General features: G+C 43.1%; 1 protein-coding gene across 1 annotated transcript; it reads right to left on the bottom strand.

Moving 5' to 3' along the window:
• Positions 1–33,713: 33,713 nt before the first annotated feature.
• Positions 33,714–42,379, bottom strand: WDR18 (WD repeat domain 18). Its single transcript, XM_069964465.1, has 10 exons — positions 42,099–42,379; positions 41,911–42,021; positions 39,999–40,132; positions 38,798–38,939; positions 36,777–36,920; positions 36,471–36,529; positions 35,538–35,662; positions 35,270–35,436; positions 34,972–35,040; positions 33,714–34,869 (listed from the first exon to the last, which is right to left on the bottom strand). Exons 1-10 carry the CDS (start codon positions 42,306–42,308, stop codon positions 34,744–34,746), a joined length of 1,287 nt encoding a protein of 428 aa, XP_069820566.1. The 5' UTR covers positions 42,309–42,379; the 3' UTR covers positions 33,714–34,743.
• Between the last annotated feature and the right edge of the window lie 29,710 nt (positions 42,380–72,089).

Raw genomic sequence — 72,089 nt, 5'->3', positions numbered from 1 at the left:
TAACAGAACTAGGGTCAGTGCATAGATATGTTAAAAAAAGCTTACTGTAAAAATATAGTAACACAGATGCATGCATTGGACAAACAGAGGCAAGCTCTCTATGTAGGTAAAACAAACAGAATCAAGCATACTGCATATATATGACATAAATGACAGACCCAAAGTTACTGCATAGATACTGTACCAGAACCTTACTGTGTAGCTTACTACACAGATATAACAAATCCAAATATACTGCATATTTGCCTGGTTCTGTTACCACATGCTCTCTTATATACAGATATGATAACAGGACCAAGCTTACTGCATATATGCATTAACACAACCAAGTGTACACCTCTCAGTAAAGCCGTCTGGGCCTGTATCATGATTTATGCCTGCGGCCAGGCCATGCCTTCCCACCCGTTAGGCAAGCGGAGGTTACGGATGGCATATGCCAGGGAGAAGGCAAAAATATGTGCCAGGGGGGCATCCTTAATAAATCTCCATTACCTATAACTTTTATATTTTAGTATGATATGTTAACATTGTTGTTCAATGAGGTCATGAACCTCTGCAGTTCCTCTCCTGTCCCCTGCTAGAAGATCAAACAAACTTGGTGACTCCAATTCAGGTTGTTATCCAATTTTGACATGGAAAGAAAATGCTGGACTGCTGCCAATCAATTATATGTACATAAAGATTCCACCAATCTATTATTTGCCATAATAATATTTTCCTTAATACAACTGATAAATCCATTATGTAGAAAAGTAAAAAACTCTCCACTAATCTTAAAAAGAAACTAATCATTTTAAACAGCATTACTATTGGTCGTCCATGATGATGAATGAGTTGTTTATGGATCTTCTGTAACATATAGGATGTTGCCACAGTTGGTTCTTCATATGATCAATACATAGACTGTTTTTGAGTGATCACAACCCTGGAAACTACATAATCCCAGGAGACATAGAAAAAGTTTACTGAAGCAGCGGAGAGGATTGAGCGTTTATTATGTTGAGTGTCTCCAGGTCATCTAAATGCTTTTCTCTCTATACAGCTAGGTGGACCAGATGACCATAATGTCACCTTTATGTTTTAATTTGCTTTGGCTGTCCAGACATGATGGGAATTGTAGTTTTCCCATAGCTAGAGAGAAGAAGGTTCCCCATCCCTGTTGTAAGCCATTTGTAATCCAGGGGATTAAGGGGGACACAATTATGTTCCTTTCCCTGTGGTTAGCCCTGAAATTATAGACTTGTCTTATTTATACAGTAAATAAATCCCTGTGGCAGGCAAAGAATAGAATGGGCAGTCGCAGGCAATGTCCTTCTTGACCACACTCCCAGCCTCTTCTGCCATTTTATCTTGCACCTGCGCAATGTCTTTCTGAATGTGATTTCTGGAGCACTGTTTTATTGTTTTTAAAAGCCAATATTATATATTTTAGAGATGCTCTTTGGAGTTCTGTGCTATTGTCTTCTATCAGTAGTACAGCTGGTGTGGCTACTGGGTCTCTCTCATATTGCCCATTCTTTCCTAGGGTAATTGGTTCCTTCGGGAAATGGTGTATAGTCAATTCAGGTTTTTTTCTTGAGCGTCTTTGGCAAGGTTTTCAACAAAAGCTGATTCCTAGCACAAACTAATCTCCCAGCGGTGGTGATGATGTAATGTCCCGCTCCGGGTGGTCCACTAAGTCTTGTGTCACCTAGGTAAAGGGTAACTCTGTCTAGGTATCTCACTATGTCCTAAACTGTTTGTATGGGCACAGCTGAAGGTGAAGGGGCCCCCTTGCTTTTGCCAAGTCTTGTTCCAAGGCCAAGGTCAACTCCTACCAGCTTCCATGTTGGATGTTCTGCTTGGCATGTCTCATTACATCAAGGTCAGATCTTTATCGTGAGTACTAGTTGTCTCCTCATCTTCTAAAAGAAATTGCAACATAACCAACATTGTTAACACCTTCTCCAGCATGCTACAGTACTGAATGAATAGCGCCCCCTCATGTAGTCCATTCTGCTACCATTTTTTAACTTTCTGAGAAACCCAAAGTCAGAGACTATCCTATGTCTAAAGTCATCCAAAAGTGTCATCCTTAACTCTCTTAGGAGGGAAATACTTGACAGACCTGCCCCCAAGTTAAGTTTGCCTTGTGAACAAGAAAGTTAATTTAACTGGACTGTGACTGTTTCTGTATCTCCACCTTAAAGAACTTTTCAAGTAAAGTTATCCCTGAACTCTGTGATTGTACTTTGCACCAACACCTGGTAGAAAAAGGGTAATAGGAATAATACCCGAAATGTGTGTTGAGTGATCTGGGAAGCTAGCTACCAGTCACTCCCCCATGACAAGTGCCATAGTGGTACCCCGACACCTGTTAGCCCTGCTGATAACATGGTAGACCCCTCAGTCACCACATATACAGGCTCAATGGACACCAGGGGATGAGCATGGTCACATGCTACTCCATGCTCAGCCATCTTATGTACAGAATCACCATTAAAGTGCCACTGTGGTTAAATTTTTTTTTTTTTTTTTTTGCAGAAATCAATAGTACAGGCGATTTTAATAAACTTTGTAATTGGGTTTATTAGCCGAAAAATGCTTTTCTATGGAGAGGGGAGGGGTGGAGGGAGATGAGGCACCAAAACAGGACAACAAAGAGTTAATTTACACCAGGCTATCTCCTCTGAAGTCAGCACTGACCTCTCTGACCTCTGAATACCGGCTTTCAGACAGCTCCCACTGTGTAATCTTTCGTTCACTGCTGGCGACTAATCTCCCTCCTCCTTCCTTCCCCCTCCCCTCTCCATAGGTTAGAGACGGCTCGACTGATGTAAAAGAGTTGACATTTCCTGATATTAAGCAGTGAATAAGAGAGGGGGGGCTGGGGAAACTCTTTTTGAATGCAGATAATGGCATATTTGCCTAATAAACCCAATTACAAAGTTTCTTAAAATAGCTTGTACTATTGTTTTCTGCAAAAAAAAAACAAAAAAAAAAACGACAGTTACACTTTAAGCATAAAGACCAGGAAGGCACAGAAGACTTATTCACAAAGGGGGACTATCTTCTGCTAGTGCCCTGATAACTGAGACAGGAGCAAAGAGTCTGCAGTTAGGTAAGAGCAGGTAAAGCCAAGAACTCTGCTGCAATGTGCTAGGTTTCCTTAGGGGTCTTCCCTGACAGCTAACTTTTCCCATTAGGTAGGGCCTGTGTTTCTGTGTCACCCGACGCCCGTGGACAGCAAAAGGCAGATCTTCATAGCCACAAATGCAGGTACTTCTTCTTCTAAGTCTCCACAGCTGAGAGACCAAGGGTCTTGGGTTGGTCCCACCCTGAAAGTAGCCCACAGTTACCTAAGTGAAGCCTATAACAAGTAAAAAGAAACTTTCTCAAGTATGTCTCAAGACATTTAACTATTGCACATCTTATTCAGCCTACCTGCGCTAAGCAGTGATTTATCTCAAGTCTTCTACACAGTATACCTGCATTAAGCAGTGATCATAAACCTTCTGTCTAAAAGTATTCCAAGCAACCAGCTTACTACAAGGGATCTCAGTCAGTAACCTCAAACTACTTTAAAGGGGTACTCCAGCGGGGGGGGGGGGGCACTTTTTTGAGGGACCCGCATTGCGGCACTGCGGTCCTCTCAGCCAGTCAGTGAAGGAGACGGGATCCGTTTAAAGTCCGCTCAGATCCCGCCTCTGTCACTGACTGGCTGAGCAGACCTGAGACGTCACGTCTCGGCCCGCGTCAGACACCAGGAAGCGGCCGGGGACCAAAGCACAGTGATGCGGGACCCGCCGCTGGAACCGGGGAGGTGAGTGGATGTCTTTTTCCTCAGCCACCTCCTCCCCAGTCCCAGCAAAAAAGTGCCCCCCCCCGCTGGAGTACCCCTTTAATTCTGCACCTCATTGGAAGGACTGTCATTTTTTTTTTCTCTTTGTTCAAAAGAATGTAGTCTGCAGCACTCGCTTCAAATCCAATTTTTCCTTTTATTTTGCCATACACATTACAATAATGCACAAAGAAGACAAGGCAGCGATCGTTTCACACTTATTTGTGCTCCGTCACAGCCCTTTTTTTTTGTATGCTGTGCCTTTAAGGAGTTTACAAGTAAAAGTTACAACTGGTTGAGTCTATTCTGGACTCTGTAGTTCCTTGTACACCTACTACTAACGAGCGTGTGTCTGGGACCCGGGGAGGGCACATGCCACATACCAGAGCTGAAGAGGTTTTCTACCCCCTGCCCAAGCTGCCTAGGGTTCCCACACTAGAGACTGCTCTCATCGGTGAAGTAATATGAAGTGATCAGTTGATTGGACTAGGTATTTTTTTCATTGGTGGAGAGACATGAGGTGACCAGAAGACCTTATTCCCATACATGAGTAGGTAAGGAGTGACACAGGAGAAAATATTTAACTGACAAAACCTTTCAGTGTATGCTATTAAAGGGGTACTTTAACTAGAGGTTAAAAAAAAAAACAGCTGCAGAAGCATGTAGCAGTGCTTACCTGTCTGACCCAGTTCTAAAACTACCAAAAATCCATTTGTTTTGGGCATATTAGTTCTGTATTTTGTGCCTTTACTTCCTGGTTGAGCAGTTTCTCAGTACTACAAGTTCTAGAATTCATTGCTTTCCCTCAGCTGCTCATTGCAGTCCTCCACCCTGCCCATTCCCTGCACAAAGCTGTTGCAGAACATCTAGGCTGTGTTCACACTTTGCATTTTCATTGTGTTACTGAATTATTTAATTGCAGTACTTTTATAATTTGCAGTCCTGCATCATTTCACTGTGTTATTTGAATAAAGTAAAGAATTTTTTAAATTTAATTTGTGTTATATTATTATATTGTGCTTATATTATCATTGAGCAGCATCTTTTGTCTTTGAAGTTGAGCCCCACAATAAGGACTTTATCCAATATTATCTTACACTGGATATACTGTTTTTGCCTCTTTTTGTGTGGGTGGGATGGGCAGTGGTGGCTCTGATTCTCTGTGCCGTTTAACATGATTTTAATTGCTTTTTTTTTTTAAACAATATTTTATTAGTAGCTTATGTAATATTTGAACATACATATTGAAAATTCATTACATATTCAAAAAGAAAGTCGCTCACAGGCAACAAAGGATTGTATGTTTACAATATCATACAGATACAATGAGCCTTTGTAATAACCTTAAAAGACATATTATCATATACAATACAACATAGTCTTACCAAAAACATAGGTAGAAAAACAGTAACCTATAATATCACCTTAAAACATGGTATAGATGTCAGATATTCAAATATGCTACCAATAGAATGGAGAGAATTGTCTTTAACAGAGAAAGGGAAAAGCTTAAGATATTTGGAGTGCTCCCAGAGTTCCCTTTTGGGCGGCCATGCAATACCAATCAGTGTCCTTAAATTGATTAATGACTCTCTCTTCTATAGTAAAATCATGAATTAGAAATTGTGTCCATTTGGACATAAATGTTTTTGTTGATTTTTCTTTGGTGCGCAATACATCCAAAAGTTCCCAATGAAAGATCTCCTTCAGAGCGGAGATTACCTCAGAAATGTCTGGTAGAGTATCCAGTATCCAGTGTCTTAATAAACATTTCAGGGAAACTAATAGAGTTAAATGAATTCCTTTAGAAGTAAGTAATTTAGGAGAGGGAGTAGTAGAGTCTATATCAATAAAATGAAAAAGATAACTAAGAGGGAGAAGTGGTATGGCATGGCCCCAAGTGGACAAAAGATAGAGCCGCACAGAGTCCCAAAATTCCTGCACTCGTGTGCAGGCCCAGGCACAATGAAACAAGTCTGCTTTAGGAAGTGAACATTTCGGGCAACTGTTTATGTGAGAAGTGTGGGAGTTGGAAAAAGGAATATTAAAGGCATATATAGCCTTGTGTATAAAGCGGAAATGGATTTCACGTAGAACCACATTAGGAGTGGCAGAATGCACTAGTTGAGATCCTCTCAATATTTGTTGGGTCAGATCCTCTGAAAGAATTACGGAGGACCATTTTTTGAAAAAAATTTGTCTAGATAAATTCTTTTGAGAGCGTGATCTAAGTTCTCCATATGAATGTGATAAAGAATTATGTACCGGTGGTGTTGGGAATAGATTATCAAATTCTATATCACTTTCTGCTTCTGCTATGTCCCGCACTCTGGAAGTAAGAAATTCAATTATAGAATCGTATTGAGGTAAATTAAATGAAGACAATTTAAATCGTGTTCTGACGATATCCCATGATAAGAAAGTGTTGGAATTAGTATCCAGCAGATCCCCAACAGAAGAAACATGTGCACTCTGCCACTCTGAGTAGTCCAATTTGTCTGAGTCAGGTGGGTAAAGTGGTGAATGCCACAGAGGAAATCTTTTCGATAGGCAAAAGGGTAAACCATATAATTTTCCTATCGCCTTCCATGTGGCAATGGTGTCTTTAAAGATAACACTTCTCTTAATTTCTGGGGGGGAGTTCTGGTAATTTAGCATGTAGCAGGGTGGGTAAAGGTCAAGGTGCTGCTAAAGCTTTCTCAATTAAAATATTGGAGAAATATGATGTGTCCATAATCCAATCTTTAGCATGGCGAAAGAGAGCGGCTAAATTATATAATCTAATATCTGGGCATTGAGCGCCACCTTTAGAAGTAGGGAGACCGAGAGTGGAATAGGCAATACAAGGTCTCTTTGATTGCCAAATAAATTTAGTGAAATATGATTGGAGTAGGGAAACGTCAAAATGTTTGAGTAAAAGGGGTATTGTTTGCATTGGATATAACAGTTTTCCAAAACACATCATTTTGATTAAGTGGGTACGTCCTAGAATTGACAATGGTAGAGATTCCCATCTCTGGAGATCTTGTTTTATTCTCTTAATTATAGGGCGATAGTTCAGGGAATATAGTGAGGAGGGAGTTCTGCCAATCTGAATTCCAAGATAAGTAATATAGGATTTAGCAATGGAGACCCCCGCAGGACCCGAAGTAGACCTCTTATGTGGAGTTAGGTAAAGAAGTTGACTTTTATGTATATTGATTCTATACCCAGAGAAGGAACCAAAAAATGTTAAGGCATCTAATACTGCCGGAACATGTAGATCTGGGTTATCTAAATATATTAAAGTATCATCAGCAAAGCATGTAACTTTGATGATTTGGGAACCAACCCGTATGCCTGAGAAAAAGTCAGAAGAAATAAGATATCTAGCAAGAGGCTCCATCGCCAAATTGAACAATAGAGGGGATAGGGGGCAACCCTGTCTGGTACCTTTTTGTAAGGGAAAGCTATCTGAAAGGAAACCCGGGGTATGAATTCTAGCTTTCGGAGATGTGTATATTGTGGAAATAAAATCTTTGAATTGACCTGTGATACCAAATTTTGTTAAGGTCATGTCCAGCCACTCCCAGCTGATATTATCAAAAGCCTTTTCGGCGTCAATTGCCAACAGACCTGGAGAGTGGCTGGAACGACCCCCAGATTGGACACCAGACTGGGCCGCTAGTACCGTTCTTATATTAGTGACACCAGAACGTCCTTTTATAAAGCCAACTTGATGGCTGCCTATTAGTGATGGTAGGATGTCTGCCAATCTATTGGTCATAATCTTTGCCAACAATTTTAGGTCTACATTTATTAAAGAGACTGGCCTGTACGAATTAGGAGATGTCGGATCCTTCCCCCTGTTTATGTAGTATTTTGATATATGCAGTATCTCCCGAGGGGAGCATGTGATGGTCAGTCAGAATAGTTTGGAAAGTAGAAAGAAGAGTGGGGGAGATGACAGAAGACATAGATTTATAAAATTCCGCACTATAGCCATCAGGGCCTGGAGCTTTGTTATTTTTAAGTGTAGAGATAGTGGCAGTAATTTCCTCCAATGTGACTGGGGCGTTGAGAGAATCAAGAGAAGGTGTATCAAGAGAAGGTAGAGTTAATGACTCTAGAAAGTTCTTACCAGCAGCTAGATCAAGCCTATCTTTGGAATATAGTGAGCGGTAAAATTGTTGTAAAAGTTGTGATATGACTTTAGGATCTTTTTGTACATTACCCGCTGTATCTTTGAGAGCAGGGATATGTGTAGTAGGTCTACGTCCTTTAGCAAGGTTAGCTAACATTTTCCCTGATTTATTACCATAGCAGAATAAACGGGATATGTATTGATCTCTATATATAGCATTGAGTTTTTCCTGTGCAATTTCGAAAGCTTGTCTAGCTGCTGTCCATTTAGATTTATTGTCATGTATAGGGGAAGACAGGAAAAGAGTGTATGTAGAGCGCAGATCTTGGGAAAAATGAAGATAGTTTTTACATGCTTCACGTTTCTGGGCAGCCACATAAGAAATTATTTGGCCACTTAGAACTGCTTTTGCAGTCTCCCAGAAAAGTATTGGGGATTGTGTATGTTCAGCATTGTTAGAATAAAAGTCTGACCACCATTTTTTTAATAGTTTGATAAATGATTCATCATTAGCTAAATGAGAAGGAAATCTCCAAATAATATCGGATCCCTTCTGAAAAATATCTCTTAATTGTAAACTAATGGGAGTGATCCAAAATTACTATATCATGAATTTCAGAGTCTTCTACTCTGCCAAGAGAGTCCGGTGACACTAAACAGTAGTCTATTCTTGACCAGGTAGTTTGGGAGTGAGAGTAAAAAGAGTATTCTCTACCATCTGGGTGTAGATGACACCAAGAATCAGATAGGGAGGTAGAATTAAGGAAGTTGGATAAAATATTATCTGATGAAGTATATACAGTAGGGGTTTTAGTTCTTTTTCTATCTTCAGTTGTATTAAGAACAGTATTTAGGTCTCCACCAACTATTTTAAGATTATTGTCATCTTGCAGAATGAGGTTTTCCAATTTTTAAAAAAAATCAGGTCCAGGGTGTTGGGACCATAAACGTTATATATGCTATATTTGCCCGCTGGAGTGCCAATAAGAAGATGACATATCCTGCCTTCATCATCTTGATATTGAGATAATACCGTACAGGCTAAATTTTTATGTGTAAGAATAACTACCCCGCCTTTACGGTTAATAGCTGGTGAACCATAAACAGCACCCACCCAAAAACGTTTGAGTCTAAAATAATCCGATTCAGTTAAATGTGTTTCTTGCAATAATACTATATCGGCCCTAAGTCTCTTAAGGTGTTTCAGTATAGAAGTCCTCTTAGATGGGGAACGTAGTCCCTTAACATTCCAAGTGATTAATTTCATACAATATTAATAGAAGAGGAGGTGTTAAGAATATATATTAAAATTAAAGACATACACATCCCTACCCTCCTGAGAAATGTGTGAGTTGTCACAGGGAAGCAAATACATAAAATAAAATAAAAGGAAAAGCCAGTACATAATGATTAGTACTTAAAGAGGACCAATCACCTAAAAATCACTGTCCCTATTATCAAAGGAAATCTCTCCCTAAGTCTATCTATGAAGATACAGACTGCCTGTGCAGTCTGTATCTTATCCCTTTACCCAATTCTCTTGATAGCTGAACGAAGGCCGGGCGCCGCCATCTTGATGACGTCACTTTGCGTTTCCCCGCTGGAACGCAAGTGACGTATTCAAGATGGCGTCGCCCGGCCTTCCAGCACCGAACAAGAGGATCAGGTAAAGTATAAGCTACAGACTGTAAAGGCAGTCTATTTATGAAGATACAGACTGCTGTTGCAGTCTGTATCTTATACTTTACCTGTTCCTCTTGTTTGCTGCAGCAAGGCCGGCACCGCCATCTTGATTACGTCGCTTGCGTTCCACCGCTGGAACGCAAGTGACGTATTAAAGATGGCGGCGCCTGGCATCAGACTGCAACGGACAAGAGGATCAGGTAAAGTATAAGATACAGACTGCAAAGGCAGTCTGTATCTTCATAAATAGACAAAATGAAGATACAGACTGCTGTTGCAGTCTGTATCTTATACTATACCTGTTCCTCTTGTTCGGCCCGGCCGCCGCCATCTTGATTACGTTACTTGCGTTCCACCACTGGAACGCAAATGACGTAATCAAGATGGCGGCGGCCGGCCTTGCTGCCGCTGTGGATGACGGGAGCTTCATGTCTCGAGCCGGCTCTTTTGAAAAGAGCCGGCGCGAGACAGTGAATTGAAAAGTTAATAAAACAAAAACGCGGCCGAAAAAATAAATAAAAGTATTTACAAATGTAATTAAATAAATAATTACATTGAATTAGAAAATTAAAAAAATTTAAATTTCTTCCGTGATTGGTTCTCTTTAAGGGTACAAACCCACTTGACGTATTTACTGCTTGAATCAGTCTTAAAAATAAGCAGGCAAAACGCAGGTTGGCTTTATACAATTGTTCTGAATTAAAATACGCAATTGCGTATTTTTGAAGCGTGAAGCTACATGCGTTTTTCACACAGGTTGTTAACAACTGATGCTTTGCTAACAACAAGCTTCACGCTTCAAAAATACGCAATTGCGTATTTTAATGCAGAACAATCGTATAAAGCCAACCTGCGTTTTGCCTGCTTATTTTTAAGACTGATTCACGCAGCAAATACGTCAAGTGGGTTTGTACCCAAAAGAAGTTTTACTTAAACCTAAAACCATACAAGGTGGAATTATACATATACATACATATACATGCACACACACACATATACATATATACATACATACATAAATACATACTTACACATAGACACACACACACCACCAAATGCATTACTACCTAGACTAAAGAAAATAATAATGTAGTAAAAAGGTGTCCCTAATATAGTATTTAGTCACCATATATAGGGCTAAATAGAGAAAAAAATACTCAGTTTTAATGAGCAGCATAGCGTCCAACAGAATAGAGATGGCGTTCATAATCATTCCATTTTTTCTACCGTGTCAGTAGGACCATCCAAACGTCTCTTGTGCTTGTCTTGAATAGGTGGAGTGAGACCCTTTACATCTTTAAGGGAAGAAATGGCTTCCTCAGGAGAACTGTAAAGAGAGGCTGAACCATCCGATTTGAAAACTTTCAGTATGGCAGGATAAAGAAGAGCAAATCGTATTTGTTTTTTTACCAATGTCGAGCAAATGTGTGCAAAAGCTTTACGTTTTTGAACCACTGCTGCGGAGTAGTCATTAAACATGAGGATTTTGTGGCCACGAATTGCAACATCAACTGTAGATTTTTTAAAGCTTTGTAAAATGTTGTTTTTATCATTATAATTCAGATACTTAACAATCACTTGTCTGGGTTTCTGTTCTTTTTTATTTGCATCTTGCTTTTGTTTCGCTGGTGGGGGTCCCACACGATGCGCTCTTTCCACAGTAATGTGACCGGGGATACCCAAGGCTTGGGGAATTTCTAGAGAACATATAGCATGTAATTGCATGGCTGGAATGGATTCAGGTAAACCTATAATACGTAAATTGTTGCGCCTAGAGCGGTTCTCTAGATCATCAGTCTTTGTTTGCAATGAAGCTGTGACATTCATATTCTGTTGTAGTTTTATTTTTGTAGAATGTATTTCATCTTCTAACAGGCTGACTCTCTCCTGAAGTTCAGTAATCTGTGAGGTATGCGTTGCTATATCTCCTTGTATGGTTGCTAGGGAGGAAACTATAGTGGCCTCAAGAGAGGATTTTATGTCATTTATTATCATCTTGGACACTTGAATTGCCAGTGCCTTGCAAGACATATTTAGTCCTGGTATTATGGTGTCACAGAGGTCCGGCACTGGGGTTTGTGAGGTATGTGTTTCCTCTGTGTGTGCCTCGGCAGCAGCACCTCGTGTCGGCGCCATCTTAGGTGTCCCTGTGACAGAGCTGTGAGGTAAATGAAGGAGGGCTTATGGGGAGGTGTATAACTGGTTCCCCGCTTAATGAAGTGGTGCCTCCGACTCCTCGGCACTTAGAGAAGTCAGAGGTGTGGTCCGGCAGGGCCGGTAATGTCAGGAGTCAGAGCGGGGAGCGATATTATGAGCCATCCCATCCCATCCCGATAGTATGCCATCCCATACGCGCCGGAACCGGAAGTCCTCGATTTTAATTGCTTTACTGCATCAATTCATTGCAGTCCTGCATCACCACACGGGGCGCTCGCCGACAGCTTAGCGGCGAGCGCCCCCGCCCACCCCATCATCTGACCCTTCACCCCATTACCTGCCCAGATCACCAACGCCCGCCTGGGACCGTTCTCAGCCCCTGCCAGGTGCCGGCGACGCCCTCTCGCAGGCTGGAGGAGAGAGGGATCTGCTGTACGTTAGAATAAGGTGAGTATAAAGTTGTTGGTTTTTTTGTGTGTCTGTGTTTGGCAATGGGGGGGGGGGGTATTACCATGGGGCATGGCACGGGGGGATTATAACCATGGGGCAAAGCATTAGGGGATTATTACCATGGGGAAAAGCACGGGGGATTATTACCATGGGGCAAAGCACAGGGGGAGTATTACTATGGGGACAGCACAGGGAGGATTATTACTATGGGGCAAAGCACAGAGAGATTATTACTATGGAGACAGCACAGGGGGGATTGTTACTATGGGGCATAGCACGGGGGGATTATTACTATATGTGGACAAAGCATGGGGGATTATTACTATGGGGACAGTACAGGGGGATTATTACTATGGGGACTACACAGGGGGAACTATTACTATGGGGACTGCACAGGTGGGAATATTACTATGGGGGGGACTGCACCTGGGGCATTATTACTATGCGGACAGCACAGGGGGATTATTACTATGGGGACAGCACAGGAGGGATTATTAGTGTGGGGACTGTACAGGGGGGATTATTACTATGGGGACAGAGCACAGGGGGATTATTACTATATGGAGGCACAGCAGAGCAGGAGGCATTATTACTATATGGGAGCACAGCAGGACATCCTACATACCTACTGACTTTACTGCACATGACACAAAAAAGTTGAAGATGTTGTAAAAGTGCGGAGCCTAAGATGTTTGTCTGGCAGGTTCAGAAGAGACGAATTGTAGCTGGAAGAAATCATCATGGTTGTCTGGGTCAGAAGGAGAGGAAAAGGAAAATGACGCCTCAGATCAAAGAAGACATCACCTCTGAGTTACTGAATGACTTTTTTTTTTAAGGGGGGAGGGGGCGCTTTTAGCAAGATTCGCCCTGTAGTCAAAATTACCTAGAAACGGCCCTGCCTATAAAGGTGCATTCACACGTACAGGATGCACAGCAGATTTGATGGTGCAGATTTTAATGTAACTAAATAACTGAAAACAGCATGAAATCTGCTGCAGATCCTGTATGTATGAACACACCCTAAGAATTTTCTTTTTTTTAGCACATTTAGTGCACAATACCCCTCTTTGGTGTAACAATGATATAGAGGAATGTCATTCTATTGTGCACAGTAACTAAGACAGGCACATAAATTGTTATTCTGGCTCCCAGCCCCCTAATAATATAATAATTCTGAGTGAACAGAACTCAAACTTATTAAACTAAAAGCTTTTCTCAAGGCTCTGCCAGCAGAATCTCTCCCAGAAATTCAATCATCCTCCTGAGAAAGCTGGGGGTGGGGAAGCTACCTATTCTGTGAATGATGTATTTTGGGTAAATTAAGTAGATTAACACATTAACCCCTTTGTGAATGCAGCAAATGCAGCAAACATACCCAAATGTTTTTAGATTTGCAAAGTAAGGCTAAAGGCCCTATTCCACGGAACGAATGTCGTTCGTATTCGGCCGATATCGGCCGCTACGAATGATAATCGTCCTGTGGACGCTGATATAGATCCTATGGTCTGGTGATATTCTCTTTATGGGCCTCGGCCCTTTTCTATTTACCTTGCATTTCTTTCTTGTACTTGTGTCTATTGCACTCTACATTACCAACATCAGTGGGGATCTTGTTCACTTGTAATTATCAGCTTGTCCTTGTGCCTGCTTATCATATACGGCACTATGTTTGATTGGTTGTACATTTTTAAGTGTTTTTAATCTGTATGTCCCATTTGTTGCTTTGTACCAATAAAATGTATTTGTTTCATATTATTACGTATTCATTTAGTTGACACTTCATTTATTTTCTTTCGGATGAGCCACCGATATCATTGGGCATGCTTTTGTTTGTGAAGTTTGAATCTGTGGAATAGAGTGCAATGATCAGCCGACATCGTTCATGTCAGCTGATCGTTGCAGTCGCTTGTTTTTCAACGTGTTGAAAAACAAGCGACTGATACAGCAACGATCTGCTGCCGGAGCTCCGTTGAATAGGAGCATCGGCAGCAGACGCTGCTGTATCCTATGGGCTGCCCGGACAATCAGCGATCACCCCGGCAGCCACCCCGCAGCTCACCGTTGCCCCTCCCGCACTCACCCTCTCGCTGCAGCCGCGTTGAATAGCAGCGGCAGCGAGCGGGGAACGAGGAGCAAACGAGCGGTGAGAGCGCTCGTTTGCTACTCTTAACGAACGGTGGAATAGGGGTATAAGTTCACACACAGTATTTTTGCTGAGTATTTTGCAACCAAAACCAGGACTGGATTGAAAACACAAAAAGGCTATGTTCACACATTGCTGAAATTTAGTAGGTGGCTGCCATTCAATGACAAATAATTACTGTTATTATAAAACAAAGGCTGTCATTTGCTGTTAAATTATGGCCATCCACTAAATTTTAACAGTGCAGGAAAATAGCCTTTCTGTGTTTTAAATCCACTTTTTGGTTTTGGTTGCAAAATACTGAGCAAAAATACTGTGTGGGAACATAGCCTTACAATGAATATCTTTACAACAAACAGTGGTAATTGGGGCAGAATTACATACAGATGACACTCTTAAAGGGAACAAATCAGCACTTGTGCTGATTAAGCTCCCAAGGATGCTGCACAGATCTTGCAGACAGATCTCCTACCATGTCGGGGGTTGCTTGCTCAGCATCTGTATTTCGCAGTAAAAGCTTGTTTAATCCAGTGTGCATTGCATGTGAACTAGTCATCTGGGCGGTGTCCAAGCCATTACTAGTCAGGGCTCTCTGTCTGTCTGTGTGCTCTGCAGGGGTGATTGACAGACAAAGTGGCCCGTTAGAGAGTGTCTTTTTCCTCTCACTGCTATACCAGTCTCCAGAGTCCAAGGTTGTATGTACATGATTCTATGTTATGTTTGTCACCATATGGTATTTGTTATAATAATATTAATAATTTTTATTTATATAGCGCCAACAGATTCTGCAGCACTTTACAATTCTGGGGTACATACATAGACAAAAAAAAGACATTACAGAGAGATACATATAATTATCCATACATGAGGAGTGAGGTCCCTGCTCGCATGCATCAGGAGGGGGTGCGAGACAAAATGACAGAGGGGCAAAGTGCATCATTGTTCTTATGGTTCGGCCATCTTTATAAATAAGGCAGTGCAGGTAAGGGGGGGGGGGTGAACCTGCTTAGATGCTTGGTGTGTATGTACGTATGTATGTATGTGGCTGTGTGTGCGTGGTGGAGGTGTGGGGGGGGGGGAGGTTGAGGGTAGCAGTGAAAATTAGGGAACCTGGTAAGCCTGCTTGAACAGATGTGTTTTGAGGGCACGTTTGAAGCTTTGTGTATTGGAGGTGAGTCTGACAGTCTTAGGTAATGCATTCCATAGAACTGGTGCAGCTCGGGTGAAGTCCTGAAGACGGAAGTGAGAGGTGCGGATTAAGGTGGATGTTAGTCTTAGGTCATTGGAGGAGCGTCAGGCACGAGTAGGGCGGTAGACGGAGATGAGGGAAGAGATATAGGGAGGTGCAGCACTGTTGAGAGCTTTGTGAGTGAGCAGGAGTTTGTATTGAATACTGTGTTTAATAGGGAGCCAATGTAGTGACTGGCACAGGGGGGAGGCATGGGTATAGCGGCTCGATAGGGAGATGAGCCTGGCCGCTGCATTGAGAATGGACTGGAGAGAGGTGAGTTTAGAGGAAGGAAGGCCGATTAGTAGGGAATTGCAGTAGTCTAGACGGGAATGAATAAGAGCGACAATGAGAGTTTTAGCAGATTCAACAGTAAGGAAGGGACGGATTTTAGAGATGTTTTTTAGATGCAGATTACAGGAACGTGAAAGAGATTTAATATGAGGAGTGAAGGACAGATCCGAGTCAAACATAACCCCAAGGCAGCGGGCTTGTTGTGTAGGGGTTATGGTTGCACCACAGACAGAGATGGAGATGTCAGGTGGAGGATGTTTAGCAGAGGGAGGGAATACAAGAAGCTCAGACTTAGCAAGGTTTAGTTTTAGGAATAGGGAGGACATAGCATTAGAGACGGCAGACGCACAGTTACTGGTGTTCTGTAGAAGAGCGGGGGTGATATCACGGGAGGAGGTATACAGCTGGGTATCATCAGCATAGAGATGGTACTGAAAACCAAACTTGCTGATGATTTGTCCGATGGGTAAAGTGTAAAGTGAGAAAAGGAGAGGACCCAGGACTGATCCCTGAGGAACCCCGACTGTAAGAGGAAGAGAAGATGAGGTGGAGCCAAAGAGATAGGAGGAAAACCAGGAAAGAGCAGAGTCCTTGAGGCCGATAGAACGGAGCATGGAGAGGAGGAGCTGGTGGTCTACAGTGTCAAAAGCTGCAGATAGGTCCAGGAGAATGAGCAGAGAATGGTCACCTTTACATTTGGCGATGAGGGGATCATTAGAGACTTTAGTAAGGGCAGTTTCGGTAGAGTGGTGAGGACAGAAACCGGACTTGTCAGAGAGGTAGCGGGTTAGGCGGGAATAGACCAGACGTTCCAAGAGTTTAGAGATAAAAGGAAGGTTAGAGACAGGTCGATAATTAGCTGCACAGGAGGGGTCTAGGGAGGGTTTTTTCAGTAACGGAGTGATGACTGAGTGTTTGAAAGTCGAGGGGAAGATGCCAGAGGAGAGGGAGAGGTTGAAGCTTTGCTTCCTTACCTGTACTGGGCCCAGACTACATTGTGAATTTATTGCAGTATTTAAGAGTGAGGCACATTCTTTCCATTTCCAGGATGCTGCAATTTATACTATTTTAAGTGTTTTTTGCAATAGCTGGTTTTATAAAGCTATTTTATACTCTATTTTTGGGGTGCACTTTTTTCCATATTCTTTAGTTTTCCCCTTCTGTGGTTACTGCCAAAAAACTGTTTTATGTTCCATATTGTTTTACTAATGCCTCCTCAGATGAACAATCTTATCCAGAAATAGACATAAGCCTATGCAGCCAACTCCCGCTGTTCACCACCCCAGTGGCCCACAGCGACATATGCAGAGCATGCGACACAGCAGTTTCCACATCCAGAGGAAGCGTTCCCCATGTTGAAAGGCCACTCAGAGCTATAGGTCCCCGGCCGTCTTGCACACAAAGTCTGACATGGAAGCTTTTGGGCATACCAATTGCAATTGACCAAGCCCACAGGGCCTTTTGTCCCTTACAGGTAGAATGGACTTGGTATCAGCCATCTTGCTCTCCCCAGAGGGGCTATGGGACTTTCTGTGCCCCTTCAATCTGCCTGCCACTGCCTGCCATCTTACTTTTCAGCTGGTAATAATTTCTATTTGGTCCATAAGAAGCTATAGACCTGCCTTCAGCACCTCTGGCCCCCAACAAGCCAGGTCATTGCAGATGACCCAGAGCAGACCCAAGAACTGAAAAAGACCCAGCTAAGTACATCTCTCACTGGCTTACCAACAGTCATGTATTGAATAGGCTCTGTTCGCACTGACTTATTTAGTGGCCATTTTAGACATTTAGCTGGAATTGCAATATTTTTTATTGTTTGGTTATTCACAGTTAAAGGAGAAGTCTGGCCAACATGAAAAATTGCCTGCAGGCAGGGGGGGAACATATTAAAGAAGCTCTACTTAATCGTCTCCATGCCTCCCTTATGAGGGGCCACAGGACCCTCACAGGATGTACCCGGCGTGAATTGTTATGTACAAGGAATTGGTGGATAAGTTGAGGTGCACGGATGTACACTCCTCCGGCCTGTAACCCTTCCAATAGATTAAGTATTGGATAGAATTCTGTACACAAGGAGAATCCAATATATTCTCTACTTCAAATGTAAGGTCTCCCTGAACCACTAGGAGGGCAGGAGGGTCTGACAGTAAAACATGGGTTACATTTTTTTTTAGGCCTCATGAAAGACATTATGTATACGCATAGATTTAGGTAACTTCAACCTGAAATAAATCGTATTAATTACTTCAAAGATGACTTAAGGTCAAACAAACGTAAGTGCAAATTTTCCAGATGGTATCCAGTCTTAAATTTCTAGTTGAGAACCAAACTTTGTCCCCTACCTGATATTCTGGGCCAGTTATGTGTCTTTTATTAAACTGCTTTGTATATGATTCTTGGGCTGTAACCAAGCTCAATAGAGCTTGGGTCCAGACTGTGCACAGTCTCTGATATATGGCTTCTGCAGAACGGTTTACAGACTCGGAACAATAGGAAGATGAAAACCTTGGATTAAAAGCGTTATTACATTAAAATAGCGACATCTTAGTAGAATTAAGAAACTATAGAAAGGATTGCATCAGATATCAGGTGCTCATAGTATGACATACCCAAAAACCATAATTCTGAACAAGAAGAAAGCAGTGTATGCCAAATAACACTAGGCATACTACCATGGATAAAATAAATTATATAAATTCTTTATTAAGTAGCAGAAGAACACAAACAAACCCTAGCCCACTTAAAAAAACACTAAAAACAGTACATCAAAGAGGAACTACTAATACAATATAGAAGGTCCCTACAGCCAACACTTAGGGCCCTATTACACCAACAGCTTTATCTGATATTTTTTTTAACAATATTTTATTAAGTAGAAAAAAGCAAGAATACATCTAAAAAGGAGCATGTAGGATTACAGACATTGCTTACAATAGTAGAACCGTTGTCTAATTACAATAAAACAAGATCATGCCTACAATTTCTTATAGTATACCAGCAACAATGAAAATTGTAGAAAAGATGTAAAATATTTCTGGATAGAAGATGTTGTTTCAGGTTCAAAATAAATATGGGAGTGAACTGTAATAGTAAATCATTGTTGCCAGAAATTTAATAGAAAAGCAGTATATCCTGAAGAAAAATAGAATAAGAACAACAAACATAAACTATTAACTGCAGCCAGAAATAAGAATAAATGGGCCCAACTGACAGATTTTTTAAGCCAAAGCCAGGAACGAACTATAAACAGAGAATAGGTCATAAAGGAAAGACTGAGACTTCTCCTCTTTTTTTTTTAAATCCACTTCTGGTTTTGGCTGCAAAAATCGGTTAGTTTAATAGGGCCCTTAGCCAAATTAGTGTTTTGTCTACACTAATTTGATTTGGTTAATAGGGACCTTCTATATTGTATTTGTTCCTCTTTGATGTACTGTTTTAGTGTTTTTAACTAAGGTTTGTTTGTTTTTATATACTACTTAATAAAGATTTTGTATGATTTATTTATTTAGAACTAGGAATTAGATCAAAGGCTCAATCATAGGCTCGATGAGGAGATAACACATTAGCGGAGCTCTTTTCAAAAACATACACATAACTGGACAAAAACTCTGGGCTCTCCTCCGGGACGCACTCTGCGACGTTCAGCGAGATACAGCAAGGCTCACTGTGATCTCCATTTGATCTGTTCCCGTCAGGAGCAGTTGAATACTGGGTTGTGTCGATCCAACCACGGTAACCCTAAAATAACATCTGAGAACAACTGATCAATAACCAATAGACTTAGGGTCTCCAAATGAATGGATCGAACCAGTTCATTAATAGGAAGCGTGGCGTATCAGATTTTACCCCTGACCAATGGGGTAAAATTTGCACCCGTCACAGTCAACAGACATTTAAGCGAGACAGGACAAACCTCCAAGCTGAACAAAAAAGAATTAATGAAATTAGCGGATGCTCCAGAGTCAATATGAGCTAGACCTGACACAACCTTTTCACCAACAAACAATGAGACAGGCAACATAAGTTTGTTCTTATTATTATTAAGAGTTACCTTAGCGTCTGTGTGACTCTCCTGATCGCCACTTAGGCAATGGAATTTTCCACTGGCTCACCAGGCTTGGAGGGGCAATCTCGTACTCGATGACCAGGCTTGCCACAGTACAGGCACCAATTGAACTGCAAAAAGTGGGCACATTTGGCCTTGGCTTCGAAAAAAACCAACTTAGGCTCTTCCAGTGGTTTAGGATAGGAGGAGAGAGGCTTCTTAGCAGAGAAGGAATAAGGAAAAAGAGAAGATTTAGAAACATTAGGGACCCCTCATCCCTACGTATCTCTCTCCTGACTAAGATATGGCATGCTCTGAGTGGCCATGGGTGCCCAACCCGGGCATCCTTGATGGCATCAGACAGGCCCTGCTTAAAAAGAGCTTTCAATGCAGGTTCACACCAACCGGTTACAACACAACACAATGTCATCTAAAATCCATACAATAGTCCTCCACTGCTCATTTACCCTGATGGATAGTAAGGAGATTCAGCCAGTAGTCAGATTCAGTCAGATAGTAAGGAGACTCAGCCAGACCTACGTGGTCAAGCTGAGAGAATATAGGCACTAAAAACTGAAAAAAAACCTCTCTAGACCACACCATTCCTCTGCATCAGGAGGCCCAAGCCTGTGAATCTCCCTGTAAGAGTGATACCACGATGCCCACCTTCCTCTTGGGTAGGAAAACGGTAAACATGAAAGTACATCCTGCATGATTGCCAGAAACTCTCAAACTTATCCCTATACACAGAGAACCTGTCAGGGAGAAGCATTGTAGGTTTAAATGATTTACCCTTTACAGAAGAAGTGACTACTGTCTCAGTCTGATTGATTGACAGGTCAATAATACCAGACCTGCTACACCCTCTAACCAAGTCCTGAAGTCTTGGACTGCATCCATATCTATGAGAGGGGAAAGGAAGTATGGCCGGTTATTCTGTTATGATCAGTCAATAGAAGAGTAGGACAGGAGACACAGACAGTGGACCCTAGACTAAGCCCCACCCACTGTCCCTGCCTACTTGCCACGATCTGCCCTAAATGGCAGTGAGCAACTAGACGACCGTCCCTATGCTGGTAAGGGAAAACACAAGAAACAGGCTCGATGTACAACACAATAGAGAGTCGTCAGCAATCCGGGTCAAATACAAATGGGCAGTGCAGTACAAAACACAATACAAAAGCAATGTCAAGGTATAGCCGAGAGCTCAGGGCTGGCAGCAAACAGGGAGAGACAGAGAAACAAAGCAAGCTCAGAAAAGCGAGGCAATAGCAAAAAGAAGAAAGCAGGCAAGAGACTGGCAAAGTAGCTCAATAACCGGCAATAGGGGATCTGACAGACAAACACTATATAGGAGAACAGAGGTACAGTCCCAGAGCTGATTGGGCCAGGCCTCTGATTTCCCCCAAAAAACACCTGAGAGATACACAGTCTGACTGGCAAGAAAAACTGGCAGTTAAACTAATGAAGCAGCAGTGTTAACTCCAAGATTGCAAGAGCAAGCTGAAGGCCCTATTCCACGGAACGATTATCGGCTGTATTCTGCCAATAATCGTTCATTACGGCCTGATAATTGTCCCGTGGAATAGAAGGCAACGATCAGCTGACATCGTTCATGTCGGCAGATCGTTGCTGTCGTTTGCCATTTAACATGTTGAAAGACAAACGACTGTGATAGCAGCGATCTGCTGCTGCCGCCGCACCCCGGTATGGGAGCGGCGGCAGCAGACCACCACTACCCTCTAAGCGCTACCCAGACGATCAGCGATCACCTGGGCATCCCCCCGCAGCTCTCCGCGGCCCCTCCTGCACTCACCCGCTTGCTGACGCTGTGTGTAATAGGGGTGGCAGCGAGCGGGGAACGAGGAGCAAACGAGTAGTCTTTACTGATGTTTTCAACCAATATACTGGAGTTTACTATGGTTAAATAATTTAGTGTTTTTACATCTCTGCAAAATGCTTTAACTTTTTTTAAAGTGTATCAAGCTGAGAGATAAAACAGAGAAATTGCATGTGTTGCATATTAAAAGACATTGGGGAATCTACATGAAAAGTACGATCATCTTTTTGTACATCTTTCAAGAAGTCTGAATTCTAAGAAATAATAAATTAAACTTTTAATTAAGAGAAAAGTATGAATATGATATGTCACCAAAGAAAAAATACATGTTTGTTGTTGATGGGATCAACACTATTACTATACTGTCTCAAGTTCAATGTTAGAGGGGAGATATATAGTACTTCAAGACTGGATGCCAAAAATCTGTTTGAGAACTGAACCAAACTTTCCTTGAAAATACTGTTTGAAAACTGAACTGTTTGAGTTCGTTGCAGTTTGAGAACCGAGGTGTTACTGTATACTAATAAGATTGCTTAGCTTACAATACACATTTTTATGTACTCAGGTTTTTTATACTCCCAGATTTTGAAAACTGTGCTTATAAAAAAGTAGAAGACATGTCACTTATTGCTTGGATTCCACACAAAGGGCCCATTCACACTACAGAATCGGGTAGGGCTTGTGCGCCTCTGCTCTCCATGCCTCTTTGCTCAAAGAATTGACATGAGGGTTCTGCACAGAATTTAGGCGCCAATTCCCTAGTGGGAACAGGCTCAAATGTTATTGGGTAGCCAGGATGTGGATAATCAACAGGCCAATCTGCTTCTAATACTGCTGCAAAAATGACAGAATGCAATGTTAAAATTTACATGAGAAATACAAGTGTATGCTTCGGATTTCTATTGAGGATTCAGAGAAGGTTCAGCATTTTTTAGTCCATGTAAACATGTCCTTACTTTCAAAGAACCTTCCTAACAATTAGTAAATATCTAAGTAATTAACCCCTTGCCACAAAATGACGTTTGGGGAACGTCATGTAAAACAAGTAGTTCCCGCAACATGACGTTCCCCAAACGTCATGCTTTCCCTGCCTCCCCCCACTGTCCATAACGGTGATCGGGCTAGCGGGAGGAGGCTATGTCACACAGCATCCTCCCGGTGCCTCTGCCCGGAGGGGAGCCGCGCTCCCCGTGGGCAGTTAACTCCATAAACGCCGCGGTCAATGCGACCGCAGCGTCTATGGGGAGATTTGTGTCCTCCCGCCGATCGGGCGGCGGGAGGAGGCTGCAGAACGTTGCCTCCTCCCGCCGCCACTTCTCCTATGTCCTCCGGCCCCCTCCCCTCGTCCCCCGATACCGGCGGATCGCCGCTATTATCGTTATAGCGACGATCCGCCGCTAACGGGTATTACCGGCGCCGCCAACAGTTTTCATCTCCCCCCACCGTGAATCCACGGTGGGGGGAGATGAAAATGTATAAATCAGACCCCAGATCAGCCCCCCTAGTGGGCGATCACTAACCCGCTCCCTCCCCCCCGGGCGCCCATCAGATCCAAGATGGCCGCCTTCATCCCTGAGAACAAACGATGTTTGTTTGCAGGGATGGAAATGAATAAATGACCAAAGCCCCATGCTCTCCGCCACCGGAGGTAGCGGAGAGCATGGGGTAGTGATCGGGGACCCCCCCGTGTGGTCCCGGAGCAGGCGATCGGTGGTATATACTATATACCGCTGATCGCCTGTTCCCACTGCAAAGAAGCACTTTTTATCCCGTCACCATAAATCATTGGTGACAGGGGATAAAAAGTGTCAGTGTGTCGCCCCCCACCCCCCCAGACACCCAGTCACCACCCCTTCCCCATATAAGTTACCTGATCCTGGAGCTCCTTCCTCCTCGGCGTCCTGGCCGGTTGTGAAGTGCGCATGCGCTCCACAACCAGCCAGCTCTGAAAATTTAAAGTGACAGAGACCACCACATGTTGACCGTAACCACCCCGAATTGCCAGTGACCCCCTCCAGATGGTCCGTAATCAGCCCCGATTGCCCGTAACCCCCCAGATTGCACGTAACCACCGCACGTTGCCTCTGACCACCGCACGTTGCCTATAACCACCGCACGTTGCCTCTTACCACCGCACGTTGCCTCTAACTCACACACGTTGCCAGTGACCCCCTCCAGATTGCCCGTAACCACGTCAAATTGCCTGTAACGCCCCCAAATTACAGGTACCCATCCCAGATTACCTATAAGCACTTCAGTTTATCCGTAACCACCCCACGTTGCCCGTTACCACCCCATGTTGCCCGTTACCACCCCACGTTGCCTGTAACCACCCCAGATTGTCTGTAACCACCGCAGGTTGCCCGTAACCACCGCAGGTTGCCCATAACCACCCCAGGTTGCCCATAACCACACCAGGTTGCCCGTGACCACCCCAGGTTGCCCATGACCACCCCACATTACCTGTAATCTCATTTTTTATTGTATTTTAGTAACTTCGTTATGCTAATAACTATTACTAGCTGCGGTTTTGCTCCAGCAAATTGGCGCTCCCTTCCTTCTGAGCCCTGCTGTGTGCCCATACAGTGGTTTATGCCCACATATAGGGTACCATTTTACTCAGAAGAAGCTGCGTTACAGATTTTGGGGTACGTTTTTTCTCCCATTCCTTGTGAAATTAAGAAATTTTAAACTAAACAAACATATTATTGGAAAAAATTCGAGTTTTTCATTTTTACTGTCTTATTTTGAATACTTTCCTCTAATACCTGTGGGGTCAAACCGTTCACTACACCCCAAGATGAGTTATTTGAGGGGTGTACTTTCCTAAATGGGGTGACTTTTGGGGGGGTTCTATTCTACTGACACTACAGGGGCGCTGCAAACGCACCTGGCGCTCAGAAACTTCTTCGGAAAAATCTGCAATGAAAATGCTAATTGGCGCTCCTTCCCTTCTGAGCCCGGCTGGGTGCCCATACAGTGGTTTATGCCCACATATGGGGTACCGTTCTACTCAGGAGAACCTGCGTTAAAGATTTTGGCATGCAGCTTCTCCCCTGTTCCTAGTGAATTGAGAAATTTCAAACTAAACAAACATATTATTGGAAAAATTCTAGTTTTTCAATTTTACTGTCTTATTTTGAATACTTTCCTCTAATACCTGTGGGGTCAAAATGGTCACCACACCCCAAGATGAATTCTTTGAGTGGTGTACTTTCCAAAATGGGGTGACTTTTGGGGGGGGGTTCTCTTCTGCGGACACTACAGGGGCTCTGCAAACGCACCTGGCGCTCAGAAACTTCTTCAGCAAAATCTGAACTGAAAATGCTAATTGGCGCTCCCTTCCTTCTGAGCCCTCCTGTGTGGCCATACAGTGGTTTATGCCCACATATGGGGTACCGTTGTACTCAGGAGAACCTGCGTTACAAATTTTGGCATGCTTTTTTTCTCATGTTCCTTTTGAAAATGAGAAACTTTAATCTAAACGTATATATTATTTGAAAATTTAAATTTTCGATTTTTTTTACGGCCTAATTGTGAATACTTTTCTGCAGCCCCTGTAGGGTTAAAATGCTCATTATACCCCTAGATTAATTCTTTAAGGTTTCTAGTTTCCAAAATGGGGTCACTTATGGGGGTTTCCAGTATACAAGCCTTCTAAATCCATTTAAAAAAAGAACTGGTCCCTAAAAAAAATCAGTTTTGAAAATTTTCACAAAATGTGATATTTTGCTAATAAATTTCTAAGCCCCATAACACCCTAAGGGTGCGTTTACACCTACCGCATCCGCAGCTTATTTTTCCGTGGAAATCCGCAGGTCTGGTAGTGTAGATTTCAACCTGCGAGAAATCCGCGTATGTGTGCGTTTTTTCTGCAGCAAGTTTATCGCAACTGAAATGTCCGTTTAGAATGAGAGACATTTTAAACTGACATTTCAGTTGCGATAAACTTGATGCAGAAAAACCGCAAAACGCAAACATACGCGGATTTCTCGCAGGTTGAAATCTGCACTACCAGACCTGCGGATTTCCGCGGAAAAATAAGCTGCGGATGCGGTAGGTGCGATCTCAGAATCGCTAGCATACGTTAAAGCATCACTGAGCTATAAGCGCATAAAGTGAGCCTGGTCATTAAGGCCAAAACAGGCTTTAGTGGCAAGGGGTTAAAAATGATGGCAGCACTCCAAATGTGAGAAATTTTCACGTTTATTGTTCCAAAAGTGCCAAAAACATGCAACATTTCAATCTTTCTATGAGGTCCATTGCGATTTTGTGCAATGAGAAATTATCCAACACAGATAACTTCTTTGATAGTTTTAAGATTTATTAAAATGTATTTAAAAAGAATGATCATGTCCTCTCATTCTTTTTAAATAGCGAAGCTGAAAAGCACTGTGGTTTTGCTCCTGTGGGGATGATATGCAGGCCATAACTGACACCTGGTGGTCAATATGGTACATTAAGTAATTTTAAACTGCCATTACTTTTTTCAACAAATCTAGAAACAAGCAGCTCCAAAGTAAGCAACATTGCTTTTAACAATAAACAAAATAAAATAAAAAACATTCTCAGGGTCTTTAAAGACCTGGGTAATTTACATATTTGCATTTTAATTAAATTTATTTTTTATTTTTACATCTACAGAGCCATATAAGGGCTTGTTTTCAGTCATTCACCGTGCACTTTTGTTACCATTATATTTTAATAGAACGGACTGAGAATTTTCACAGGCGGTGATACATGTACCAAACTGAGTGCAGTGAGTCAAATAAAATTATAATAATAAAAAAGATATATGCAGCATGAATGGCTATTACACTACATACAACAGTTTGCAAAAAATCTTAATTTAAATTATAAAGAATATGAGGAAGATTTACCAAGCTCTCTTATAGTAAGAATGTTCTTTTTGTGCATAGCAACCAATCACAGCTTCACTTTTATCTTACAGGCTCATAAATATTTGAAGCTGAGCTCCGGTTGCTATGGGCAACAAACAACAATCTCTTAGAAGAGGGTGGTTACTGTGGGTCTGCAGATAAGTGTTTAAGTGCAGATTAGCAGATGTTGCTGTACCACTGCTGTGTTTGTAACAGGGTCTCAGTGTTATGCTAGCTCTCTCACAGTGCCACAAACCACTTTAATGAAAAATCAGCTAACCTGGTCTTCCGGTGTGTCGGCAGTGGATACCAAGCACAAAACAACTGGGAAAACAGTGCAGGTTAAGTAAATACTTTAAAGAATTTGAGGATGGGAGTCTTTTGATGGGAAGGATACCAGAGAAAGGCAGTCTCTGAGTTAGACTGCTACTAAGTTGACTTTTGGCATAGATTTAGGCCACTACTTAAGGATGCACTGTCAAACAATAATTATACTCTGCTGGCGAGGGCCTTTACAGCTTTGATTTGGCTGCAGACTGAAGAGAGAGAAAAAACACGCTCACAGAGAAATGTGACCTTGCTGTCATACAACCCCCATGGGGCTCATGCAGAAGTACTGGCACCAACATAGAGGCTGGTAGGATCGGTCCTTGGCATTAGCTGGAAATAGGAGACAGCGGAAGCAGGGGGTCCTTTCGGCAAGATGCAACTTCTCCAACCTATTGACTGGACTTGAGTCTTTAAGACATGACCTAACATCATAGACCTTGCAGCGTGGACATGCAAGTTTCTTAGAGGTAATTGCACCTTAGTTGTTTAGCACTGCATTCTTCTGGAATGCAGGTAAAATAGGATCAGGATGGCCTGTAGTAACACCCGTCAATTCGGCTTACTGGGCAAATGCTGGTGGGCCAGTCCGTAGGCCAGGTGGGCTGGATAATAAAATTGTATACAAAAAATGAACAGCACTGCCACACCTCCTGTTGCTGGGCTTAGGTTGGCCAGCTTGGGGGATAAAAAAAAAAGAAACCGCTAACTCCCCTGTCATCCACTACCCAGCAGCGGGCATTCTCCTCTGTCATCTTCCGGCGCAGGCAACGTGGTACAAAGACACTGCCTGCACCGGATGTCCCTGCAGCCTCTATCATTCATCACTGCAGATAAATGATAGAGGCTGCAGGGACATTTGGCACAGGCAGTGTCTCTGTACCATGCTGCCTGAGCCAGAAGATGACAGAGGAGAATGCGCGCTGCCGAGAGAGCATACAAATAGCCTAACATAGGCTTAATAACAAGGCCAAACACTAGGCCAACAGTAGAAGTCAAGGCAGAAGCCTCACAAGAAAGAAATACCATACAGGAACACAGCAGAACGTGTTATAATTACTTTAAAGCTTAAAAACTAAGAGGACTCCTACCCAAAGCCAATGTTACATCCAGAAATTCGACAAAGAACACATACATCACTTAATCATTCAACACATCACACACTAACACTAGACAAAAAAAATAAATAAAAAGGAAATATCCAACTGGAGGGTTTTTTTTATCGTTTCAAAGTGTTTTATTGAGATTTTTTTCCAAGAATATTTTTAACAAGTACAACAAATAGTATAGTGCTATATACGTTGTGCAGTGTTAAGCAGTAAAAACACATAAACATCATATTAAACAAAATGCAAGGCAACAAGCACTACTAACAAAGAAATGTGAGCTGCAGATCTAAAAGGAACTCGAAGCAGAGTTTCAGGGATACTGCAGGAAGCGTAGTGGCAGCTACTGCTGGATGGAGCAAGGCGCTAAGTGCGGTCCTTTCAGAGCAAGCAAGTAAGATAAAGACAGATCTATATTAGGGATAGGCCCAAAACTGTTAGCAAAAGTGATATGCAGTAAGGCACAGTCTGGCTGTAGAAAGTGTCACAGCATAGCTATAATCTAGCACGCAAAGTCAAAGATATATAGAATGGTGGGCACTAGCAAGGAGGGTCATTGCTGTGGCATTGCTCCGCATGGACAGCTGAGGGAAGCTATCACTACACATAAGTGAGCCAAAGAAAAAAGGCATCAATGCAGCAAACATCAGTAAAATAAACAATACAAAAAAAAAACAACAGACAAACAATTGAACATGCGTCTTTATGACGCAACACAGACAGACAGTGCTAACTCGGGGTGGAAAATGAGTTACAGAGAGATGTGGGGCACTAAGTCCAGTTAGAACCAAGGAGTAGGTACGGGTAGGTGGTGTGACAAGTTCCACTAAGACTGCAAGTCGCTGAGATATTAAGACACAATGTAGCAGTCGTGTGAGTTCTCAGTCAGAAGATCCTCTCCTCTCATAATGTGGGGCCAAAAGCAATAGAACACTGACAGCATAGATCTCAATGAGAGATTAGTGTGCATTTACTAGAAGTCCCCCAGGGAGGCTTCTAGTATATGAGTAAAAAAAAAGAAAAGGTGTTGTTAATAAAAAGCCCTCTCCCTTAATAAAAGTTTGAACCACCCCCCTTTTCCCATTTTATAAATAAAAATAAATAAGTAAACATGTTTGGTATCGCCGCGTGCGTAATCGCCCAAAATATTAATTTATCACATCCCAGATCTCATACGGTAAACGGCATAAGCGCAAATAAATACGAAAATTGCGCATTTTTGGTTGCATCAAATCCAGAAAAATTTTAATAAAAAGCAATCAAAAAGTTGCATATGCGCCATCAAGGTACTGATAGAAAGAACACATCATGGCGCAAAAAATGACACCTCACACAGCCCCATAGACCAAAGGATTAAAGAGTTATAAGCATGGGAATAGAGTGATTTTAAGGAACATATATTTGTTAACAATGGTTTGAAGTTTTTACAAGCCATCACATAAAATAAAAGTTATACATGTTGTATATCGTTGTAATCGTACCGATTTGAGGAATATGTATAACATGTCATAGGACAAACGGCATAAACCCCCCCCCCCCCCCAAAGAAAAAGAATTGAGTTTATTGCATTTTTTCATAATTTCGTCGTGCATATAATTCTTTTCTGCTATAGCCTTTTAAGCACAAGGAGGAAAACGCAAAAACGAAAATTAGCCCAGTCCAGAAAGGGTTAAACAGATGTAAAAGGGGCCAGTGAGGGTTTTAAAAAAAAAAATCCCAGGGAGGGGAGTTAAGGTCCAATGCGTGGATATTTTTAGCGATGTCCATACAGCCCTTCTCCACTGTGGTCTGTCAGTTCAGACAGGCCGCCCTGAAGCTGCAACAGGCAGTTCTGGGACGCATACAGAGCGCAGGAGAACACCAGGATTGTGGACAGGTGAAGTATTCACTGTTTGGGCAATTGTCAGCCGTCGGACACACATCGCTATTACATGTAGTGATGCACAGTCGGCGGCTGATGATTTTAGGTCTGGGCCTAAAGAAGCTTAAGCTGATCGTTGTCTGTTACACAGAGCGATAACCGCCCTTTTTGGCTGATTATTGTTCTGTGTTATACAATTTCACTGCACAAAATATTTTTTCCTAGGTTTCACAACACACTTTATCGAAAAACTAAGTCTGCCATTAGAAAGTAAAATTGGTGTGGAAAAAAAAATAAGGGCTCATGTGGGTCTGTAGGTGAAAAATGCATATAAGTTCCTAGACCAAAGGGGATTTAAATGTGTGCGGGACCGCTCCAATGCCAGCGGTCCCACACATCAGTGTGGCCGGGCTCAAGAGCTACTGACAGGCACCTGATCACTTGTACCGACAGATAAGCCATCTACCTCCGTCCTGTCGGATCTTCGCTCTCAGGCAGACTCTATGTACAGATCGCCGATCATACTGATGAATGCTATGCTATGGCAGAGCATTTATCAGTATATGCAATCAGAGCATTGCATATATAAATCCAATATAAAAGGTGTGGGGAAAAAAAAAAAAAAGTAAAAAAGTTTTAAAACATTTTTAAAACATCCCTAATAAAATGCCCCAATAAAGATTTATATTACATATCGTAGCGTGCAAAAATCATCTTTTTATTCAAAGTAACATTTTCAACACACCAGGGTTTTCTGCTGTCTGTCCTGAATGCCCAATGTATGTGTTGAAGATGCTGCATTGAATAAAAATGTATTCACAAGAAGGTTTGGTTGAGTTGACGGGGGGGGGGGGGGGGGGGGGGGGGGTTGGTTAGCGATCTATGTGGAGGAAACATAGGTTTCCTCTCTATGTGGAGGAAACACCCCCCCTTGTCTTTCAAAGGGGTTATACCTAGAAAACCTTATATTTCTTGTACAGGTCGTTTATACACTTAAATAAGTAGATCATATGTCCCCTTAAATGTTTTTAACTCTATTAGTCTCAATGTTGTTTTACTAAACTTTTGACATGTCAGACATAAAAAAGCAAAAATTGGCAGCACTCTGTAGGTTGCACGCTGCAAGTGGCTGAAGTGCAAACAAAAAAAGCAGCAGCAACCTGCAGGTGCAAGTGCCTACCGTACATGCTCCCCTGCAGGGGGGTAGGCACCTGTAGGTTGCTGTTGCATTTTTTTGTTTTTACTTTAGCCACATGCAGCGTGCAACCTACAGAGTGCCACCAATTTTTGCTTTTTTTCTGTTGTATGGGGGGAGTGTGGCTACTCCGCCCATGTCCTGTGGGTGTTATAAAAAGAGATTTGGATCCAATCTGCCCAGTTGTAGGCTTATTGTTAGCCCAGTAGAGGCCATTGCTAGTGTGAAAATGCTAGAGTAGGACCATGTCTCTAAGGACACCTTAACATGGTGACATGGTACACTCTAATTGATCAAATGGTTTGCTAAAATTCGAATTTTTTAATACCTATAGAGCAGGGTTTTTTTTATATCATGTGTATGATGAGGGAGGGGGGAGTATGTACGTTAGGCACTTACACCTGTAGGTTTTTGTTTTATGTCATAGAGACATGTCAAAAGTTTTGATCAGTTCGGGTCTGAGTGTTCATACCTGTACCAATCAGGAGAGAAAAAAAAGACCCCTCAGGGAAGTCATCTGGGAGTAGACAGAACATGTTTAGCTCAAAATAACAAATTTCTACAAGAAACCAAGGGGTACATATATCCCAAAATGTTATGCAATTTTTAGAGTACATCAGTACTCCATATGGGACCCTATACGGCTGTTTAGGTACATAGCATGGCTCCGAAAGGAATAAGCACAATTAGTATAGGGGCAGGATCTACTCTTTTCTCTGTGTGCTGTGTATACAAAACATTGTCATTGTCTAAGAATCTTTCAGTGTTGATATTATTTTAAAATTGGCAAAATCTACTTTAAAAAGTTTATTAGATAACTCTGGTGAATGATATATAGTTGGGTTATAGATGGAGGGTGAGACAAGGGTGTGAGAATTTAACACGTGTTCATAGGATTCATCAGACATTATAGGAATGTGTTCTCTCCATTAGCGATGGTTATCCTCGCTCCATGTATGCTTCTGTAAAGAATATTATTCTGTGTATACTGTATGTAAATTATACAATACATGCTAATTAAACTGCGTTTAAAAAGAAAAAAAAAAAAGTTTATTAGACAAGAGTAGGAAGCAGAAATAAAACAATGTGTTCTACGGCACATATTTCCCTTAAAGAAAAAATTGTGGTTAGGCAAATCTAAAGACACTAGTCTTATATGGATGTGTGCCATACATTTTTCAGCTCAGTATGCTGCATATTCTTTTGGTATGCATTAGAGATGAGCGAACCTCGAGCATGCTCGAGTACATCCGAACCCGATCATTCAGCATTTGATTAGCGGTGGCTGCTGAAGTTGGGTAAAGCTCTAAGGTTGTCTGGAAAACATGGATACAGCCAATGACTATATCCATGTTTTCTACATTGCCTTAGGGCTTTATCCAACTTCAGCAGCCACCGCTAATCAAATGCCAAACGATTGGGTTCGGATAGACTCGAGCATGCTCGAGGTTCGCTCATCTCTAGTATGCATCTTCAAATTGTTCTAGTGGAGCACTTACAAGCCTGTGGCTTTAGTCCACAACTTGCCAAAATGGGAGAAGGACCCCTTAGATGACAACAGTAACCTTTTACATCTAAGATTTGCTCCCAATTTTGGCTACATAGCGATATATAACTGACCAAAAAATATGCCTTAAGTGTTCAAATACCACCCCATCATAGTCAGATACAAGCCAACTTACAGTAAGTTTAGGTTCGCATAAAGCCCAACCTACTGTAAGTTTACTCATCACTAGTCATACTTGTCAGTCTTTCAAAAACCGTACCACACCGGTTCCCAGGTTTTGTGTAGTATTACAACTCTGTCCCTTCAATTCACATAAATGGAACCAAGATGCAACACTACACACAAACTGAGGACACGAGTGGTACTGTTTTTCTAATACCGGATAACTCAGTTAAAAGGGAACTTGTCATAATTTACATAAAACCACATTCACGGCACAGGCAGAGGTCTGGGATAGGTTTTTTTTTTTTTACTGTGCAACATTTTGGCATTAGTGCCTTTACTGTAAAGGCACTATTGCTGAAACGTCGAACAAGTTGGTGGAGTCAATAAAGAACACAGTTTAACACGTTATTCCGGACTTGTCTGTACTGTGACCTTAAATGTCGCTTCATGTGGACTTCTGGACTGGTAGTCCAGATGGTCACTTGGTTGACAGACAGGCTCCAGTGCCATCTCCCCTCTCTCAACATTGATGTCACATTTTTAATGCATTCCATGTGTTGGTTTTTAAATTACAGATCAAGAGGAGCTGGGAACATTAATATACAGCTTTGTGTAAAGATATTCAGTATAACCATTTTTTTTAACTTTTACAGTACAGTGTACAGTCCCATTCAGTGACTAACAGCCTTCCTCCTATAATTTTCCATGCAGTGATAGATATCATGCAATAAGTCTGTCCAATGAACTCCTAAAGTAGAAAAGAGTTAAATGGGCAGCCCTATTAGCAAAGGACAGCTATCACTTTATTCATGATCAAAGACTGTAAAGGAATCATTGAGTAGCACCTCTAAATGGACTCCCAAGCATAGAAAGATGTAATGAAACAAAGTGTAAAATACTGTTTATTTGTCCACAAAAGTATACATTAATCTGCTCAGTTCAATCTGTTCTATAAAATGCCAGATCAGGCAACATTTAACACGACAGATTCCCTTCATACTTGTTTTAGTGACCAAATTATTCACCTACTGACTCCCTTCTTTGCAATCTATTTCCCGTGTTCTAAGAAAAGGATTTTTATCCTTTCTAAAAGGGTAAATGACAACATTGTTCCTGATGAGTTTTTTTGAAAACATAAGCCATGAAGTGACCAAAATGCATACTACAATATAAAAACAATTAACATTAGCTCTTTAGCTCAGTGCTGATTTGTATCTGTAGGAGAAATCTAAAAGTGTGGCCTGAGCAATACTCCCTGTGAACACAATACCTTAGAGAAGCACTCCAGAATGTTTTTTATTTGCCCCCACTGCACGCTGGCGCATAAACTCACCAGCGATGATCGTGTCCTGCGGCACAACTTTGTTCCGGTCATGCGGCATTGTTCAAATTCCACACGTGTTCATGTCACCCCTCTTCTGTCTCCATATCTATTAAAGGCCACTCTCCCATAGAAAATGCATTGGAGTGTTCTGGCCTTCAATCAACATGGAGACAGAAGAGGGGTCAGAAGAGCGGTGGCGTGAACGTGCGCAGGATTTGAGCCACAGGACCGGAACGAAGCAGTGCCACTGATACTCACCAGCATGCAGTGTGTGTGTGTGGGGGGGGGGGGGGGGGGGGAGACAAAATTTTCCGGAGTGCTGCTTTAAGGAAAATTAAGTTACAGTATGTAAAATTCTTGATCAAACAAGGCAAAAACAGCAGCACATACACAGCAAATTCTATTTGATATGAACTGAAAGCACTAATAACAACTAACTAAACAAAAAGATATCATATGTAGAAATATTGATAGTGGTTTATACAAGTGCCTTGTTACTATACTACAGTACTCCTAGAAGGTGTGGGGGAGAAAACAACGTCAACTAACATACAAAGAAAAATAACGTCCTTTTCAGTATTTTCCTGTGACCAGGTCAGGTTTTTGTGATGATGTTAGCAGAGAAGTCATACAAATCTTTGTTTATCTTCCGTACCATATTGAGTTCATCTTCAAGTTCTGATGTTCGAGAGCGAAGCTGCTCTACAATGCCAGAAAGGTTCTAGGGAGAAAAAAAAAAACAAACAAAAAAACATTTAAGTCAATAGAATATTACAATCACATACATACATTTCTGTATAGATGTGAGGGATCCAGCACCCACCTTGCCTTCAGTTTCACCTAGCAAAAGGTGCAACTGTTCTGCACGCTGCAAGTAAGTGTCCTCTGATCCCTAGAAGAAGAACATGAAATAAGTAGAACACTAATAGTATGCAATAATATTTAGTCACATTTTGCCAAATAATTACTAACTAGTAATTCAGTAATAGGTACAGAACTACTAAAAAGTCCTTTATAATTACTAGTTCTATTGTTAAGCACAATAAAAGCTGTTGCTGAACACAATCAGGTATAAAGGTAAGCAACTAACACTGTATATCAAAGAGTCTAAAATAACTCACTTGTTGCTGTTTCCCAAGTCGCAGTATGACACCATCACTCTCAGGACCCTCACAGCTTTCAGCACTCTGAAAGTGTTTACTAAAGCGAGGAAGGGGAAAGCTAGGCTTACTGTCTGCCCGTAACATGTTTCCTGGTGCAGGGATGATGAAGGCATTAGTCACTGCACCTAAAAATATGAGTGGAAATGGGAGATAAATATTATATTACTGCATTAACGCAGATATTTTGGACTGAAGGGAAAAAAACACACACACACACACACAGTACCTCTGTGGTTTACTGTACGTAGGCACTGCTTGCTTTGGATGTCCCAAACACATACGGTCTCATCATGAGATCCTGAAACTAGCATACTCCCATCTAATGATACGGAAAGACACGTCACCTGGTCTCTAAAGTAAGAGAATTAATATAATTAAATACCTTAATACTATGAAGGGCTTTTCGAGCAATTTCAATACTTAAAGGGGTTGCTCCATAAGAGTAGGTGAAGTAGAATGATCCACGTGGGACCAACGGACCAGGAAAATCTCTCTGTACACCGGCGCTGATGTAGAATTAATGCAGAGTTAAGGTGTGCATATGTGTGTACTATAGTTTGAATAACATGTAATTGCACCCTTCACTAGTAGTACGTTTAATAATGCTGTTAATTTTTGTATTAATACACCTACTACTAGAAAAGGGTAGAATTACGTGTTATTCAAACACCTTTGCATTAATTCTACATCAGTGCTGGTGTGTACAGAGAAATTTTCCTGGTCCGATGGTCCCACGTGGATCATTCTACTTGATCCCTTCACATCTAACCATTGGTGTTCTCTCCTGGCTGGGGTGTATTCTTTGTCAAGTTTTCAATAGAGTTGTGCCTATTTTGAAGCACAACTCTTTCAGGTGAGTGGATCCACCCTAAACCCTTCACCTTCTCCTCATCCATCTACGGTATCACACTAGGGAGCGCCCCGACTTTCTATATTTGACTTTAAGAGTAGGTGGTGTCTCTGTACTTAAAGGGGTATTTCCCTCAGGTAAAATACATGTTGAATTATCCCTACTTCTGGGGACTAACAATTAATTCCATACTTGTTATTTTTTAAGTATCCTTCCCCCTGTTCTGAGCTTGCTTCCTGCCAGATTCCTATTTTTTTCTATTTAGATTTTAGGTCTGTCTGAAGTACAAAACCAGAAACCCATGTTTACCTGTGTCCTTTAAACACCTTCTCCTGTTCAGTATTAAAAGTTTTTTCTCGCTGCACTGGCTAAAAAAAAAAAAAAAAATGAACACCAGAATTTAAGAATTTTAGGAAGACACAGGGTGAAATTTTATGCAATGGATCAGCGGAACAGTTGCCAACAACAACCAATTAAATTCAAGCTTTTATTTCTTAGAGGCCTTTTTAAAACCAAAAGCTTGAATCTGGTTGTTATAAGCATCTGCTCCACTGTTTAATAAAGCTGCCCCATTAAGTTATGTGTGGACGTTTTTTTTAAACCAGTGGTTCTTACCCATTCACAAAGATCCACCTGGAATATAGAGCCATCACTTCCCCCACAAAATAAGTGATACTCAGCTGGGTCAAATGTTACTGACATGATCCGAACATCAAAGAGGACTGATACCAGAAGCTCCCCAGATGCAATATCCCAAAGCTATAGAGAAGACAAATAAAAAAAAAAACACAATAAGGAATTATCTACAGAATATTACATTACAAAATGTTAAAAGGAAAATAATTGGGTTGCGTACCCACATTGCTGTCACCACATTCAGATAAAAACAGACGACCATATGTTTCTGTTCCATCCTGTCAACATTGTATCACTTCCGGTGACCAAATGAGGGTGTGATTTTTGCGGTGACACGTGTCATAGTAGTGCAACATGGGAACACGCATATAGTGGAACGCTTTGCTGCTTGAGACTTAAAACAAATGGACCATCAGGTACATTTGCTTTAATGTGACCCACGGATAGAACGGCGCCAGCACGGTGGAGCCGATGCCACAGTCCGTTTTTTTAACTGTGGCCGGTTCCAGTGTACGGCGCCGTTCTATCCACGGGTAATGGGCTGGGGCTGAAGCACTGGAGGCGGGCCGGCCCGCCTCCAATGGGATGAAACCCGAGCCCCTCTGACACGGCTCCATTGATTCTTATGGAGCTGCGTCATAGAAGGGAGGGGGTTTTCTCCCACTGGGGGCAGGATGGCTCGTCTTCAGTGCTTCAGCCCCGGCCCGGTACCAGTGGATAGAACAGCACCTTAGACTGGAACCCGGCCCTGGTTCAAAGAACGAACCGCAACACCGGCTTCCCCACGCCCGTGCAGTTTTATCTGTTCATATTAAAGAGAATATACCTGATGGTACATTCATTTAAGTCTTTAAGAACTAGACTGTACAGGTGAGAAGCACCAAACAAGAGGCCTTGCAACTCCACAATATCCTCTTCCTTCTAGTCCTTGAACATAAAACAGGAACTAAAAAGGAATGAGGTGTCTATTATTTAAAAAATATTTAAGAAGGGTCCCATTCAGAGATTGGTGCTGTCATGGACGTACGGCAAAAACTCAGCTATGATCCTGAAGGCAATCCATAACTATATCACCCTTTTGGCTAAAGGTGTCCTATAGAGCAAAAAGCTGACCAAAAAAAGGAATGAACTTTATCAGTACGATTTTTGAAATTCTTTATCAACACCTTTCAGTAATAATTTATTTACATCTATAGAATTCCATCTCTGGATGTGTCTTGGTGTACTATTTACACCATTACATGAGAAAACCCCACAATGTAAGAAGTTTTAAAATTGTTGCACTGGTCTCTTGAGAAATCCTACACTTTAAAGTAGCAGACTTGTCCCACTGACATTCACTCGAGCTGTGAGCATGGGTAACTTCTTCTCAGTGAAGTCTGCTCAGACACCGGACAGAGTTCTGTACTTCCTGCACAGGGCTCCTTGGTAAACTTTCCTGGACTTTCTAGGGCTGCATGAACTTCTTAAGCCACCTGTGTTCAAAAGACGAACAACTGGACTCAAGCTTGCTCGAGTTGTGCTCATCTTTATTTATGGCATAGCAGGGAGCAGAATATGATGTGCTGTGATTGGGTAGAGAAGGGAGGATTGTCCTGTGTATGTACTACTGGCAAACAGATCAGCTATAGCCCCCCATTCAGGGGCCCCCTAAAGGCATACCATGAAGGGAACATGGCTTTCTTCTGTGCTGATTAAAAAAAAAAGTAAAAAAATTAGTTGTGCATGATCTCGGCTTGTGCACCAATTCTCACCCTTTTACACCAGCTACTGTTGTAGAATATAGGTGGGCCCTAGCGTAAAAGGGATATGACCTAGCTACACATGAAATTTACTACAATACATTGTAACTGAAATTATGCTTGTTAAGATCTAGCAAAGACTTCAATGTATGGCACATGTGGCAGTCCTAATAAATTCCCCCAATGTTCTATATTGGATAACCCCATTAAAAGGTAAACAGCTAACAAAAACAGAGAATATAACTTTCCATGGATTACCTTAACTGTCTGGTCCAAGGAAGAAGTGGCTGCTCGGGACTGGGGCCCTCCAGTGCCACACTGCACATCAGTGACAGGGAGCGAATGCTGGGTCCACATGTGACGAGGTTCAGGGCCTCGAGATCCTTCAGCTTGTAAGACACTGATGCAAGAAACGGATTTTAGAATTTTAAAGTGATAGCCAAGAAAAACTTTTGGATGTGGAAATGCATTTTTATTCTTGCTTTGTACTTTTTTATGGTATGGCTTCACTGTCCCGACATGAGGCCACCTTAACATGGTGGGATGGTTTACACTATTTGCTCATTTTTTTAGCAAATCTTTTTTGCCATTAGACGTGAGCTGTTGCACTTTGTGTTTTGTGTGTTTGCAATTTCAGCCATGGCAACGTGCTCCTGCCTAGTATAAATGGTGTTGTAGGAGAGCTGACATTTTTTGGGGGGTCTACCTCTCCTAAGTCTTTATTAAAATGTTGTTTTTTTCTGTTCTACAGAGTTTCCCTTCTCCTCCCACTGATTCTCTTCCCCTGAGCTAGGGTGTAACCCCCCCCCCTTTCCCCCTACTGCTCTAACACAGAGGGCAGTTCAACAGATTTATTTTATCTTCCTCTAAATAGCAGAAGAGGATTAAAAAAAAAAAAAAAAAGATTTAGAAAGTTCCTTTTTTGCATTTAGGAAACAAATTGTGCCCCTCCTCTCTCAGTAATGAGTAGTCTTAACTTTTAACTCTTATCTCCCATTGTTGAGCATACAGTCACTGCATACAGCTGAAACCATGCACCCATGTGACTATCACTGTGCCATGATGCAAATAATTCAGGCGTTTTGTGGTTATTGGTGAACTGGGTTGTGGTTTTGGACGCTTGCATTCCTTTGCGTATGGGAACATCAGCCTAAAGACAGACTGTTGCTTAATCATGTTTTGCCATTGCTCATGTATTTAATGCATTTTCTCTGAAGTTCTCAAACTCAAATGTGGGAACACACCCATTGACTACATTCCCACATTGTAGTCCCCACATAGCTGTGTGGTCTCCAATAGCCACATGATGTTGTCAATCAATCCAAGCAATATCAGGGGGCTGTTGGTGACCACATAGAGGTGTGGTTTCTGTTGCATGCGGGGACTGCAAATGTGGGAATAGGCCTATATCACCTACCAGAGCTGCACTCCAAGAACTGTTCATAAAGCAAACACTTACCTGAAAAGGTTCCACACAAGAGCGAGACTATCCTTTGCCCCAGACAGGAAATGACTGCTGTCATCTGTGAATGTGAGGCAGGTAAGATCCTGGTAGTGACTATTAAGAATAGCAAGTAGATGCCCAGTGCAAACCTGAAGGGAAAAAACGTAAGAAAATGAAGAGGGATTACAGAAACAAAAACAGATTTTTCCACAAATACTTTGGATCATATGACAATAATCATGAAGCCAAATATCATAAAGCACCTTTACATTATCAGCCACTCAGTACTGTTTACACTATCAGTCTGCTTGGCTTTATGTTATTTCTAGTCAGAAACAATAATAATTTAGCTCACAAGTATTTATCACTGTACCTGATAATCAGGTCCTATTGGGACACCCATATAAACTGGAGGCTATTCCAAAAAGGCAATTCAGTGAAAAACAGTACTGGTGGTACAATCCTTGCAGAATCTGCATATAGACAATCCTGCACAAGAGCATTATAATAAAATAAAAATCTCCAGCCTGCACAACGTATTGTGGGTGATTATACTTCAATATAAAACAAAGCTATTTGAACACATTCAATCCTTTATACAACAATTGTGACTATATGAACTTAAAAAGGTAAGACACATATATGGCAAATACACAGGATATACCTAGATGCAGGTCTCACCTCTGGGACCTGCACCTATTTCCAGATTGGCAGCTGATGTGGCTATGCATTTTTCGCAACTGCCATTAAAGGCAATGGGAGATACTCAAATTGTTATTTTCTTGCCGGATTTGCCAGTTTTCAGCTTCTCGACCACCGACAGCTGCAAACAAGCTGTCAGCTCTGCTATGCTTAGAGCTCAAGTGTCATAGAAGTTGTTCTGAGCTGCAGTATCCATGCCTCCGCTCACCCCACCCCTTCTTACTTTGACTGATTAAGGTCGAAGCCAATTTTCGTATTTGTGCTTTTGCTTTTTCCACTTTATGTTTAAAAGACCAAAGCGCTTGTTTTTTTCACCTAGAGACACATATGAGCCCTTATTATTTGCGACACTTTGCAATGACAGACTATTTTTCCATTACATTTGCTGCGAAACCAGAAAAAGAATCATTTGCGCTGTCAAATTGAAAAGAAAAAAACCATTTCAGGGGGTTTAGTTTTTACCCCGTTCGCCCTATGGTAATACATAACATGTTATCTATATTCCTCACATCAGTACAATTACAAAGATATGCAACTTAAAACCTTTATTTTATTTGATGGATTTTCAGAAATGAAAACCTTTAAAAAAAACTAAATGTGCTCTATTCCCATCCTTATAATGCTTTTATTTTTTTGTCTATGGGTCAAGTCTGATGGTACATTCACTTCACATGAACAGGATTTGCAGAACAGTTTTTGTGCTATGTTCTGTCTTTTACTTCCATTGATATCTGTGCCATTATGCTGTACATGTGAAGGGACCCCAAACATCTTGGTAATGGTACTTTTACACGGAGCGATAATTCGCCCGATCGCATGATTAACGATTTTGAATGAACAATGTTTTTTTATAACAATCAGCGTTTAGACGGAACGATACATCGTACGAAAAAATCGTTATGCGATCGTTTTGCGATCACTTAAGCCTGTCTCACACATAGGCGAAATCGTTGAAAGAATGTTTACACGGAACGATCTGCGAATTTTTTGCTTACGACCAACTTTAATTCGAGAACATGTTGAAAGATCAAAATGAACGATTTCTTGCTCGTTGTTTGATCGTTTGCTGCGTTTACACGTACGATTATCGTTATCGTGCAAATTGGAACGATAAATCGCTCCGTGTAAAAGGACCATAAGACGGCACTCTAACAGCTACACCTGAAAAGACCCTAACAGGGTGTCTGCCTTGTGATGGATCTATCACACCTGGCGGCCATCTTACCTCCCACAGATAGATGCTTTCCGCAATGCCGGCTGCTAGGTACAGTCCATTAGAGGATGCTGCTAGACAGGTTACTGGGGCCGAGCACACGATCTTTTGCTGCAGCTGATCCTATAGGATGTAAAGAAGCAGAGGTGAGCTGCGGTATACTACTCCACAGAGCAGGGACGCCGCCATGGGCCACCTACCTTTCTTTGTAGTTCCCATACATTGATGTAGTTCTTCCCCAGCTGTCCTCCGAGAAGGTACTGTCCCCCAAGCATCACCAGGCCTCGGGGCGAGCTGTTCCCCCCACGGTAAGTGAGCAGAACCGCTCCCGTCTGTGGATCCCATGCCGAACAATTGGCAACCTGTCCCGCAGCATCCGTGCTCAACACGAGCTCAAAGGGCGCCGCCATGTTTGCCCGGGCAAGGGGTCACGTGTTCACCACACAACAGCGGCCCCGGACGTCACGTGACTGCGCGCACTTTCGTCTGCTGGAAAGAGACAGATGAAAGGCGGAGACGGCGGGAGCGCATAGGAAGCAGGAGTAACTTATTACATTTGCGTAGTCTAGTAGACGGCTCATTTCTCGTTTGGATGCTGTAGGAAACGCATCCTTTTCTCATAACCACCTTATATAAGTTCACCTCCTAGTCGTGCATAGACTGCACATGTTTAGTGCGGCAGATTTATCTATACAGTTATATATATATATATATTCAATTTGTGTTATTGTTTTGTTGATTTCATGAAAACAAATTATGATCTACTATTTTTTCCATCCTCTGTACACTGTGAACTAAGGGATCTCTAATGTGTCTATTTTTTTAATAACTTATGTGGGGGAGATTTATCAAACATGGTGCAAAGTGAAGTTGGTTCAGTTGCCACGAGCAACCAGATTCCACCTTCCATTGTGTGAAGAAGGAAAGGTGGAATCTGATTGGTTGCTAGGGGCAACTGAGCCAGTTTCACTTTAAACCATGTTTGATAAATCTCCCCCTATGGTAAAGAGGAGAACCCAGAATAAATGAAGACCAGCAGAGTTATCTACGGGGACCACAGTTGGTGAGTATAGTGTTTAGTATTTTTACTCCTCACCCAGCCCTGGAACTCATTTTAAATCTACCTTTGTGGTTTGTCACATGAATAAGACGGTGCAGGAAAGCCAGTGCTGCGGCCCTTTTCTTTAACCACCGCCCAGTTCCTGCCTACAGCGTTGGATTATTTCCAGACACCATCGGGGCCAGCCCCTGGTGCTTAATGGGGTACTCCATCCTGGGGGTATTTTTAAGCTATGGCCATAGCTTAAAAATACCCCTGGGATGGAGTACCCCTTTAATGCTTGGCCGTTGCTTGTGAATAAACCGTCGTCATGCGCAGGAACCAAGCCGCAGTTCAAGAAAAGGACCCGGCACTGGCCTGTTAATGTAAAAAAACCATAAAGCAATGTACTAGTGGTACATTTGCTTTCAATTATTATTATTATTTTTTTGCTTAGACAATGCCTTTAATTGGAGCATTTCAGGTGCCTGGTCCTGCTCACATTGGCCACAATACCTCATAAGGCTATGTTCACACATAGTTCACACATTTCCTTAGGGTCCTATTACACTGAGCGATTTTTAATGGTTAACGATCGCAAACAAGATTGTTTATCGTTAACCTGAAATCCTTCACCATATTAGGGTCCATTTACACAGAAAGATTATCTGACAGATTATCTGCCAAAGATTTGAAGCCAAAGCCAGAAACACTAGATCTGGTCATAAAGGAAAGCCTGAGATTTCTCCTCTTTTCAAATCCATTTCTGGCTTTGGCTTCAAATCTTTGGCAGATAATCTGTCAGATAATCTTTCTGTGTAAATGGACCCTAACAAAGAACGATAATCGTTAGTTACGATCGTTACTATGATCATTACTGCGATCGTTACTATGATCGTTTATTCGTTCTCATCCCAGAAAAGCAATGGACAATGTGCTATTACACTAAACGATTAGTGAAAAAACGCGGAACTTGAGCGAACGAACGTGGAATTACAGCGAACGATTAACGATAATTTTAGGTTCAGATCTAAATCAACGACATATGAACGATTTTTCGATCGTTGCCTGCAATTACACATAACGATTATCGTTTAAATTTGAACAATTTAACGATTTTTCACACGATAATCGTCCCGTGTAATAGGGTCCTTAGTCTTTTGATCAGTCTTTTTTTCAACCAAAACCATGAGTTGTTTTGGTTGAAAAAATACTGACAAAAATACTGTGTGTGAACATAGCATTTCCACACAGTTTTTCTATGCTTCATCCAAATTCACAAATTCTTAAAAAATAAGTCATGGGGAAGTAGATGGAGTGGTCAGTCATGCTCTTCTGTCCCTCCTAGCCTTGCAGTAAGGCTGCATTCACACCAGGGGCCTAACTAGAAATGGCTGGGCCCCACTGCTAACTTTTGATTGCCCCCCCCCCCCCCCCCACACACACACACACACACACAACTGGCCACTAATTATTACCACTAAATTATTACCATATTCAGCACTGTCACACTGTTACTGACCAAATCCTGTATACCAAGACCAATAATACCAGTATACAAGGGACAACTATTACCGCCACACCATGACCATTGCCTTTACCAGCATACTTAGTTACATAGTTAATACGGTTGAAAAAAGACACATGTCCATCAAGTTCAACCAAGGAGGGGATGGATACAGGGAAGGGGGAGGGGTGATAGGTTCTATACATATGCATTTATATTATTTTGCTCTAAGAACTTGTCTAGGCCGGTTTTGAAGCCCTCTACTGTTTTTGCTGTGACCAGATTCTGTGGTAGACTGTTCCACAGATTCACAGTTCTCATTGTAAAGAAGGCTTGTCGCCTCCGGAGATTGAACCTTTTTTTCTCCAGGCGATGGCAGTGCCCCCTTGTCCTTTGAGGGGGTTTTACCTGGAACATCTTTTCCCCATATTTCTTGTAGGGGCCATTTATATATTTGAATAAGTTAATCATATCTCCCCTTAAACGTCTCTTCTCCAGATTAAACAAATGTAATTCTTTTAATCTCTCCTCATAACTAAGATGCTCCATTCCCCTTATTAGTTTAGTTTCCCGTCTTTGTACCCTCTCCAGCTCTAGAACATCCTTTTTATGAATCGGGTTCCAAAACTGGAGAGCATACTCCAGATGAGGCCGCACCAAAGCTTTATAAAGCGGTAATATTATATCCCTGTCCTGTGAGTCCATGCCTGTTTTAATGCATGACAATATCCTGCTGGCCTTAGAAGCCGCTGACTGACATTGTGTGCTGTTCTGTAGTCTATTATCTACTTTTACCAACCAAATCCTGTATACGAAGACAAATAATACAAACAGTACCAGTTTACCTGGGAAAAATATTACCACTAGAGATGAGCGAACTCGGTTCGCGTTCGAGTCGATCCGAACCCGAACATTCGGTATTTGATTAGCGGGGGCTGCTGAACTTGGATAAAACTCTAAGGTTGTCTGGAAAACATGAATACAGCCAATGACTATATCCATGTTTTCTACACAGCCTTAGGGCTTTATCCAAGTTCAGCAGACACCGCTAATCAAATACCGAAAGTTCGGGTTCGGATCGACTCGAGCATGCTCCAGGTTCGCTCATCTCTAATTACCACCTCTCACTGAGTAATCTCACTACTCTGCTATAGAACAAAATCCACAGTCCACAGTCTTATGGCACCAGTGACCATATAGCAGAATATATCAGCTCTAATCAGGCCCTGCATACAAGTGATTACAGTGTAGTTACAGCCAATAACTCATAGGAGGAGTCTTCTTTGAATCAATCACAGGGGGCTTCTCCATTCAGAATTGTTTACTTTTCCTTTTCCTCTCCATCCAGCCTGGGTCATCATAAGAACTTCTCTCAGTCATCCACATAAGATCTGACAGGCAAATATTTTAGGCTCCTCACTCATGCACAATCATCCTTCACATCTATTTGCTCCATCTGTTCCCTCATATAGTAGTTAGCCCCCCTCTGTATGCATTTTATAGTAGCTAGTCCTCCCTGTACAGCTAGTTCCCCTAGTAGGTAACATCCTCATTAGAGATGAGCGAACCTCGAGCATGCTCGAGTCCATCCAAACCCAATCATTCGGCATTTGATTAGCGGTGGCTGCTGTAGTTGGATAAAGCTCTAAGGTTGTCTTGAAAACATGGATATAGCCAATTACTATATCCATGTTTTCCACATAGCCTTAGGGCTTTATCCAAGTTCAGCAGCCACTGCTAATCAAATGCCGAATGATTGGGTTTGGATGGACTCGAGCATGCTCGAGGTTCGCTCATCTTTAATCCTCATGTAAATATTTCCTCTATAGGTAGTGTCCCTGATAGGTAGGCATCCCCCTGTAAGTTAAAGTGTCACTGTCGTGAAATTTTTTTTTTTTTTTTTTTTTGCAGAAATCAATAGTACAGGCGATTTTAAGAAACTTTGCAATTAGGTTTATTAGCCAAAAAATGCATTTTTATCATGAAAAAGCAGTTTGAAGCTCTCCCCCCTTTCTCCATTGTTCTCCTATGGAGAGAGCTAAATAAAACACCAAAAGAGGACAACAAAGAGTTAATCTACAAATACCTCACCCTTTATCTCTTCTGACAGTCACCACTAGAGATGAGCGAACCTGGAGCATGCTCGAGTCCATCCGAACCCGATCTTTCGGCTTTGATTAGCGGTGGCTGCTGAAGTTGGATAAAGCCCTAAGGCTATGTGGAAAACATGGATATAGTCATTGGCTGTATCCATGTTTTCCAGACAATCTTAGAGCTTTATCCAAGTTCAGCAGCCACCGCTAATCAAATGCCGATCGTTTGGGTTCGGATACACTCGAACCCGGTTCGCTCATCTCTATCTGTAATCCCTTTGTTCTCAGCTTTTTAAATGCAGATAATGGCATATTTGGCTAATAAACCCAATTACAAACTTTCTTAAAATCGCCTGGACTAAAAAAAAAAATATGCCAGTGACTCTTTAAAGAAGCAGTTCACTTTTTTTTTTTTTTTCGCCCCCCCCCGGGAAGCCGCTGTCAAGTATACTTACAGAAGATGATTGGTGTCCTGTTCCCGTCGGTCAGTTCCGTCCCGCGGTGCCGTTCACATCGGGCGCACGCTCACTTCCGCCGGCGCTGTGACTCCTCTTCTCTCCCTTGTCATTTGAACGCCGGAAGTCACGCGCTTCCATAGAGAATGCATGGAAGCGAGTGACTTCCGGCGTATAATCACTGGTCAGAGAAGAGGACTCGCAGCAGCCGGCGGAAGTGAGCGCGCGCCCGATGTGAACGGCACCGCGGGACGGAACTGACCGACGGGAACGGGACACCGATCATCTTCTGTAAGTATACTTGACAGCGGCTACCCGGGGGGGGGGGGGGGGGGCGCGAAAAAATAAAAAGTGAACTGCTTCTTTAAATCCTAGGAAAAAGCCTACTAGTATTTATTATAACCCTTGTAGGCACCCCACTTTAGGTAATCATCCCCTGGTAGTTACCCCCCTCTTTGTAGTCATCTCCTTCTGTAGTTAGTCTCCGCCCTCCTTATAGGTATCTCTCCTGGTAATCCACCACTCTCCCTCCTATATAGTTATCGCCCCTGATAGTTACCCCCCATCCCTCCTATGTAGGCATCTCCAGAGGCGGACATATCACTTGTGCAGCTTGTTCAGCTGCACAGGGGCCCACCAGGCTCAGACTCTAAAGTGTCAGCTCAGCATGGCACATGTCTGTAGTGGGCCCCTTAGGCAGTATAAGCACCTGGGAACTGCGGGCCCCCTGCTCCTGTGGGGCCCACTTACTTACTGGATGCTGTGTCTGGCTGGGGCTGGTTCTCTTCTTTCCTCCTGCACGCTGTGGCTGACAGCCCCTCCTCCTCCTGTACTCTACTGTCCTGCATACCTTGTGTGAGGAGGAGAGGAGAGAGCGTGTGGTGACAAGGGCTGGAGGGATCCTGCAGAGTTATGGCTGCCAGGTTCAGGATGTGATGACAGGGGCTGGAGGGAACCTGCAGGGTTATGGCTGCCAGGGACAGGACTGTGAAGAGGAGCAACAACAGCAGCAGCTCTGACAGTAAGTGATTATTCTCAGTGTGTCTCTCAGGCTGTTGGAAGTTGTAAGATAGAATGTGGACTGTGTAAGAGAAAGCATAGAGCCCCTCACCCTCTGATGCTGATGTTTCATTGTAAGTTTATGCCTTTTTTGCCAATAACTGTGCCACCTCCCCCTGCAGTATGGTTGTTTTTCTCTTTCATCTTCCCTACAGTACATGTCTCCCACCTGTGCAGCCACATACAGTACATGTCTCCCACCTGTGCAGCCACATACAGTACATGTCTCCCACCTGTGCAGCCACATACAGTACATGTATCCCACCTGTGCAGCCACATACAGTACATGTCTCCCACCTGTGCAGCCACATACAGTACATGTCTCTCACCTGTGCAGCCACATACAGTACATGTCTCCCACCTGTGCAGCCACATACAGTACATGTATCCCACCTGTGCAGCCACATACAGTACATGTATCCCACCTGTGCAGCCACATACAGTACATGTATCCCACCTGTTCAGCCTCATACAGTACATGTCTCCCACCTGTGCAGCCTCATACAGTACATGTCTCCCACCTGTGCAGCCTCATACAGTACATGTCTCCCACCTGTGCAGCCACATACAGTTCATGTCTCCCACTTGTGCAGCCACATACAGTACATGTCTCCCACCTGTGCAGCCACATACAGTACATGTCTCCCACCTGTGCAGCCACATACAGTACACGTCTCCCACCTGTGCAGCCACATACAGTACATGTATCCCACCTATGCCAACAGTGATTAGGGGCCCATTTGTTCTATCCCCTATTACTGCTGTTCTGGGGTCACTTCCACACTCTGATCTATATATTCTAATCTCCCATAAAGCCTCCAGTGCATAATGCACCTAGGACCCTCCAGGTACAACAGCTCCAAACACTACAACTCCCAGCATTTACTGCAGTCCTCAGGATATGCTGGGATTTGAAGTACAAATGAGCAGACAACTCAAGGGGTTGTCCCTTCGGAAACTACAACTCCCAGCATTCTGAGAGATTCATAAGTGTAAGGCATTATGAGAGTTGTAATTGTTATTCCGGGAGTTGTGGTAACAGATACATCAGTCCAAGATGGGACAAGGTCTGCATGTCGCTTCTGATGGGTTCTTTATTTGGATGCCCAACATGATAAGTTCTTTTAGTTGGCCACAGGTACCCCAGTCTGCACAGACTACAGTACAGATACCTGGGAGTATGTTTGTTTGGCTTAAAGGCAGAAAGGTAGAGAAACAAATAGGTCATGAGGGCCCAAACACATTTTTTGCACAGGGGCCCTTTGCAGTCTGTGTCCGCCCCTGGGCATCTTCCATAGTTAACCCTTTGAGGACCAGGCCCAAAATGACCCAGTGGACCGCGCAAATTTTGATCTTAGTGTTTTCGTTTTTCCCTCCTCCCCTTCTAAGAGCTCTAGCACTCTCAGTTTTCTATCTACAAGCCATGTAAGTGCTTGTTTTTTACAGGAATAGTTGTACTTTGTAATGGCGTCTTTCATTCTACCATAACATGTATGATAGAATTCCAAATATATTATTTATGAAGCTATAAATAGGTGAAATCGTAAAAAAGAATGCAATATGGTAACGTTTGGGGGGTTCCTGTCTCTACATAATACACTATATGGTAACTTCATAGCGGGAGAAACACCTAGGACGTACAGTTACGTCATGGGTCGTCTGGGGACAGACTTCCATGACGTAACCCTACGTCCAGGGTCGTCTAGGGGTTAAAGGGTTTATCCAGCGCTACAAAAACATGGCCACTTTTCCCCCTACTGTTGTCTCCAGTTCAGGTGTGGTTTGCACTTAAGCTCCATTTACTTCAATAGAACTGATTTTAAAAACCCCACCCAAACTGGAGACAACAGTAGGGGGAAAGTAGCCATGTTTTTGTAGCCCTGGATAACCCCTTTAACAACAAAAACAACAACAGTACTCGCCTAGCTGCAGCGTCCAGCGCCTCCTTCTTCTCCCTGCTCTGAGCACAAGTGACGTCACTCTGCGCTGGAGCGCTGGGGGAGGCTCATGACTCGGACACTGCAGTGCCACAGAGATTCAAACTGTTTCCCTGCTCCCAGCATGATATTGACACATCATGCCATGCAGGGAAACAGTCCAGGACAGGCATTCACCATCTATATTTCACGGACAGAACATGAAACGTATAACTGCAGCCTAAGGCTGGGTTCACACTACGTATATTTCAGTCAGTATTGTGAACCTCATATTGCAACCAAAACCAGGAGTGGATTAAAAACACAGAAAGGCTCTGTCCACACAATGTTGAAATTGAGTGGATGGCCGCCATATAACAGTAAATAACTGCCATTATTTCAATACAACAGCCGTTGTTTTAAAATAACAGCAAATATTTGCCATTAAATGGCGGCCATCCACTCAATTTCAACATTGTGTGAACTGAGCCTTTCTGTGTTTTCAATCCACTCCTGGTTTTGGTTGCAATATGAGGACCACAATACTGATTGAAATATACGTAGTGTGATCCCAGCCTTAGGGTGGCAATTAAGGTGGTCTGTGAGTGAGTAGGATGCAGCAAGCCAACAGAAGATGCTGCATCTACACCCATATGACTAGTTCTCCAGCTCTCCTCCATAATCAGAACTTCTCAATCCTGCCTTCAAGACTTCTCACGTGCTGCACCAGGTCTCTGGAATGATTTACCCAAAGACATTAGACTTATTCCCAACAGTCATAGTTTCAAGCATGCTCTAAAAACTCATCGTGGTTATAACATTCCCTAAATTTGTTTCCCCCACCTTTTACTTTATATCTCGACAGTTCCTTGCACTTTGTACCTGTACTCAGAGCAGGACTGGCCTTGGAGTAGATGGCACCCTGTGTGGAATTTGCTTTTGGCGCCCCCTCCAGTATAAGCTTCCTCTGTGCAGCATCCGCATATAGTGAAGCCCCTCCCCCACTGTGTAGCGTCCCCATATAGTATAACCTATGTGCAGCATGCCTATATATTATAAACCCCCCATGTTCAGCATCCCCATATAGTGAAGCCTCCCCTTTGCACTGTACTGCAGTGTGTAATTGACCCAGTGTTCATAAGGCAAGGAAATCTTTTCTTTACTGCTCGTGCACTGATAACCCCGGACCTCTGCACATTTTACTTTCCTACTTGATTGCAGCAGCTGGAGAACAGAGGTCAGGGGTTATCAGAGCAGTGAAGTTGAGATCTCTGTCCTTTTTTTGTGTTGCAGCATGTAAGTAAACATTGGGTCACTTACACACTGCAGTACATAAGGAGTTAAGCAGAAGGACACAGCTCTTACCTTCTCCCCCAGGCCCCCCTCCTGCATGGGCCCCATAGCAACTGCCTACCCTGCCTCTATGGTAGCTATACCATTGTCTACATGTTAATAAAAATCATTATTTTGTGGGTGTGAAACCAATTGTCTTCATATCAGTAATTTCTTATGGGAATTTGGATTTGAATTACAAGCACGGCCCCGGAACGAATTATGCTCGTAATCCAAGGCACCACTGTGTATTATATACTCCTCCATGTGCAGCATCCCCATATAGTAAATGCCCCTTATGTGCAGCCAGGGCCGGGACAAGGAGTTTTGGTGCCCTAGGCAGAGAAGACAAATGGCGCCCCCCCCAGAATAGACTGTACGCTATTCGGGGACAGCCAGGAGGCTATACTGTATGTAGGGGTCATGTATACTGTACTCCCTGACTGTAACAGGACCGTGTATACTGTACCCCCTGACTGTAACAGGACCGTGTATACTGTACCCCCTGACTGTAACAGGACAGTGTATACTGTACCCCCTGACTGTAACAGGACCATGTATACTGTACCCCCTGACTGTAACAGGACCGTGTATACTGTACCCCCTGACTGTAACAGGACCATGTATACTGTACCCCTTACTGTAACAGGACCATGTATACTGTACACCGTGACTGTAACAGGACCGTGTATACTGTACCCCCTGACTGTAACAGGACCATGTATACTGTACCCCCTGAATGTAACAGGACCGTGTATACTGTACCCCCTGACTGTAACAGGACCATGTATACTGTACCCCCTGACTGTAACAGGACCATGTATACTGTACCCCCTGAATGTAACAGGACCGTGTATACTGTACCCCCTGACTGTAACAGGACCGTGTATACTGTACCCCCTGACTGTAACACACCATGCCACCTGAATGTAGTAGTGTCACACATGGCATCCTGAGAATTTAGGTGTCACACACCAGGCCCCTCGGGTATAATGATGGTGCACAGGAATATAACAGCGTTACAGGAATATACAGCGTTACAGACTTCAGGAACAGAGAAAATGATGCAGCACAGGAGCCTCCCCTATCCCATGACAGCACAGTCACAGCGCCATATACACATCATATACTGATCCTACCACATACACCTCCCCTATACCATGACAGCACAGTCACAGCGCCATATACACATCATATACTGATCCTGCCACATACACCTCCCCTATACCATGACAGCACAGTCACAGCGACATATACACATCATATACTGATCCTGCCACATACACCTCCCCTATACCATGACCGCACAGTCACAGCGCCATATACACATCATATACTGATCCTGCCACATACACCTCCCCTATACCATGACAGCACAGCGCCATATACACATCATATACTGATCCTGCCACATACACCTCCCCTATACCATGACAGCACAGCGCCATATACACATCATATACTGATCCTGCCACATACACCTCCCCTATACCATGACCGCACAGTCACAGCGCCATATACACATCATATACTGATCCTGCCACATACACCTCCCCTATACAATGACAGCACAGTCACAGCGCCATATACACATCATATACTGATCCCGCCACATACACCTCCCCTATACCATGACAGCACAGCTCCATATACACATCATATACTGATCCTGCCACATACACCTCCCCTATACCATGACAGCACAGCGCCATATACACATCATATACTGATCCCGCCACATACACCTCCCCTATACCATGACAGCACAGTCACAGCGCCATATACACATCATATACTGATCCTGCCACATACACCTCCCCTATACCATGACAGTCACAGCGCCATATACACATCATATACTGATCCTGCCACATACACCTCCCCTATACCATGACAGCACAGTCACAGCGCCATATACACATTATATACTGATCCTGCCTGACCCAGTACAAGGACCCAATACAATAAGGATATAAAGCACCAGTGTCAGGAGAATTAGCCTGTACATAATAAACACATGTGTTCACCAACCTGTGGGTCCCAAGCTGTGGCAGGACTACAACTCCTATCATGCTGTGACTGTTGTAGTTTTGGAGCAGCTGGTGACCCACAGGTTGGGGAACAATATGGGAAGTGCTGTGTATAGAGGGGCAGTGCAGGGATATGGGGCAGCCCTGTGACCTAGGTGACCTCCCTCTCCCAGCACTCCCAGCCTCCCTACACCTACAGGATGATGAGAGTCAGTCAGTGAACTCACCAGACAGCAGCCCCAGCAGTCGCACGGCCTCCAGCAGTCAGATAGTGAGGAGGTCACATGGTGAGGGGGCGGAGCCTCTAGTCCGAGTGAAAGGTCCTAGCAGGTCCTTGCAGGCCATCTTCAGGGCAGAGCAATGATCCTGCTCGGGGTGAGGGGATATTCACACTGCCTGCCCAGGAGGGGAGAGAGTGGGAGGACATGAGGATGCTGAAGGTGAGCAGGGAGGGGTAGCACTCTGAGGCCACCAGGAGTACAGGAGCCTGTAGTAATTTTTTTTTTTTTTTAGATTGAAATTGCGCCCCCTGTAATTCACCACTAGATGGCGCCCTAGGCCATCGCCTACCCTGGCCTACCCTTTGTCCCGGCCCTGTGTGCAGCATCCCCATATACCGAAGCCCTCCCATATGCAGCATCCTTATATAGTATAGGCTTCCTCTGCAGCATCCCCATATAGTTAAGCCCCATCCCCACTGTGCAGCATTCCTGTATAGTATAGCCTCCCCCCCACTGGGCAGCATCCCGATATCGTATAGCCCCCCCATGTGCTGCATCTCCTTATAATGAAGCACCCCATGTGCAGCAGCCCCATATACTTAAGCCCTCCCCCCATGCAGTATCCCCCATAAGAAAAACAAAATAAAAACACCACTCAGAGCACTACCCAGGAGATCCTCTCTTCTCCCTGAGCTCCAGTCCCCAGAAGCTATTCAGAGAGCTTCTGGCGGAGGATTCATCCTCCTTTCTGTGTCCAAGTGTGTCCGTGCGCCAGGGCCGTTTCTGCCATGAGGCGGAATGAGTATTCCGCCTCAGGCGGCAGCTTCTGCGCCCCTGCAGGGGGCGGCAGACAGCAGCCCTGTGCCTGCAGCCGCTCACCTGTCCTGCCGCAGCCGTCCGGTCCCGCCGCCAACGCTTACCGCTGTCCCGCGCCGTCAGTCAGCAGCTGTCATCGCCCTCCAGCGAGTCGTGAGTGCCCGTGGTCAGCGGGGGCCGCGATGCCCCTGCTGACCCCAGGCACTCACGACTCTCTGGAGGGGATGACAGCTGCTGACTGACGGCACTGGAGCGCGGAAAGGAACAGCGGTGGGACGGGACGGCTGCGGCAGGACAGGTGAGCGGCTGCAGGGTCGGGAGACAGCGGTGAGCGGGACGGGACGGCTGCTGCAGGACAGGTGAGTGGCTGCAGGGCCGGCCCGGGGGGGGGGGTGCAGGCGCGGGTGATTCGGTTGCGGCGGGGGGGGGGGGCGGGTTGTGTGTCAGGGGGCGGCCGCCTGAGGTTTGCCTCAGGCGGCAGAAACCCCAGAATCGGCCCTGCCGTGCGCAGCACATCTTTTATGAATAACATGGCCGCCCCTGGATGTACAGAGTGGCCTCTTGTGACTGCAGGCATAATGCTGCCTGTGGTTACAAGAGTAATTGACAGCGCAATGAGCCAATGGCGTTTCATGCTGTCAATTAGGGTGCACAATTTAAAGGGGTAGTTCACAAAAAAATTCTTTCAAATTAACTTGTGCCAGAGATTTTGTAATTTTCTTCTATTAACAAAATCTCAGGTCAAGTTAATCAAGTCAAGTTACTTAGCAGCTGCAATATGTCCTGCTAGAAGTGGTGTGTTCATTCCAGACGAGGCTGAAGTTGGTTTCTTATTCGGCCAGTTTCTTATTCGGGGCTGAAGTTGGTTTCTTATTCGGCAGTTTCCTATTCAGAGGATTTTTCTTTTTTCTGTTTTAGCTATTATTCTTACAGAAAATGTATAATATTCATACCCTACCCTAAGTGAGGGGCCCTGAGGGGAACGGTGATAAAAATGGCCAAAAGGACCCAAGGTTGGCATAAAAATGGGCATCAAAGTAAAAACACAAAATTATGATTTAAAAATAAAATTGACTTTGGGCCACTGATCTCACACTGATAATACACAGAGAGGGATGCCCCGCATCACATCCAAGAGAGTCCAGCCTGGCCCAAGGTGGTTCTGGGTATAAAAACTGGCATCAAAGTGGGCAGATTGGCATTTTTCCTAATTTGAATAAGTAACAGCTGTTTTCAAAGGGTTAAATGAGTTTGGGCCACTGATCTCACACTGATAATACACAGAGAGGGATGCCCCGCATCACATCCAAGAGAGTCCAGCCTGGCCCAAAGTGGTTCTGGGTATAAAAACTGCCATCAAAGTGGGCACATAGGCATTTTTCATGATTTGAATAAGTAACAGCTGTTTTCAAAGGGTTAAATGAGTTTGGGCCACTGATCTCACACTGATAATACACAGAGAGGGATGCCCCGCATCACATCCAAGAGAGTCCAGCCTGGCCCAAGGTGGTTCTGGGTATAAAAACTGGCATCAAAGTGGGCAGATTGGCATTTTTCCTAATTTGAATAAGTAACAGCTGTTTTCAAAGGGTTAAATGAGTTTGGGCCACTGATCTCACACTGATAATACACAGAGAGGGATGCCCTGCATCACATCCAAGAGAGTCCAGCCTGGCCCAAAGTGGTTCTGGGTATAAAAACTGGCATCAAAGTGGGCACAGGCATTTTTTTCTAATTTGAATAAGTAACAGCTGTTTTCAAAGGGTTAAATGAGTTTGGGCCACTGATCTCACACTGATAACACACAGAGAGGGATGCCCTGCATCACATCCAAGAGAGTCCAGCCTGGCCCAAAGTGGTTCTGGGTATAAAAACTGGCATCAAAGTGGGCACATAGGCATTTTTCATGATTTGAATAAGTAACAGCTGTTTTCAAAGGGTTAAATGAGTTTGGGCCACTGATCTCACACTGATAATACACAGAGAGGGGTGCCCCGCATCACATCCAAGAGAGTCCAGCCTGGCCCAAGGTGGTTCTGGGTATAAAAACTGGCATCAAAGTGGGCAGATTGGCATTTTTCCTAATTTGAATAAGTAACAGCTGTTTTCAAAGGGTTAAATGAGTTTGGGCCACTGATCTCACACTGATAATACACAGAGAGGGATGCCCCGCATCACATCCAAGAGAGTCCAGCCTGGCCCAAAGTGGTTCTGGGTATAAAAACTGCCATCAAAGTGGGCACATAGGCATTTTTCATGATTTGAATAAGTAACAGCTGTTTTCAAAGGGTTAAATGAGTTTGGGCCACTGATCTCACACTGATAATACACAGAGAGGGATGCCCCGCATCACATCCAAGAGAGTCCAGCCTGGCCCAAGGTGGTTCTGGGTATAAAAACTGGCATCAAAGTGGGCAGATTGGCATTTTTCCTAATTTGAATAAGTAACAGCTGTTTTCAAAGGGTTAAATGAGTTTGGGCCACTGATCTCACACTGATAATACACAGAGAGGGATGCCCTGCATCACATCCAAGAGAGTCCAGCCTGGCCCAAAGTGGTTCTGGGTATAAAAACTGGCATCAAAGTGGGCACAGGCATTTTTTTCTAATTTGAATAAGTAACAGCTGTTTTCAAAGGGTTAAATGAGTTTGGGCCACTGATCTCACACTGATAACACACAGAGAGGGATGCCCTGCATCACATCCAAGAGAGTCCAGCCTGGCCCAAAGTGGTTCTGGGTATAAAAACTGGCATCAAAGTGGGCACATAGGCATTTTTCATGATTTGAATAAGTAACAGCTGTTTTCAAAGGGTTAAATGAGTTTGGGCCACTGATCTCACACTGATAATACACAGAGAGTGGCTCCAGTTCTTATAATGGTCTGTATGTACAATGGCGCAAATGCCAAACTGCAGCAGAACGGCATCGAGGATGAAGATAAGAGACATCCCTTCATCCATGGCGTCTCCGCTGCAATAGGGACATATCAGCAGGTTAGATTACTCCCACCTCCAGGTAGTTCCCCTTTAAGGCCAGTTCCCACGGAGTAAAATCGGTGGAATTTGGCAACGGAACTCTCCGCCTGCCTCTGTGACATACAGTCTGTCTATGGGAGGGATCGCGCGCCTCCGTTTTCCGCGTGTCTCCCCTCGAGACAGACTGTATGTCACAGAGGCAGGCGGAGAGTTCCGTTGCCAAATTCCACCGATTTTACTCCGTGGGAACTGGCCTTAAAGGGGAACTACCTGGAGGTGGGAGTAATCTAACCTGCTGATATGTCCCTATTGCAGCGGAGACGCCATGGATGAAGGGATGTCTCTTATCTTCATCCTCGATGCCGTTGTGCTGCAGTTTGGCATTTGCGCCATTGTACATACAGACCATTATAAGAACTGGAGCCACTCTCTGTGTATTATCAGTGTGAGATCAGTGGCCCAAACTCATTTAACCCTTTGAAAACAGCTGTTACTTATTCAAATCATGAAAAATGCCTATGTGCCCACTTTGATGCCAGTTTTTATACCCACAACCACTTTGGGCCAGGCTGGTCTCTCTTGGATGTGATGCAGGGCATCCCTCTCTGTGTGTTATCAGTGTGAGATCAGTGGCCCAAACTCATTTAACCCTTTGAAAACAGCTGTTACTTATTCAAATTAGAAAAAAATGCCTGTGCCCACTTTGATGCCAGTTTTTATACCCAGAACCACTTTGGGCCAGGCTGGACTCTCTTGGATGTGATGCGGGGCATCCCTCTCTGTGTGTAGGCAGTGTGAGATCAGTGGCCCAAACTCATTTAACCCTTTGAAAACAGCTGTTACTTATTCAAATTTGGAAAAAATGCCTATGTGCCCACTTTGATGCCAGTTTTTATACCCAGAACCATTTTGGGCCAGGCTGGACTCTCTTGGATGTGATGCGGGGCATCCCTCTCTGTGTGTACGTAGTGTGAGATCAGTGGCCCAAACTCATTTAACCCTTTAAAAACACCTGTTACTTATTCAAATCATAAAAAATGCCTATGTGCCCACTTTGATGCCAGTTTTTATACCCAGAACCACTTTGGGCCAGGCTGGACTCTCTTGGATGTGATGCGGGGCATCCCTCTCTGTGTGTACGTAGTGTGAGATCAGTGGCCCAAACTCATTTAACCCTTTAAAAACACCTGTTACTTATTCAAATCATAAAAAATGCCTATGTGCCCACTTTGATGCCAGTTTTTATACCCAGAACCACTTTGGGCCAGGCTGGACTCTCTTGGAGGTGATGCGGGGCATCCCTCTCTGTGTATTATCAGTGTGAGATCAGTGGCCCAAACTCATTTAACCCTTTGAAAACAGCTGTTACTTATTCAAATGAGGAAAAAATGCCTACGTGCCCACTTTGATGCCAGTTTTTATACCCAGAACCACTTTGGGCCAGGCTGGACTCTCTTGGATGTGATGCAGGGCATCCCTCTCTGTGTAATATCAGTGTGGGATCAGTGGCCCAAAGTCAATTTTATTTTTAAATCAGAATTTAGTGTTTTAACTTTGATGCCCATTTTTATGCCAACCTTGGGTCCTTTTGGCCATTTTTATCACCGTTCCCCTCAGGGCCCCTCACTTAGGGTAGGGTATGAATATTATACATTTTCTGTAAGAATAATAGCTAAAACAGGAAAAAGAAAAATCCTCTGAATAAGAAACTGCCGAATAAGAAACCAACTTCAGCCCCGAATAAGAAACTGGCCGAATAAGAAACCAACTTCAGCCTCGTTCATTCCAGGCTGACACTGTGCTCTCTGCTGACACCTCTGTCCATGACAGGAACTGTCCAGAGCAAATCCCCATAGAATCCTCTCTTGTTCTCAAGACTGGAAGGATCACCACTTCCTGCAGGACATACAGCAGCTGAAAGTACTGGATGATGAGATTTATTAATAGAGCCAAATCTGTGGCACCAGTTGATTTGAAAGAAAAAAATGTTTTGCTGAACTACCCCTTTAATTTAAAGCATGTCAGACATTCATATAATTATGAGTTGGCGCAGCAGCTGGCCCCGGTGCCCCCTTTTGTTTGATGGAATAATGCCCCCTATGCGGTTGCACGGGTCACACACCTCTAAGTTGAGCCCTGACTCAGAGATTGGTGGGTGACTGGCTCCCCCAACACTTATAGGCACTTCCAGTTTCTATGTACAACGGCTGAAACATCTGCGGATAAAGCACTTACTGCCTCTTGTGTTACACCCAGTCCTCCTAGTCAATAAGCTCTTCCAAGCAGGTCCCTCACTATCTATGCACAGATGAGGTATTAAAGTAAAAAAAAATGCTGCAGAAGAATCTATTCTATTCTATTTTTCGTTTTGGGAGAGAGAGGTCTTATTTCATGGTTGTACTTCCTGGTTTAGCAGTTGCTAATTATTCCAATCCCAGAATGCATTGCTTTCCCTCATCTGTTCATCACAGTCCTCCCATCCTGCCTACTCTTCTCCCCCAGCACTCCTGGCAGTTCCCAGCATTAAGCTGCAGAACATATCATTCCATTGCAGACTATTGCACTACAGTAAAGTTGCAGCACCTGTCGCTATTAATTCCCTGTCTGCTTATCTTCTTTGGAAATGCTCAGCACTCGGCAGCATGGTGTAAACACACCTCACCTTCCATAAATGTCCCAATATGGATGTCAGGGAGATGGGTTATGTAGGCTGGAAGGGCTGGTCAGAGATAGGACATCACTTTGGGGGAGGGGGTGCTCCAGCTCAGAGACAAGATCCTGCAATGTCAGAGGATGATGCATTGTCTTCGAAGAGAGGGAGGAGTCATTAGGGCTGAGCGGTATACCGTCAAAATACCGATACCATCACTGGCGTCGGTTAACCAACCTCAACTCTGCCAGGACGGTATCTGCGATATTCCCCCCCCACCTCCCATCCCTCACCCGGCGGCCGTGTGCTCTTCTCCCCTCAGATCTCCCTCACTGATCCTCCGATTCACCTCCCAATCCCAGCCAGGGCGCACATATGCAAGGCAAGGTATGAAAGATCCTGCTGCGGGGGGCTGAAGAGGAAGACTCTGACAGGCTGCGCACAGGCGTGCTGTGTGCTCAGCGCTGCTGCCGGGCGGCTCACTTCTAGCTTCTCTGGAAGCTGCACAGTGTGCCCTGCCCCCCCCCCTCTCCCACACTTACAGTGGCTGCAGAGGGTCAGCTATAGGTTGGCACATCCTCGCTCCCATGGGCACCGCATTCTCTCCTGCACAGGAATTCTTGGCGCCCCGTTAACTTTTGATAGTGCTGGAAGCAGCCATGTGAGACGCTCTGCCCAGAACACAGATATATGTGCTACACTGAGTGACAGGGGCAGAGGATTCCTGTGCGGGAGACAGAGAGAGCGGTGGCCGGTGGAGCAAGGAGGTGCCGACCTATACCTGGCCCCCTGCAGCTACTGTATGTGCGGGAGAGGGGGGGGGGGCTGGGGCAGAACAGTATGTGACAGTGACTGGGGGTAGAGAGAGAGAGATAGATGAGAGATGGATAGATAGATAGATAGCTAGATAGGAGATAGATAGATAGAACTCCTATTTATCTATCTATCTATCTCCCTCCTATCTATCTATATATCTCCCTATTTATTTATCTATCTATCCAGTATATATACACTACTGTTCAAAAGTTTGGGGTCACACTGAAGATAACTTTAACCCCTTAGGGACCAAGCCTATTTGGACCTTAATGACCAGGCTCCTTTTTCAAAATCTGACCTGTCTCACTTTATGCGCTTATAGCTCAGTGATGCTTTAATGAGATTGTTTTTTCCTAACATATGGTACTTTATGTTAGTGGCAAAATTTGGTCACTGTCTTGTGTGTTTTTTGTGAAAAACATCAAAATATCATGACAAATTTGCACTTTACAAACTTTGAAATTCTTTGCTTCTAAAAAAAGAAAGTCAAATGACAAAAATTAGTTAGTAAGTGACATTATTTAATATGTCCTTTTTATTCTGGCTTCATTTCGTAAACATATTTCACTTTTTTAGGGTGTTACGGGGCTTAGAAGTGTATCAGCAAATTATGAAATTTTCAAAAAAATTTCTAAAACTGATATTTTTTAGGGTCCAGTTCTTTTTTAAGTTGATTTAGGAGGCTTGTATACTGGAAACCCCCATAAGTGACCCCGATTTGGAAACTAGACACCTTAAAGAATTAATCTAGGGGTATAATGAGCATTTTAACCCTACAAGGGCTGGAGAAAAGTATTCACAATTAGGCTGGAAAAAAATGGAAAATAGAAATTTTCCAATAATATATTTGTTAGGATTAAAGTATCTCATTTTCATAATAAACATGAGAGAAAATGCACCCCAAATTTTGTAACGCAGGTTCTCCTGAGTACAATGGTACCCCATATGTGGGCGTAAACCACTGTATGGGCACACAGCGGGGCTCAGAAGGGAAGGAGCGCCAATTAGCATTTCCAGTTCAGATGTTGCTGAAGAAGTTTCCTAGCGCCAGGTGCGTTTGCAGAGCCCCTATAGTGTAAGCAGAATAAACCCCCCCCCCCAATTACCCCATTTTGGAAAGTACACCCCTCAAAGAATACATCTTGGGGTGTGGTGACCATTTTGACCCCACAGGTATTAGAGGAAAGTATTCAAAAGAAGACAGTAAAAATTAAAAAATAGAATTTTTCCAATAATATGTTTGTTTGGGAAGAAGACTCACCCCAATATATGTAACGCAGGTTCTCCTGAGTAAAACGGTACCCCATATGTGGGCATGATTCACTGTATGGGCACACAGGCGGGTTCAGAAGGAAGGGGGCGCATTTTCAGTGCATGATTTTGCTGAAGAAATTTTTGAGCGCCAGGTGCGTTTGCAGTTCCCCTGTAGTGTCCGCAGAATATAACCCCCCCAAAAGTCACCCCATTTTGGAAAGTACACCCCTAAAAGAATACATCTTAATGTGCAGTGAGCATTTTGACCCCACAGGTATTGGAGGAAAGTATTCAAAACTAGACCGTAAAAATGAAAAAAATTTAATTTTTCCAATAACATGTTTGTTTAGTTTGAAATTTCTCAATTTCACTAGGAACAGGGGAGAAAAAGCACCCCAAAATTTGTAACGGAGATTCTCCTGAGTACAATGGTACCCCATATGTGGGCATAAACCACTGTATGGGCACACAGCAGGGCTCAGAAGGGAAGGAGTGTCATTTTAGTTACAGGCAATATCTGAGTGTTTACTGGCTATCTGGGGTGGTAATGGACAATCTCGGGGTGTTTACTGGCTATCTGAAGTTGCGACAGGCAATCTGGTGTGGTTATGGGCAATCTGGGGTGGTTACGAGCAGTCTGTGCCAATCTGGGGTGGTTACGAGCAATCTGGGGTGGTTACGGGAAATCTGGGGTGTTTACTGGCTATATGGGGTGGTTACGGGAAATCTGGGTGTGTTTACTGGCTATCTGGGGGTGTTCACTGGCTATCTGGGGTAGTGATGGGCAATCTGGGGTGGCGACGGGCAATCTGGGGTGGCGACGGGCAATCTTGGGAGGCGACGGGCAATCTGGGGAGGTTGTGAGCAATCTGGGGTGGTGACAGGCAATTTGGGGTAGCTACGGGCAGTCTGTGGCAATCTTTGGTGGTTACGGGCAATCTGCGATGGTTACGGGCTGTCTGCGATGGTTACGGGCTGTCTGGGATGGTTACAGGCTGTCTGGGATTGTTACGGGCAATCTGGGTGGTTACGGGCAATCTGGGTGGTTACGGGCAATCTGGGTGGTGACTGGCAATCTGGGGAGGTGACTGGCAATCTGGGGAGGTGACTGGCAATCTGGGGAGGTGACGGGCAATCTGGGGTGGTTACAGGTAATCTGGGGGGTTACGGGTAATCTGGGGTGGTTACAGGTAATCCAGGGTGGTTACGGGTAATCCAGGGCACTTGACTTTGGTGACGGGTAAAAAAGTGCCGGCACCATTTGGAACAAGCGATTAGCGGTATATAGTATATACCGCTGATCGTTTGTACTGGGACCACACCGGGAAGTCCCCGATCATTGTCCCATGCTCTCTGCCACCTCTGGTGGAGAGAATGGAGCTTTGATAATTTTTAGAAATTCCATCACTGTGAACAGTGTCTGTTCACAGTGATGGCGGCGGCCATCTTGGATCAGATGGCCGCCCGGGGAGAGTCAGTGACCAGGTCACTAGGGTTAATTCTGGGGACAGGGGGGGGACATGTTCTCATCTCCTCTCACTGTGGATTCCCGGTGAGAAGAGATGAAAGCGTTCAGCTGCGCTGGCAATGTCTGTTACCGGTGGCCGCCGTTATACTGTTAATAACGGCGATCGTCCGTGCGGGGACCGGCTGGAAATGAGCCCACACTCTGCCCCAACCCCTCAGCTACCGGAGGTAGCTGAGAGGAGGGGGCTGCGGGCATTACCGGCGCCGCTGCACTATTCTACACCATCGCCATAAAGAGCTGATGGCAGCAGAATAGAGCCCATTAGTGATCGCCGTAAAAATCCGTATCGGCGGTCACTAATAACATAATACATGTATTCTCTGGGTTACTACGGTTACGGCGATACCACATTTGTGTAGGTTTTTTTAACTATTATCACTTTGGCGCAATAGAAACTATCTTCCTAGCAAAAACCCACAAAAACTGTTGCCACGTTGCAAGATCCATAGCGTTCTTATCTTTTGCGCGACAGAGCTGGTTTGGGGCTTATTTTTTGCAGGAAGATCTGTAGTTTCTATTGATAGCAAATTTTATATGTATATGACTTTTTGATCTCTTTTATGACGTATTTTCTAAAGTGGATTGATAAAATCCAGCTATTTTGGTACTTTTTTTTTTTTTTTTTTAACAGCGTGTGTCGGGCGGTACAATTATTGATATAGTTTTATAGATTGGGGCGTTATGGACGTAACAATACCAAATACGTATAGGATTTGTGTTTTTGATCACTTTTATGTCACGTTTTGTTGGGTATAGGGAATGTAATGCATCTTTATTATTGGGGGGGGGGGGGCTGGGGGGGCTGTGTTGTGTTTGGTGCACATTTTTTTTTCCCTTTTTGTACTTTTACACTAGTGTACATTACTGTACACTAGTGTAAAATACTTAAATCACTGATACAATACATTGCAGTACCTGATGTACTGCAATGTATTGTATCATGCCTCATGCTGACAAGCAATAGCCACGGCCACCCCTGTCATGAAGCATGAGGCATCTCCATGGTGACCCCGGGGACCTTCATTAGGACCCCGGGATCACCATGGAGACATCGGAGGACCGGACGGCGCCGCGGGACATCGCGATCACGTAAGTGACCCACGGCGCCGACTGGAACCCGTTAGATGCCGCTGTCATGGTTTGACAGCGGCATTTAACGGGTTAAACTGCCCGGAGGGGAGAGTTTCAGAGGGGGGTCAGCGGTCACACTGACCGCTGATACCCTGCTTTGCTGCCGCGATTCATTCGTTAAAAGGCGTACGCATCGGAATAAAGCCCATTAGTGTCCGCCGTGAAAAGGCAGCACGGCGGTCACTAAGGGGTTAAACTAGTCCTAACTTTAAAGAAATACACTCTATACATTGCTAATGTGGTAAATGACTATTCTAGCGGCAAATGTCTGATTTTTGGTGCAATATCTACATAGGTGTATAGAGGCCCATTTCCAGCAACTATTACTCCAGTGTTCTAATGGTACAATGTGTTTCCTCATTGGCTCAGAAGGCTAATTGATGATTAGAAAACCCTTGTGCAATCATGTTCACACATCTGAAAACAGTCTAGCTCGTTACAGAAGCTACAAAACTGACCTTCCTTTGAGCAGATTTAGTTTTTTGGAGCATCACATTTGTGGGGTCAATTAAACACTCAAAATGGCCAGAAAAAGAGAACTTTCATCTGAAACTCGACAGTCTATTCTTGTTCTTAGAAATGAAGGCTATTTTATGCGAGAAATTGCTAAGAAATTGAAGATTTCCTACAACGGTGTGTACTACTCCTTTCAGAGTACAGCACAAACATGCTCTAACCAGAGTAGAAAAAGAAGTGGGAGGCCGCGTTGCACAGCTAAGCAAGAAGATAAGCACATTAGAGTCTCTAGTTTGAGAAACAGATGCCTCACAGGTCCCCAACTGGCATCTTCATTAAATAGTACCCGCAAAACACCAGTGTCAACATCTACAGTGAAGAGGCGGCTGCGGGATTTTGGGCTTCAGGGCAGAGTGGCAAAGAAAAAGCCATATCTGAGACTGGCCAATAAAAGAAAAAGACAGACATTGGACAGATGTAGACAGGAGATAGATAGATAGTAGATAGGAGGTAGGTAGATAGATAGATTATAGAGAAACCACAGCACTCTTGAGTAAACAGAGAAAAAAATCTGTGATTTATTTATTTAAAGCCTAGTGCAAAACATCAGGGCGCAACGTTTCAGCGGCATCTCGCCACCATTTTCAAGCGGATAGATAGGAGATAGATAGATAATAGATAGGAGTTCTATCTATCTTCTATCTATCTCCTATCTATCTCCTATCTATGTATTTATCTATCTCCTATCTATCTATCTATCTATCTATCTATCTATATATATATATATATATATATATATATATATGCTGTATAGATATAGCTAACAATATAGGCAGCACACAAAACGAACTGTGGGTGCCAGCAGACGAATACCAGACCTTGGACCAAGTTAGCTAGTAAAAAAATACTCCGCACTCCGATGGTAATACAAACGTGAAAACGTGAATTTATTCCATATAACAATGTGCAGCAAACTTCACAAGTAATGTATGACGTTTTGGCGTCTCCTATGCCATTTTCAAGTGCCACTTGAAAATGGCGTAGGAGATGTCAAAACATTGTGTATTACTCGCTGCACATCGTTATATGAAATAAATTCACGTTTGTATTACCATCGAAAAATAGGATTTTCAAAAGGGGTGTGGCTTTTAAAAGGGACGTGGCATAATTATTGTTCGATTTATCGTTACCGCGACGACATGTACAATAAACCGCGATATTGATTTAGGCCATTATCGCCCAGTCCTAGAAGTCATATACATATTTGTAAGTCTGTCGAAACTTTTTATAAAAGTATTGTATTGCCCCCCCAAAAGTTATACAAATTACCAATATACACTTATTATACATAATGCACATAAAGTGCTTTTTTCCCTACACTTACTACTGCATCAAGAAAAAAGCAGTTGATGTGCATGTCCTATAATAAGTGTATATTGAGGATTTGTAAAACTTTTGGGGGACAGTACAATACTTTAATTAAAAATTTTGCCGGACCTCTCCTTTAACTGTGGTGTAGAATACAATTTTCCTATTCTGGAATATCCCTTTAAAGGAAAAAAATCATCCCTAAACACACTATAAACCTAATAAACATTGTCAATAAAGCTGCCCAAGCATATTTGTGTTTCCCAAGTCCCAGCCCACAGAGCCCCAAAAATGTTCTTTTTTTTCAGACAGTTTTGTCCCTGATTGATAAACCTAGGCCTGAGTCTTCACCTTGTTTAAAGGGGTTGTCCAGCGAAAATCTTTTTCTTTCAAATCAACTGATGCCAGAAAGTTATATAGATTTGTAAGGGTCCATTTACACAGAAAGATTATCTGACAGATTATCTGCCAAAGATTTGAAGCCAAAGGCTGGAACAGACTATAAACAGAGATCAGGTCATAAAGGAAAGCCTGAGATGTCTCCTCTTTTCAAATCCATTCCTGGCTTTGGCTTCAAATCTTTGGCAGATAATCTGTCAGATAATCTTTTTGTGTAAATGGACCCTAATTTACGTCTATTAAAAAAATCTCCAGTCTTCCCTTACTTATTAGCTACTATATGTCATGCAGGAAATGTTTTATTTTCAGCCTGACACAGTGCTCTCTGCTGACATCTCTGGCCGAGACAGGAACTGTCCAGAGCAGGAGAGGTTTTCTATGGGGATTCATGGATTCCTGTCTGGGCCAGAGATGTCAGCAGAGAGCAGTGTCAGACTGAAAATAAAACAACATTTCCTGCATGACATACAGGAGCTAATAAGTATAGGAAGACTTGAGATTTTTAATAGAAGTAAATTACAAAGCTATATAACCTTTTTGATACCATTTGATTTGAAATAAAAAGTTTTTCGCTGGACAACCCCTTTAAGGCTACGTTCACACACTGTATTTTTTCTCAGTATTTTGGTCAATATTTTTCAACCAACACCAGGACTGGATTGAAAACACAGAAAGAAATGTTCACACTCTGTTCAAATGGAGTGAATGGCCACCATTTAATGACAAATAATTGCCGTTATTTCAAAACAATGGCCGCTGTTTTGAAATAACGGCCATTATTTGCCATTTAACGATGGCTATCTGCTAAATTTTAAGTGTGTAAACATAGCCTTTCTGTATTTTCAATCCACTCCTGGTTCTGGTTAAAAAATACTGACCAATTTACTAAGCAAAAATACTGTGTGAACATTGCTTCAAGCCATGAAGGACCTGAACCAAAGGGGGTGTACAGAGCTGGGCCATCTTCGGTGTTCCCATTGACAATGAAAGGAGCAGCAGCTGAACCTGCGCACTGCTGTTCGGGAGTCCCATTCTTGAGATTATGGTCCATGTGGTTGAATCCCCAATGATCAGACACTTCTTTGAATAGGGGATAAGTGACTATGTTAGCTAAACCTGTTGTCAAAGAGTAAATTGAAAATTCTGTGCAGTTTTAAAAACGAATTTGTATTGTGCAAATTAGAACATGGAAATATTTGCAAATTACTTGAGCAAACCATCTATCATAGTAAAAGAGCCCACAGACCTGTGAGACAGACTGATCCCTTCTCCCTTAGAAATTTGCATCACAAAGTATTAGGACGTAATATAGAAACAACTATCATAGACTGTTAGGGCATATCCACACTGCAGAAATTTCTATTGGATTCTGACTTTCTGATCAGATTTGCACTTTGAGGGTATGTAAACACAACTTTTAAGGTCGTATTTTTGGATGGCTATCATTTTGAGGTGAAAATATGGCCGTATTCTGCAAAATTGGAGCCGAAAATACATGTACATTTTTGTACAATTTTACGGCCGTTATTAAATACAGTATGTTTACTGATGGATGATTTCATAGTGACCTCAAAGGAGTGTATTTTTATATTGAAAATAGGAACATATTGACGTCAAAATTACAGCTGTATTTTGACCTCCAATTTATGGCTATATTTTGCTTTGATTTTTACGTTTTGTGGGCATACCTTGAATATCATTATTTTAACCACAGTTTTGGGTGCAAACTAGCCTATACGATGGATGCAACCAATTTTGGGTACAAAGTAGCCCATATGGTAGGACTAATCTGGCAGTTTCTTCATGGAATACCTAAAATATAATACCAGAAATGTGTATAGTTGCTAAACGGCACTGTGTGTCTCAAGGCTCAGGTCGGGTGCTCTGCCCCACGGTTCCAGACCCAGGTTCCGAAGGTAATTCACAAACAAGGCAAGAGGCGGCACTCCAAGTTTTAAAGTGAACAAAAAGTGGTGTTTATTCACCCAGTATGCAACGTTTCAATCTACTCATTGAGATCTGCTTGACAAAGATCTCAATGAGTAGATTGAAACGTTGCATACTGGGTGAATAAACACCACTTTTTGTTCACTTTAAAACTTGGAGTGCCACCTCTTGCCTTGTTTGTAAAATATAATACCAAATATGCCATTATGATATCTGATAGTTATGAGATTAATTAAAGCTTCATCCAGAATCGGTAGAGCTAGGTGAAATTTCTGTGTATCTCCGTCGCGGTCCCGGGTGCTGCTCGTAGCCTGGGACCGCAGCTATTGCCGTGCCCGCTAATAAAGTAATCGGATGCAGCTGTCAAAGTTGACAGCTGCATCCGACTACTTACTGCAGCACTTCCCTGTTGTCTAGTGGGGAGGATCGCTTCTCCGGGACGAGCAATCCACATATCTTACCCTGTCCGGGGTCAGCACCGTAATGGCCCTGATCCCGTCTCGGCACTTGATTGCTTCCGGCTGCAGTTTCTTCCGGCTTCTAGTATAAGTGTAAAAGTAAAATTAACAGTGTTATTAATAAAAAGCCCCCTCCCCTAATAAAAGTCAGAATCACACCCTTTTGCCATGTTATAAATAAAAATAAATAAATAAATAAACATGTTTGGTATCGCTGCATGCATAATTGCCCGAACTATTAATTTATCACATTCCCGATATCGCACGGTAAATGGCGTAAGCGCAAAAAAATCCCAAAGTGCAAAATTGCGCATTTTTGGTCGCATCAAATCCAGAAAAATTGTAATAAAAAGCGATCAAAAAGTCGCATATGCGCAATCAAGGTACTGATAGAAATAACACTTCATGGCGCAAAAAATGACACCTGACACAGCCCCTTAGACCAAAGGAAAAAAAAGCTATAAGCCTGGGAATGGAGCGATTTTTAGTAACATCTATTTGTTAAAAGTGGTTTGAATTTTTTACAGGCCATCAGATTCAATGAAAGTTATACATGTTATACATGTTACATATCGTTGTAATCGTAACGACTTGAGGAACATATATGACAAGTCAGTTTTACCCCAGTTTTTCCAACTTCACCACACTTTGAATTTTTTTCTGGTTTCGCAGTGTACTTTATGAAAAAATTCAGCCTGTCATTGCAAAGTACAATTAGTGGCGCAAAAATAAGGGCTCATGTGGGTTTCTAGGTGAAAAAATGCAAGTGCTATGGTCTTTTAAGCACAAGGAGGAAAAACCGAAAACGCAAAAATTGAAATTGGCCGGGTCCTCTAAGGGTTTAATAGGGTTGCCGTCTACTGCTTTTATTTCTCTTCATGTTTCTGACCATAGTATGTATTGTAGCTTGTCTCTAAACTATGGAGTACTTAGTGTTAAGGTATGAAAATTACCAGAGTTTTCACCGGTGCATGTTGCTCAAGGTGAAGATCAGGTTTTTAAGTTATTTTTCCATTGTAGAGATGAGTGAGTAGTGAAATCCGAATGCTCAAAATTTCATTCGAACAGACCGCGATGTTCGACTTTTCAATCAAATATTGAACCCTATTAAAGTCTATGGGAGAAAAATGCTTGATTCTTAATGACCTCCAAGTGGTCGATGTTAGGTTTCCAAGTCCACAATGACACCTCAGAAAACCCCTCTGGAATGCAACTGGGACAGCAGGGGAAGCATGCCTGGAAGCATCTAACAAGCCCAAGTCACAGTATTACGCCACTATCACAGGCTCTCAACAACACACTCCAAACACAATATAACCTCTATGAAAGTTAAAAAAACACTATGAAACCTTCTTTCCTCTACATTAGCATGGACAGAAATTCAAATTTTAAATCAAAGAAAAAATGTTATATACCATTTTAAATCAAGTTGCCTATAACAACTACACATGGCATAGGCAAGGGAGAAAATCAAGCCACACCCACCGGCAACTGTCATTGTGTGTGTGATAATATCAGACACATCCTCTTAAAATTTTTAAAACCATCTAGCACTCTCATGTGAACTCTCCAAAAATTGAGTTTGAGGCCCTTTAGGTAAGCCCTCCAAAAATGGAGTTAGAGGCCCTTGAGATGAGCCCTCCAAAATAGAGCTAGAGGCCATTGAGGTGAGCCCTCCAAAATGGAGTTAGAGGCCCTTTAGATGAGCTCTTCAACAACTGATATTGTGGTCCTTTAGATGAGCTCTCAAAACATTGATTCTGTGGCCCTTGAGGTGAGCCTTCCAAAAATTTATTTTTTGGCCCTTGAGGTGAGGTCCCCAAAATACAAATTTTTCAGTCAATTTAAAAAAATGTACTTAAAATTTTAATTGGGAAAAAAACATAGACGATAGAGTGGCCTCTACCAACCTGAAGGCTTCTGCCTTTGAAACAGTTACTAAATCAAAGGAAGGCAGAAGACACCAAAATTAATCAATAATACCTCCTAAAATAGCAAAATTCTGATTCAAAGGTGAAATGCCAAGATTTTGACCCACACCCTGATGCAGTAATGCATGAGTGCCTAACTATTGGAGGTAGTAACAAAGTAATAACACAGTCTTCCTAAGAGGCCCTGGAATTTGAGTGATCACACTTTTAATCCATTAAAGAGTATCTAAGAGAGGCCAAGTGGGTAAGCCTTCAGGGTACGCTGAATGAAGTGCTAAACCACCAACTTAAAAAGGTACCAGGCATGACAATTGTTGAAGTTGGAGCTGGAGGTGGGGTCAGTGCTGCAAAACAGGGAGACAGCACTCCAACATATAACTATTTTTGAGGCACTTTTAACCCCTTCGCGTCAGTAACATGTATATATATACGTTCCTACTGCACATACCCTCTGCAGTAGGAATGTATATATTTATATACGTTCCTGAAACTGACGGGTTTATTGATGAGAGTGGGAGCGCTGCAGGGATAGCAATCCCGCTTTCATCATTCTCCGGGGCCGCAGGTAATGAGAGTCAGCTGCGATCCCGCAGCCGGCTCATATTAACCCCCTAAAACGCTGCAATCTACAGCGATCACGGTTTTTAAGGTACTCAGTGACAGATCAAGCATCTGTCACTAAATGATTGCATGTGCCGACAGGCGGGGGCAAGCTCCTTACCTCTGTCCTGTCGGATCCCCGATCTATGTATAAATCTGCTCTCAGGCAGGCTCTAAAGCATAGCATAGATCAGTATATGCAATCTAA

The sequence above is a fragment of the Dendropsophus ebraccatus genome, chromosome 3, assembly GCF_027789765.1.
Source record: "Dendropsophus ebraccatus isolate aDenEbr1 chromosome 3, aDenEbr1.pat, whole genome shotgun sequence".
Taxonomy (NCBI): Eukaryota; Metazoa; Chordata; class Amphibia; order Anura; family Hylidae; genus Dendropsophus; species Dendropsophus ebraccatus.
Note: the sequence above shows the minus strand (reverse complement) of the source record. Positions and strands in the feature narration are given on the sequence as shown.

Coding starts and splice junctions, on each gene's coding strand:
- WDR18 (XM_069964465.1), bottom strand. CDS start 42,308: ATGGCGGCGCCCTTTGAGCTCGTGTTGAGCACGGATGCTGCGGGACAG. Junction 35,663..36,470: donor AAGGTGTTTAAAGGACACAG/GTAAACATGGGT, acceptor CTCTTACTTTAG/AGACCAGGTGACGTGTCTTT. Junction 35,437..35,537: donor ACGTACAGTAAACCACAGAG/GTACTGTGTGTG, acceptor TCATATTTTTAG/GTGCAGTGACTAATGCCTTC.